The sequence below is a fragment of the Xenopus laevis genome, chromosome 1L, assembly GCF_017654675.1.
Source record: "Xenopus laevis strain J_2021 chromosome 1L, Xenopus_laevis_v10.1, whole genome shotgun sequence".
NCBI lineage: Eukaryota > Metazoa > Chordata > Amphibia > Anura > Pipidae > Xenopus > Xenopus laevis.
In genome coordinates, this window is record NC_054371.1 from 168,058,108 (window position 1) to 168,130,196 (window position 72,089).

Sequence of the window (72,089 nt, forward strand, 5' to 3'; positions counted from 1 at the left end):
TTACCTATATTAGTAGCAACAATTTGCGAATGTCATCGGCCATCTTTGTGCAACTGCAACTGCAGTTGTGCTTTGTAAATAAGCTCTATTGTATTAGCTTATAAGGCATACTTCATTATATATATATATATATATATATATATATATATATATATATATATATATATATATCGGGGGTTGCCAACCTTTTCTACCTATGAGCCACATTAAAACGTAAAAAGAGTTGGGGAGCGAATAAGGGCTTGTATTGGTTATTGGTGGCAGCCCCTATATGGACTGGCAGCCTACTGGAGTCTCTGTTTGGCAGTACATCTGTTTTTTCTGCAACTGAAACACTTGCTTTGAAACAACTTGGAGCAATATCCAATACATTTCTCTTGTTTATTGGGCAGTTATCGTTATATATGTTTGTAATGTCAAAGCTGGCAAAAAATATTCTAGTGGTAGCTTTGAAGCACAGTGTTTAGCTTTACTGCTTTGTACACTGGGTGAAATTGAGACATAGGGTTTGCATTGGTTTGCTCTGGTTCCGTTCCAAAAACCATGGTGGCAAAGTAAATGGCTCCTGTTTAAACCACATCACTCTTGTCTAACTTGTGATGGTGCAGAGAGGGGAGAAAGTAGAAGGCAACAACAGAACTCAAATGAAGAATTGTAGTGATAGGAAGGGCTTGTTACTCCAAGAGCCACTTATACTTGCCCTCCCCCCCCACACAATCCCCCCAATGGGCCACATTGACAATATTTGCGTTTTCTGAGCCTGGAAATATATAATCCATCTATGGCTGCTATGTGTATCTAGAGAAACTAGAAAAACTAGAGCTCATCTCATTAGCACAGAGGATTATTGTAGCAAAGTGTACTTGTAGTGGCTTTATCTGGGAACAGACGGGTGACAGATTTATTTGTTCAGAGTGCCTAACTTGTGACACTTTTGTTCCTTATCTTACAAATGCCTATAAACCAAGATGATCTCATAAAAATATTATTACAAGGCAAAATGTAATTACTTGTAATGAAGGGTGCAGAATATTCCTGTCAGCGTTATCACTTGTTGGCCAAGGTCACAGTCATTGGATAATAAATTGAATACACATCTGGCGCAGGATGAAAGAAGCTGTCGCTATATACATGACTGCCCTGAATACACCATGATTGGCAAATCAATATGTTGTGTGGAACACAGTGGATTTTCCAGTCTACTGCGTAGTGGGACCTGCTCAACAAAGGAAGTTTCAGCCACGATTTGAGAAACATAACAATGTAAATCAGTAATGTCCAACCAATAAAGCTGTTGGACTACAACTCTCCTTGCCTTTTGGCTAGATAATGGGTAGTGTAGTTCAACAAGTTTGCGTAGCTGACATGCACACTAAGATATTAATATAATAATATTATCACATTTGCACTTTCTATTAGATATACTAATAGGGACTAGGGGCAAATGCCGTCCCTTCCTGTTCTAAACCAGTCCCAAGAGGCAGTCAGACCAAAGGAAAAGCAATGTTTTTACCAATTTTTTATCCCCCCACTATGTCTTTATTTATAAAATAACCCCTTGCCATTCTCTATACAGTAATCACACATTGAGGGGTGGAGACTGCAGTGCTAAAAGTGCGACAAATGACATGGTTCTGGCACAGCCCATACTGAAATTAGTACTCAGCTGTAACACTGCCATTTTGGCACAACCGTTCTTACAGTAGCAGCCACTTACAAGGCCATACTTTGCATGTGCATGAGACATCCTGGCTGGGTTAACGCCTGTCTGGTCACAAACTAGGCAGTCTGGTTTTAGCAGGAGCTGTCTGGTTCTGTAATGACTGGTTGGGTTTTAAAGGACTGTTAAAGAAGAACTAAATTTTAACTAAAGAAGTAGGTTAGAAATATCAGGCTTTTGTACCAGCCCAAGGCAACCACAGCCCTTTTTCAGTGAAGATCTGTGTCTCCAAAGATGCCCCAGTATCTCCCCATCTTCTTTTCTGCTGATTCACTGCACATGCTCTGCTGTCACTTACTGAGCTTAGGGACCTATTTACAGTATAATAATTTGTGACAACCCCTAAGCTTAGCTTCTCAACAGCTGCTCAGAGCCCACTGAGCATGAGATTGTCACAGATACAACAGAGGAGCATGTCGCAACTTCCCAAATATTATTATATTTATCAGTCTGACTCTGGATAGCATGTTTCAATAGACCACCACAGACACTATCCTTGCATGTAGTCTGCCACCTGAGGGGCTAACAAATGTAACAAATAGCTTGTGTTTTATTTGGTTTCTGTAAGTGATAGACACTCCCCTATCTTTTACTTGAGAACTTACCTTATTAAATTAAGATTTGTTTATGATAAGAGAAACCATGTCAAAAATATCATCAAGGCTCTGTTTCACAGCAAGAAATGGTTCTAGAAACAAGGGTTTTTACTGGGTTAGCCAGTAGATCAGAGGGAAAAAATAGTTTGGCATAAACATGAGTTTCAGGCTGTATGTGCTTTGATTTTTTTCTTACCTAAGTACACATATAAAATACAGATATGGAACATTGAGGCTGGAATGAGAAAACTCAAAGACTAGGGCCAAACAGGGCCAATTTCAGCCCCTATCATGAGCAATAATCTCCTTTTTCTTCCGCATACAGAACCATTGTGTCAGCACTGGCCAAACTGGGCGGATTTCGGGGAAAAAAAAGTAGAATGCATTTCGCACCAAAATCCGCCACGTGTGTTTGTGCCGGAGTGGACACAAATGTTCCGGATTCGATAGAAGAAGAGGGTAGGGGCTGAAATCAGCCTTTGGATTTCAATAGGCTGATTTCTGCCCCGTGTGGCCCTAGCCAGAGCAGTAGCAAGCAATCAGTAAAAAAACACACCAAGGGCAGAATAATTGTATCCTTGGCCTGTCCACCATCTGTTCCTAAACACTGCTCCTCCCCTGTTTGTTGTTCCCCCACTATGACCCATCCCTGCCCCCACCCTATGCCACTGATCCCCTTAAAAATCAATGGACCCCGTCCCGCAGCATATCAGGTTCCACTAAGCAAGACAGGAATGGACCCACTTGCAATGAAGAAACTGAGGTTCTAGCCAAGAACAGGACTAGCAGTGTGGCTCATGATAGTTATGGAGAATAGCTTCTTATTTCATTGTTTCTTAGGACAAACGATGATATGTATACAGCAAAATGTACTTGACCACTAGATAACAATTAAACCTGTTGAAGGCAACTACAAATTAGAATCATTCTCTATTTAGAACACAAGCCTATAAGTATTACACTACACTAGATATTCTTAGATGTATTGGTGGGAGCAGAGCCTGTGGCAGTAGGCAAGGAGCAAACAGATGTGCTGGAGTCCATATTGCATTGTAAATCTATACCCTTCTGTGACCTGCTATAACTATCTGAAATGCTCTTATTTTATTCAGCTGGGGTCAGCTGTAAAAACTGATAATCCAAGGGACAATAAAAGCAGATTATCTGGAACCCTATAACATGGTGTACTGGTAACATGAAATAACCAAATATGTGTTACACTTAAAGTGAACCTGTAACCTCTCCCTTTCTAAAGTAAATGGAATTAACAAAAATCCTATAGGTTGCCCTTGGTACTTCTCACAACTATTTTAAATTTAGTATATATTTTTTGTTTAATATAAATGACACTGCCTTAACTTGATGAACCAGTCATGGATTGGTCATAGGAACTACACATACCTTTAATAGTTAGAATTCACAGATGCCATAATTTTTCTCTGGTTCATAAGTTTATGCTGGGCAGTTTGTTTGTCATTTGACCTCATGGGAATGTGAACAAGATGGGTATTCCAGAACAAGATGGGTATTCTCCTATCAGCTGGTCTAAGGGGCCAAGTGTTCACATAGGAAAATAAAGGTCAGAAATAAAAAAAGATAGCTGCAGAAAAGGCCAATATACTGTATACAAATAACCAGCTTGTAAGCAGAAATAAATGCAGGTCTGCTGAAATGTTATTCAGCCTATCTCTCTAATTACAGGAAAGTAAACCCCAAAATGAAATAAGAACTAACTGCTTTGCAATACTCTCTGTACCTTCATATCTATTGCAGTCGATCTAAGGTTTGAAAAAGGGACAAACAAACACTGCTTTCAATTGCAGTTAGAGTTATAAATAATTTAAAAACTACTGGACATTTTTAATGAAAATATAGATTGGAAAATTGCTTGGAATGATAATTTCTTTCAAAAAGTAAATAAATGCAATTTATTATTACACTTCGCCATATTTAGGGAAAAAAATATTAAAATTCGAATTTTTGCTACAATGCAAGACAATTCCAGCAAAAAATGTCGAAATTAAATATTTTTGAATTTGTGTTTTCCAAACTCAAATTTTTGAAATGTATCAGAACAAAATAAGAACAAAATCATTTTAGCAGCTAAAACCTGGCAAGATTCTATAGAATTTAATGGGTGGTGGGAACTTAGGTATATGGATTCTTTAAAGGGCAACATAACACTTACTGCAGAATATTTACAAATACATAACTTTATGGTAACTCAATGCTCAAATTATGAGCAATGCAAGTGGGTTCTCTCAGTTGGAGCTGCTAAAGTACAGGTATGGGACCTGTTATACAAAATGCTTGGGACCTGAGGTTTTCTGGATAAGGCATCTTTCCATAATGTGGATCTCCATATCTTTAACTAATTAAAAAAAAAAGTTAAACATAGTTTTTCTCTGTCTTATACTTGATTGCCACTAAGATATAATTCATCTGTATTGGTGGGAAAACCAGCCCATTGGGTTTATTTAATGTTGAAATCACTTTTAGCAGACTTAAAGGAATTGTTCAGTGTAAAAATAAAAACTGGGTAAATAGATAGGCTGTGCAAAATAAAAAATGTTTCTAAAATAGTTAGTTAGCCAAAAATGTAATGTATAAAGGCTTGAGTGATTTTATGCAAAACATGTCAGTCAGATCACTACTTCCTGCTTTTCAGCTCTCTTGGTTTACACTGACTGGTTGTCCTGGTTACCAGGCAGTAACCAATCAGAGACTTGAGGGGGGGCCACATGGGTCATATCTGTTGCCTTTGAATCTGAGCTGAATGCTGAGGATCACAATTACAAACGCACTGAACAGAAATGTACCATGTGGCCCCCCTTCAAGTCGCTGACTAACTCAGAGTTATAGAGCTGAAAAGCAGGAAGTTGGATTCTGGTTGTTTTATTAGACATCTGTTCACTCCAGCCTTTATATATTACATTTTTGGCTAACTAACTATATTAGAAACATTTTTTATTTTGCACAGCCTTTCTATTTACACAGTTTTTATTTTCACACTGAACTGTTCCTTTAAGGTATGAAGTTCAAAATTACAGAAAAATCCCTTATCTGGAAAACCCCAGGTCCCGAGCGCTGTGGATAATAGGTTCCATACCTGTATAAGTGAAAATATTGTATGCAGAATAACCCCCCCCCTGTATTTTTTTTAATAAAAACAAGGACATATTTATTTATGGTGAGATGTGTTACCCTGGCAAGGGAAGTGTATGACAGCTCTCACTCACAGAAGGAATATCAAATATAAATCTGTGAAAGCCAATGAAACTCCAAAGTCCATCAGTTGTACCGAGAGCTTATTGAATTGTGTGAGCATATTTTAATGGGATTCTTCCTACAGTTTTTTTACAGTGTCTGATGTAATAAAGCTTATTTTGTAGCCTAATTGAACAAAGTAATATATTTAGTGGGCACAATTTTTATGTGTTGGGTTCAGACAAACTTGTAAAAGCAAAATGAAATCCAGCCAGCCGATTATATCCTTATAAAACTGGTCACACACATATAACTCCCAGCTGGAGTTTAAGCTTTTCCTACTCCTGCTGTACCCCTAGTGCAACATGGAGCTGAGCCTTCTCATAGAGCAGCTGTTTCTCCCACAGAAGTCCTCAGCCACTCACATGGAATCAACAGGAGCTCTCGGTTAGAATCCAAATTCTTGTACCAAAACTTTCTACTTACTTGACTTATTAGTTAAGGGTACTTGCATCCACATGCACTTCTAGTTGGACATACTGTGTCCTTCATAAAGCCATGTTGATTCTGAAAATCATTCCTAGAACATACTCTTGAACAGGATCCCTTAGCAAGCCTTGAAATGTGCAGGCCTATAATTGCTGGCATGAGATCTATTCATCTATTCCAGCTATTCATTGGTACCATACCAGATAAAAATAGAGTCTGAGAAAATGTGAACAAATGGCCTGGCTATTACTGAACTAAGCAAAGTACTTGAGAGTACATTGCACCTAATCCATCGATGCAATCTGTAATTACACAAGTCCAATCATTTAACAAGAGAATAAAAGAATATCTTTAGTACCAATCAGAGTTCATTGTCCATCCTTTCTTAAGATGGCCATAGAATCCTCGACTTATCGGACTTCCGCATCTCCCGACCTGCCACTAACCTTTCAGATCAAATAGAGTAGAAAAAGAACAGATCAGTCGATGTTCTGCCACTACAGCAATCGTACGAATGTTATGCCCGACAAAAGCTAGTGACAGTCTTCCACTGAAGATCATCAGAAAATTTCTAACCTGTCCGATCAACTGAACGACCGATCGGCATGGCACGACAGATTTTGGAACTCTCCACACACAATCCGAAAATCGTACAAATCGAGGATTAATACGATCGGATCTTTACGGCTATAGCCAGCTTAAGGCTAGACTGTAAAAGGCTAGAATGTGCTGTACTAACCCTGTCTTTAAACCCATATCAGCCATTCTTGACATTTGTGCCAAAATAGTTGAAATGTAGACAAATCCAATGGGTCTAGCAGCTTATAATAACCCATTTGTTAAACCCCCAATCATCAGAACTGTAATGTAATGTAAAAACAATGGAAATATCAAGAGTAATCTATAAAGCCTTTGGACAGATTGTCGGCCACAAAAATACCTTGAAGAGCCACATATGGTCATTTAGTTAGGAAGTGTTTGTTATAAATTATTGTATCGGCATCAAATGCTGGCGCTAAATAAATAAATCATGATGATGGGGAAGCCCTGCCGTAAGCCTGTTGGGGTTCCGGCTTCCTGTATACATGTCGCTAGTTGTAAGTAAATCTCCAAGCATCCAGACCTGGATTTGTTGGCAGGCCAAAAATGCCCAGGCCTAGGGTGGCAAAGATCTGGGAGTTCTGCCCATTGGCTGCAGCTTCAGTGAGGACTGGGTGTGAGATTTTGAAAGCCACTTGAATCTCCTGCCCACCCAGTCCCCAGTGGAGAAGATTGCATTGGAGCTAGTAGTGATGGCTGAGGGACTGCAAGCTGGTGGGATCTTGCAAGCAGCTGGAGATTGGTGTGGGCTGCTGGGGAGTTTGAGCAATGGGGCAGGGGTTGTTTTGAGCAGGAAGGGGGTCTGGGGGTGCAAGTTTTAAATCCAGCCTGCCAGGATCCTCAGTTGGAAAACTCTTCAACAAGCACCAAACTGTATGTGTAGTCTGTATATTAAATTCCCAACTATTTCTACAGCTCCATGGAAATTACTTGCTCTGTATAAACAATAACTGTCCCTCACACAGTCTCTTTTTCCAAGCCCCATCCCTTCTCTTGCCCCTGTCCTACTGGGACTTGTTTTGAGCAACATAAGCCTCAAGGAACATTGGTTTAGAGTAATGACATCTGTATCCGTCATGCACATTACCATACGGGGATAAAATCTATACAATGACATCAACTAATGCACAATGTAACATGGAAGATTAGTGTTCTGGACTCTAGGGCCATGAAGAGCCCATATGGGAAGGTAGTTAACAGCATCTCTTCTGCATTAGACGTACATTCACACTATATCACATATACAGTAACTTCCACCCATTTTTTTAACGATAATGAAGAATAAAAAGCATGTTGAGCACAAGACTGAATGTGTTAGCAATCTTAGAGCAACCAAAAACAAAGCATTTTATATACAAACGACGTTAGTCACTTAGTAAAGTATTAATAAAACCAAAATCCTGGAGCGACTGACAGAATCTAAACTTGTTCCAACCCAAGACAGGATATATTTGTGCTTTATAATGACATATCATACCCAGAGGTATTTCCAAATAAAAATAGGTGTTTTGTAATGAATCATTGCATACAGATTATTTATGCTTTATCTGACAGCCAGTGGAATTATGGGTATTGTTAACTATTCATGGACTGCAGATTCAGCAGACAGTGTATTGAGTCTTTCCACTTGTCATTTATTAAACATACAGTTTGTCTCCTTTCTCAGGTTTCATTGCATGTACCAATTAAAAACTTGCTTTTGGCGTTCCGATCTCTAGTTCCGTGCCAGAATCCGAGAAATGTAAGTTTGCTAGCTAGTGAAAAGCATATGCTATTTGTTTGGTATGCTATCTTAATATATGGGCATTTGGCAGGTGCTTCAACTATCAGATTAAATCTGCAGCTTAATTTATTGTAGGATATTTATTATAATTACTATCTCAGTGTGGATGTTACACCCATATGTTTACAGGTGAAAGAATATAGGGCACAGGTATAGATAGACAGAACAGTCAGATTAAATTAACCTGTTAGTTTAGGTACATAGTTGTATCCTATATAATAAAGCTGAAGTGTCTCTGCGACCAGTCCCTGTGTCCGTGGGATTGCGCTACTGCGCATGTGCCCCACGGACCGTCTCTGGCGAATTTTCTACATATGTTCTAGCGCCCATTAATTTAACGGGCTTAATGTCTAGTTAGCTAATAAAAGCTATCGGGGCACATTTACTTACATGCAAATTTTCTGCGCCAGACATTGCGCAACTTCCGCAGATGTTATTTAATATTTAAATGCACAATTCCCTAACATCAAGAGAACACTGGTGTACTTTTTTTTCACAGCGAATTTTCTCTAGCGTTACTTTCTTCCTAGTGAAACTTTGATAACTTCGGCTTATGTCATTTTAAATTCAGTGGGTACATAAAGATCACAAATATGCATTTATTAGTGATGTTGGTGAAAATGCTGAAAGTGGCCACTTTTTATTAAATGTCCAAGGAAGCAAAATGAAGACAGAGATCATCTATTGTCCTAGGCCATAAGCCTGCCCTAAAACAAATGTGGCATGAGCTTCAAATTTTAAAAAAATCGTGTAAATAAGATACAGTTACAACTTGTAAACATAATCCCCCTTTAAGTATGAAAAAACGCCAGCGTTTTGACTTTTGATTATTACTTTTTTGGAATACAGGACATGATGTCACTGATATAATAATGTTGAGGATGTTGCTTCATTGTATTAATTCACCAGTCAGAACCTGGTGAATTAGATTATGGTGAAAAGGGTAACGAATTGAAATCTTCACAAAAATTAGTGGAATACGATCGTCCACCTGAGCGAAAATTCACCTGGCGAAACACAGTGAAAGTTTACTAGCGACAAGGTGTTGCTTGTCTTTTAAGTGAATAGGCGGTGTCGCTGTGAATTGTCTTTTTAGTGAAAATAAAAAAAATAAAATCTTCACATAAAAATAAATTGCTCTTTAGTAAATGTGCCCCATTGGTTCATCAGGTAGAAACATTCAGATCATCTCCAGCGCCGGATTTGCTGGACGGGCGGCCCTAGGCTTGCCCGCACTACCCCCAGCGGGCGTACGAGCGAATGCGCACAATCGCTGGAGCACTGGGGAGCAGCATGTCCCCAGTGCTCCCCATAGAGCGGCTGGGCGGCATGCCGCCCCAAATAATTTGCCCTTTGTGGCCTCACCACATATCAAGGACTGATCATCTCCAGGGTCAGACTGAGCTGGTTGGACACTGGGAAAAATCCTGGTGGGCCCCACTGATCCAGACCCGCTACCTGCCTGAGACCCTGGGCACTGCTCTCTGACCTCCCCCACTGGCCCCGGCTGCAAGTAGAAAAAACAAGATGTACAGGGTGGGGGTATGTTGGCGGAGGTGGAAACTCAAGTGGGCCCTGGACCCTCAATCTGATCGTCTCCCAGGAGTGCATATATAGGGAAGCAATGAATCCAGTGTTGGACTGGCCCGGTGGGCCAGACCCCCTCTCATAAAGCTCGTTTTTTTTTGCGACGCACAGCACAGTGTGCACATGCGCGCTGATGGGGCACCTTGTGCGCAACACACTCCTTGCACTTCTCTATAGTTGCTGTAAGTGCCATTGTGTCTTTCCTGCCTATTCTGCTGAATTGTGTACAGTTATTTCAGGGTTTCCACATTGTGTTACATTAATAGGTGCAGCAGACTTGTGCTAAAACTTTCACACCCTAATACTGTTTAATGCAGCTTGCCAGATGTGATGCAACTCTACATGTAGGGATGGACTGGCCGTCAGGGAAAAAACCTGGTGGGCCCCAGGCACATGGGCAGGCGGTGGAGCATGGCAACACAGTGTTAATATTGGGTGCCAGTAATCAGCGGCTTGTGCCAGAGGTAATCATGGGGACGGGGCAGTGTGCCGGCATGGTGGGCCCTTATCTGGGGGGACGAGGTGGTGGGCCCTTACCTGAAGGGACGGGGTGGTGGGCCCAAAGCTGGGGGAACAGTGTACCTATAGCTAGGGGATGGGGCAGTTAGCACTTAGTTTGTGTCTCCAAGTGGGCCATGTCTCTCCCAGTCCGACACTGTCCCCATGTAGCTGCAATTATGCTGAAAAAAGCTGCACTGTGGGTAAAAAATGTGTCAATTTGCATTTGTAAATGACCCTTCATGTTTTTAGCACCATATATAGAAAAATCAAGCTTGTTTACAAATAGGGTTTATTTTAATTTTTCCTTTAATGTGGGTTTCACTTGGTGTATAGTGATTGATTTGGCCTTTTATTTAACCTTCGCTGCTGTTGTAAATTAGCTGCCAACTAAGCATTTACATTTATAAAATGTCTCCATTGTTGACATGTACAAACATAAGTAAATGCAGCTCTTTCCCAAGAAATTGTCAAGTGATGGTGGGAGTGGCCCAACAAATTGTTACCTCTTCCCCTGGCACCGACCCTCCACTTGCCTACAGGTTTGAAAGGCTCCAGAAATCATCTTCTCTTCCTCGGGGACATTCAGACACCAAATAAATCAGGGGATACAAGCTGGAGCACACAGCGATCCCATTCTATTCTGACATGTTGATCTTGGCAGAGAAATGTGCAACAGGTTTGCATTAACATATACAGGTTTAACTGCTTAAAGAATAGAGAAAACTGAAGGAAAAATGCAAAGTTATTTCATGTACTGGCAAATATTAATTTGGAAACAATGCAAATATAGATCTCTGTGTTAAATAGATAGATAGAGATATATGATAGAGAGTTATAGAGGATAGACAGATAGATACAGTAGATGATAGATAGATACTTTATATAGATACTTAAGATAATATAGATAGATGGAGAGAGTATAACGAACAGCCTGAGAGAGATAGAGAATAAATAGATACTGTATATAGATACTTTAGATAACATAGATAGGGAGAATATATCTATAGATAGATATAGAGGCTAGATAGACAGAGAGAGATAGATGATTGATACTTCAGATTGATAGATAGAGAGAGATAGATACCGTATATAGATACTTTAGATATATAGAGAGAATATAGAGTATAGACAGAGAGAGAGATGATAGATAGATAGATAGATAGATAGATAGATAGATAGATAGATAGATAGATAGATAGATAGATAGATAGATGATAGAGATAGATGATAATGTATATATAGAGAGAGAATATAGAGGATAGATAGAGTGAGATAAATGACAGATACTGTATTTAGATAGAGAGAATATAGTGGATAGACATGATAGATGATTGATAGATAGATACTTTAGATCTATAGATACAGGTAGATATACAGAGAAAGATAGATGATGGATAGATAGATACTGTAGATAGATAGATAGATAGATAGATAGATAGATAGATAGATAGATAGACAGAGAGAGCGAGAGAGAGAGAGAGAGAGAGAGAGAGAGAGAGAGAGAGAGAGAGATGGATGGCTAGATAGAGACTGTATAATATAGATAGACACTTAGATAGAGATAGACGATAGATACAGTAGATAGATGACGGATGGCTATATAGATAGCTACTTTAGAATACATAGGATAGATATGTAGATGGATGGATAGATAGATATTGAGGCTAGCTAGACAGAAATAGATAGATGATGAATAGGTACTAAGATAGATAACATATAAAAACATATGACCATGAATATGAATAGTTTTTTCTAAATCAAGTTAATGCTCAAGCAAAAATAATGTGATAGCGGAAAAAATATTTTTTTCCCCACCAATTGCTTTTTTTTTTTTTATTCTACCTTGAGTTTCAGTTGTCAGCATAGACAGTCATTATTTATTAGGCTGGTGGAGGGCTGTTTGGGCCTCGTTTTACTTGAAATGGCAGGATCTAATTGGACTCCCAGTCCAGGCCTACTCACTAGGTACTTTTCTGCTGAGTGGGCCACTGCCATCTTGCCCCAGGTTCCCAAGTGTCCCAAGGGTGAATTCAGACTTGCAGAATGCACAGCAACGTTCTGAACTGCACATGCTCCAAGTAGAAATTTGCACAGGGGACCCTTGAGGCAAGAAGCTCATGGATATCCCACACTGCAGGAAAATACCTCTGCACAGTGTGTTGTTAAGAAGAGAAGAGCTGGCCCAGGGCAAGAGTTAAGCAATTAGGGTCATTATGGAACAAATTGGCACTCTCCCTCCCCTCCCTGCATTGATTTAACATTTCCTTTCCTCTTTTCCAGTCTTATTTTTATAGAGAAAAAGGAAACTTCCATTTAAATACTTTACTTTTAAGGCTAATGGCACACAGATCACTTCTTCCACTGGTATATCTTCAGCCTGTCAGCATGCACACGGGGGATTTTGGTGTAAAATATAGAGTGAATAAAGGTGAATACGTAAATAAGGATATTATAAGTTACCAAGGAGTTCAATGACCATATAAAAACATGAAAGAGAACCCAACGAGGACTGAACATGTGTGTGTGTAAAATAAAGAGATATTTCATTACAAAGAGTAGTGCTTGTCCAGGAATCGCTTATTCCAAGTTGACTGTGTGACCGAAACGTCACGTCGGCTTTACATGTGATTTTCTAATACACTTGAATTATTCACGAAACATCTCGGTGTTGCTGGTCATTTGTCTTCGTATCCGATTTCTTTACCTTGCACCCGAGTCTGAGCATTAAGAGCGGAGTGCTGCCCACATGGACTTATATATATATATATACATATATATATATATATATATATATATTTACTGTATATACCAGAGTTGAAGCAGGTGGGGCTTTTCACTGTAGATATGCCAGTGGGGAAGCAACCTCAGCGCCATTAGCCAAATACTTCAGTACAGGAGAAGCATTGCTTGTTCTGTTTCCACAAACTTTTGTTTTCAAGGAAGTTACTAATAAGTATGAGTTTTCTGCTACTGGATTATTAGCAAATGATCATGTCCAAAAATAGTTCTTGCAACATTTCTAGAGAATCTTTTCCTGTATTGGAATCTGATTTGTACAGTTGTCATTCTATGGCCGTGGGTGATTTTTCATTTTCATTTTGCTCTCAGCTGTTTCCTTGCTAATGTTCTTATAATTGTTTCAAATGTTTATAGAGGGAAAAATGAAGGGACGTCAAACAGAGGGGCTGGTGACACAAGTGGGGATGTTATTGTGATATTGACCAGTTGATTAAAGTGAGGACAAAGCGCTATCTATCACTTCTGTGCCTCGTGACATGAATGGGAGGTGAGTGGATTGTGCAGGAACTGCCTCCTCACAGCTACATAGACAGGCAGTGTGGGAAGTGGCACGGAACAAAAAAGCTGCCGACTGACAGACAATTTGCTTCTGTTGTTGTTTCCCAGGACACTGTTGCACGTTTGGGAATAGGAGAGATTGGGGAGGCCTACATGTGAGGAGTGACACAGCAAGTGAGCCACCGATTGCCCATGTGAGCTCAAATAGGAAATGCACCATTAGGCAGAATGTGTGAAGAAAATAAAAATAAAAAGTGATGACAAGAGCGCAATTAGCAGGCTGTTCTGCCATTAGAAACTGCATGCTCACATTCCCCTATTGTTTCAGTGATAAAGGACAATCCTAAACCGACAGAACACTCACACGTGTAACCTTCAGTGCAATGGCCTCTCTCTATAATGTTACCCATCGTTTCTATAGCCTGGGAGTTTGGGCAGGAGGAGTGTCCAGATATGGGCCATACCATGTTGTATTGGAAGTATGGAAGTATCAGGATACATTTTGGAAATGAAAATGCTTTCCAGCTCCTAACGTTCAACAGAATAATTGTAACACTTTATTATTTAGAGACCCATTTCTATTTATCTTTTGGCCTGCCAATCAAATCACAGCCTGGTTTCTAGGATCGATAACACTAGTAATGAAACCGTTGCCAAATGAAGTAAAGGGTTCCAATAGCAGGCTCCAGACTGCATCCTGTTACATGTCTAGTCATTGTTACTGCATTGCTGCAATCTGGAGACCAGTTCAGTCAGGTCTGGGCAATGAAGAGGAGTGTTCATTAATGCACATGGTTTTCTAGGAAATGCTACAAGTGCACAAATAAAAAAACAAATATATTTACAGAGTTGTTATTTGTATTCTTAAATGCAAATACAGGTCCTGAGCAGTGCAGCACTTTTCATAGAAATACGTTATCAAGGAAAGTAACTAGTGAGAGTTATTCCCCCAATTTCAGTTACGAGGTGCAATACAATAACATACTGGAGCAGCCTAGGACCATTTTGGTGCAAATTAAGGAAAATATACCCATCCCTTTTGGCATAAGCTTATTCAACTGGATTTGTGTATATAATTGTACATATAATACACAACAGCCATGAATATTCTGTAAATTATACCATTTTAAATGGTGCTTAGTGATGTCATCAATTATAATTGGTGTTTAGCAATGTAATTTCTATTGCATGATTTATTGAAACGTCTGTATTACAATAAATAAAGTACAAACTATTTCCACACACCCCCTTTAGGCTCACAGTGTAAAGTAACCCCTTCCTCACCTTGGATTCTGAGACATAAAGTACCTCTTTTGCATCTCACATGAATCATTTTACTGCACTGATACCTTTCTTGCATTCTTCTAAGTTAAATCCAGTCCTTGTTTTATTGATTATAGCACTCTGATAAAAAAGTAAATTCCATGTAGACCCAGAGTTTGCAGCACATGGAGGGGACCAATATAATACTGGAATGACCAGTCCCTGGTTTAGGAAAAATCAAAATGGCATAAGTAAATGATGTAAAAACAGTGGCCATTCAGCAGACTTAGCCTATCAGGGGTTGCTGGGGATTGTAGTTAAAGTGTCAAAATCCCTGATAAAGGTACTAAAAGTCACAATGCATCAGTTGCACTTTTTACCACTGACTCACTGTGTGGCACTTAACATATGCCCGCTTTTACCTATCCTAATATCAACCTATATACACTGTGATATGCTAACTGTGCAACTAATGTGTATAAAGGAGCAGGTGTGCTCGTATATATATCCACACACATACAAACCCACAGACTATTTGTCCTTGCCGAGAAGCAGAATACAAACTATTCAAGGAATGAAAACTCTTGCACATTAATGGCTGCTGTTACAGAGACTAACTAAACTATATTCCAACACTAGAAAATCACCTCTATTCTATATAGTGGAAAAGAGCAGCTGTATGTGCATAGGCCGATCCCTGCTACAAAAAAAAAGCTATTATTCTGCAATACAAAAACCTCCAATCCAAAGTTTATGTCACTTTCATTTGTTTAGAAAAATGGTATTCTTTCTAAATAGCCATAATAAAGGTCAAGGAAAGCCCAATTTGCCGAGGGTTGCCAAACATATTGGTACCCCCAGTGAATTGAATTGCTACTTTTTTTGTTCCAGGCCAGTACTCCTTTCAAGAATAAAATTCACCTACCCAGTGAAAATGCTGTCCCTAGTGCAGATACAAGACTCACACATGTGCAATATAAGAGTATAAGTCTGAAGAGGTACGTCTGAAGATGGCAGTGCAATTTTAGTTTTCCTCTAGGCTGCAAATTTTCCAAAAAGGAGCAAGGGAAAGGAAAAATTAACAATCGTAATAATTTGGGAGAAATACTGTATATTGGCAAATTGGACAGAGAACATTAGCTGCCCCAACCATAAAATTATAGATTATCTTAAAGTGATATTGGCAATAAAAAAGTACTTTTTAAAATATATTGAATGTACATTAAAAATTACCTATAGGTCATGCTGAGAGGTAATTATTAGTTGAGGTTACTAAACCTGTTTTGCAAACCTGACTGTCCCATCTCAGCCTGTCAGTTAAAGGTTCTAATGCTAACGGACTCCTGCTGCCCAAATATGGCAGCCCCCTCATACGAACACAGGGAGTCAGAAAGGTAATGTAAAAGCATTGGGCAAATACTTTATGGCAAAATTATAAGTAGCATGCAAAGTAAATTTTATGATAGATGTAAAAAAGGCATAATTTCTGGTGTCAGTATCTCTTTAAGGCAGTTGTACACCTTTGAATTAATTTTTAGTATGATGAGGATAGTGATATTCTGAGACAATGTGCAATTATTTGTAGTTTTTGAGTTATTTAGCTTTTTATTCAGCTCTCCAGTTTATAATTTCAGCAATCTGGTTGCCAATTGTAAAGTTGCTTAAAACTATTCATTCAATAACATACTAAGGGGCAGATTTATCAAGGGTCGAAGTAAAAATTCGAAGTAAAAAAATTCTAATTTCAAGCTATTTTTGTGTACTTCGGCTATTGAATAGTCCAAAATTCGATTCGAATTTGAAAAAAAAATGGGACTATTCGAATATTGAAATTTAACTGTCCCTTTAAAATTTCGACTTTGACCATTTGCCATCTAAAACATGCCGAATTGCTGTTTTAGCCTATGGGGGACTTCATAGAACCTATTTGGAGTTTATTTGCTCCATTTCCAACCACTGTATAAAGGGGGCTGCCAGCTCTTTCTTGTACAGGTTCAGTATGTTGAAGACAATGAAGATAAATTATTTTTAGATTCCCCTTTTTATCTACATGTTGCAGGGCTTGCCTTGTCTCCTGTAAATAGGTTGCATATACAGGTAATGGACCTGTTATCCAGAATGCTCGGGACCTGGGCTTTTCTGGATGACAGATCGTTCTGTAATTTGGATCTGCATAACTTTAGTCTATAACAAAATTCTTTAGACAATAAACCCAATAGTCTGGTTTTGCTTCCAATAAGTATTAACTATATCTTAGTTTGGAGTCTATGGGGTATATTTATCAAAGAGTGAAGTTAATAGTGAAGTTCCGCCACTAGAGTGAAATTCCGCCACTCTCCATTCATTTCTGTGGGATTTTTATAGGCGTATTTATCAAAGGGTGAACTTTCACTTTCACCCATTGATAAATAGCCCTTTCAAAATCCAATAGAAATGAATCGAGAGCTGCGGAATTTCACTCTAGTGGCGGAACTTCACTCTTTGATAAATTTACCTCCATGTGAGACGGCCTTCCTGTTTACCTGTACATTATGCATTGCAATAAAATGCAATTATTCCCTCTCTATTATATTTATAGAAATAAGCAATTCTGAAGGTTACTGAGGGTCTGCACTGAAGGAACAGCAGTAGGGCAACCCCATCTCTGCTCATAGAATGTATACAAAGGTATTATTTAAGTATGAACAGTCCCCTGTACAATGCACACTGCAACAAGAGAATTTTGTACCACTTTTTTTACCAAGGTCATGGCAATATACAATTAAGTTTGTTGGAGTTATGGGATAGCAAATATTACTGGACAATATGGTTTCTTTCAGTCTGTATAGTAAGACACTCAAGATTATTTTCTAGTGCAGCATTAAACATGTAGCAAGCAAACACAATGCTTTGGGGTATGTTTCCATTTAAATAATAGAAAGTAGTGGAAAGTGAAATCCCTTCTGGCATGCACGCACAAAGCTCATCGTCTCCTGTATTCCCGCAGCTGAGCAGATCTGCCGTGCATGTTCCTTGGCCTTATGGAATATTCAATGCCAGATGTAATTTTTCAGATCTCCTTGTGGGAAAAGACATGCCAGGCTAGTGATATTAAAACAGTTTCCTCAGGATGTCCTCTGTTATTTTTTATTGTACTGAAAGAGACACAGAGCCTTTGATGGTGGCTAGGAGCGTGATGTTGGTTTCAGGAATATTTGGGATCACAGCCGCAAATTACAGGCAGCAATCCAAAAGTATTTTTGTTCCCAATCTGTTTCCGCCTGTAAAGTAATAACAGTGATGTGACTCCCTGTCTGAGCTGTAGAATCTAATATTAATCTGCAAAATTTCAGAAAGTAATCTATCTAGCTGCCCAGCGCAGCTCACTTTGCCAATTCTTTCGGATTTGCTGCTGCAGTCGATGGGAAAAGCACAGCAGTCTGTAGTGCTAATCTATACCTCATTACAGAATGGCTCGATATCAATTCTCACTACTTTCAAACCAAGCAGGTATTTCCCATATCAACGAACAGGTATCCTGTGTGCCTCAGTGCCTTAGCAGCCTATCAAAATGAAGATCATTGCTAAGCTAAATCTAGTTCCCACAGGATTTCATTCCCAGAATCCTTTAAACATCTGGATTTGCTAGCAGAAAGTTTGGTATTCCAAGATGAATAAAAGGGTAAGCTATTCCCCAGACTATTGCAGATCTCTATAAAAGGTTGTATTAGATCCTCCTGACCCTTGGGGTACTGGGTTTGAAGGTTTTAGGGAACAAAAACATTTTATATAGCTAGATAAAGGCAGTAGAATAATTACAGTCTTTGCATATGTTCATGGGGTAAAGCAAAATGCATAGACATATAAAAATGTGTTTTATTGTCACACCTGGTGGCATTAGACTTGGTGACTCCAGTATATACGATATATGGGTATAGGACCTGTTATCCAGAATACTCGTGACCTGGGGTTTTCTGAATAGTGAATATTTTATTGGCATTTTGATCTTCATACCATAAGTCTACAAAGAAAATCATGCAAACATTAAAGAAACCCAATAGAATTGTTTTGCTTCCAATAAGGATCAATTATATCTTAGTTGGGGTCAAGTACAAGCTACTGCTTTATTATTACAGAAGAAGAAGGAATGCATTTTTACAAATTTGAATTATTTGCATAAAATGGATTCTATGGGAGATGGTCTTCCCGCAATTCAGAGCTTTCCGAATAACTGGTTCCTGGATAATGCATTCCATACCTGTACCATGAAGAGAGTGCCCGGCTCTAACTTCTTAGCCAAGTTCCAATCAAATTGATATCTGAGTTAAAGGGTATTTTTTTCTAGTCAATGCTAATTTTTATGTTGCAAATACAAAAATGTGTGATCATGTATGCAGTGATATCCCCCCTTTTAAAGTGCTATAATCAACTTTCCAATTGCTAATAAAGACATACATCGGCAAACACCATATTGTCATGGAGCAAAAGATTCTGTCGACTATAATCAGTTGGTTGCACCAAGGAAAGGTGTAATGAAACGTATATCACACTGTCCTGTCTATACAAAGCAACAGGGCTGAACACCTTCAGTTGTAATGTTTATATTGGAAGTTAAAAGCCTAATGTCTATCTTAAGGACTATACTTCCACAAAGGCCCTAGGGGAAAGGTTTTCGTCTAGGAGTTTTATTTGTGTACATGTTATTGGTATTTATTAGTCATGAAACTCAACACCAATAAGGCAACAATGAATGGGGAGGAAGTTGCACTGTATTTCTACTCAGTTCCAACATGTGGATTATACATATGATAAAAGCAATAAAGCTCAGAATGAGCCGGTCGGAATGGGGAAGTGAAGTCTGGGTTGGTCCCCTCGCTGCTGGAAGAAAGACAAACAGGATAAGGCATACATCATAATTTCAGATCATACACTTGTAGAAACTCATTCTTTCTGAGGGTCAGCAATGGGGAAACGGGGTCACTTCCTGCCAGTGCAGTTCTGTTTCCCTGCAATATGTGAAATCCATTCTCTGGACTGTATTAATAGAGAATTTGTCTGTGCCAGGGACACTGCCCATTATGGTTCCAATATGACACCATAATGCAAGCAGTTAATATTGTGTAAGAGTATAAATACAGGAACTAAATTTACTAAATACAGAACTAAAATTACTTTAGAGTATGTCTTGAAATAGCAACTATTTCATATTTTATTTATGGGTTACTGGTGCCATGTCACATCACCATCCTATGTGCGATTCCCATAATAAAGTTATTGCTGTCTTCTCTGTACAACCAACATGTACATTTGCATGGGCTGATGACACCATTACTGCTCTGCAGGGATCCACAGTATGCAGGACATTGGGCAGACACCCTTGCTAACCTCTCCACTAAAAACAGTTCTGTGTAGAACTCAACCACATAAAAACAAAAACGTTTCATGCAACCAGACACCTTCTAAGGATAAAGCACAACGCCTCCCTCTGAATCTGCAAATGCACAATTTTCTACTTTAGCCAAGACAAAAGTAATTTGCTAAATGAGTTAAAATACCGCTGTTCCGACTAAATGCAAGAATCACAGACTCAACGGGTGGTTTCCTGAAGAGGTCAATGATTTTTTGAGGCCTGCGTACACCCAGCAGGGGACAAGGAATATTAAATGTGTTGTGTTGACATCAGATGAGAGATGGTAAAGTAGAATGCTGTAGGGCTTTCAACATGTGCGCAGGAGGTGAAAATAACCTGACAGATGCAGATAAAATCAGATACATTTGTGCACATTTTATGCAAGTTAGGAAAACAAACAGAGAGACAGAGGTTGGAAGGTTCTTGCAGGGACGGCCTGACAGTCAGTATGGACAGAAGAATGAGTTCCTAATGCTGAGATCTACAATGTAACCATAGCATGTGGCAGTGTGGTATGTCAGTTACACATTCTGCAAGAAAGATGCATTCTTCCTCCATGCTCTTTGATGATAAATGAACCACATATATAAATAAGTTATCCTTTGGAATTCATCAGTTCTTTGGAATATCCCCAAGGCAAGCAGCAAGCAAAATGCTCAATGGCATTCCTCCTATTCTTACCTGTGGCCTTCACATCTGCTGGTCTGTACTTCCACCTCCTGGATACTTGTAGTATAAGTTTGACATGAGTGCTTCTCTCCCTTATCAACTCCTTTCCACTCCATTTAACATCAGAGATGTCATGAATGCTTTTGAGTTTGCTTGGAAATGTGCAGTGCTTGAGAATTGTTTGCTCCTGGCAGAATATCTCCAAAATCATAATAGAATGAATTCTCAGTAGCCTGCCAGAAGGGAAAAAAAAAACACTAGGGCAGTAAAACTTCCTATTATTGAGCATTATTCTCTTGCCCACAGACAGGTGGTGGTTTTTGAATTCTGGGAAGGCACTTAAACTCTGCATCCAGTGACTGTGGGGTCTACTCCAGAACGCTTGGTGATGTGCAGTTTGGTTGTGTGAATACCCACTGTGCACATTAACTGGGGGTAGGTAGCTCCACATCTGCAGGGAAACAAAGGAATAGGATTTTACAATGTTTCAAGGAAATCAACAAACCAATTAATTTGCTAAATTGGCATGTTACACAAATGCAATATGCACTCTACAGTGCCAGCCATTATGGCAATGTTTCCCAAAATGTGCAGTCTAGAATAATGTTTGTCGGAGGGTGGTTACAGCCTGAAGGCCAGTTAGGATAAAATTTGGGAAGCAGGCCTGTTTGCTCTACTAGATTTACAGTACCTGGAAGGCCAGTTAGATGGGCCCTATATATTCATGGCATTATGGCTGAAACAGTAGAGTTTTCCTATATCTGCTTTTTTGTTATGAGCCAGGGGGGGCTGACCAAATGAAAGGCATGACAATTCAGGACTCCACTTTATTATGGTGATGAAATCAAATTTGGACAATATGATACATTTATTAACAAAGCTGAAGTACACAATACACCAGTGTTTGAATTCATAGCTTGCATAAGCTTGGCTACTTGATTATGCCCTAGTATACAATTTATATTCCCATTCTGGCAAATTATGTTGGAAGCTCACATAATGCCTGTGACAGATAGAGGGAATTATGGAAGGACAACCTTAGTCCCTCCAGTGCTGAACAGCAGCTCCCAGCATCCCCTATAGTCCGTAGGATGCTGGGAGTTGTTAGATCAAGAAAAATGGAGGGGGGGTTAAAGGTCAGACATTCCCAAAGCAAAAGGAAAGAGAATTTAAAACACTTCAGCAACTGATATGTACTTTCTAATATAAGTGGGACTTTACCCAAAGGTGCTTTCTGACCAGGGGGCACCTCTCAAAGACTGGGGCAGGGCAAATACCCTTTATCTGTCCTAAACTTATCCTTAAACTTACAGGTCCACGACAAGACATTCCTACAAGGCAGATAACACTTGTATCAGTATAAAAGGCTGTGTGCACTATGGAACAAGACGTTTTTTTTTCTTTTACCTCCTGCCACAACATGTCACTTGCCTGAACACAAAACACTTCATTTTTAATAGGACGAAGGGCAGACTGAGGAACAAGAAAGGCCAGCAAAGGTGGAAATGGGAGATTATTACTGCTCTTAGCTGCGCCTCCTGATCCATTGCTCAAATGTCAGTCTATAGCTGCAGGCCGACCAGACATGAGCCGAGTGACACCATCTCCTGAAAATCTGATCAAAGACAGACCTGCTGCAACTTGGAGCCAAAACGGCTTAACCCTGTATCTTCCCAGTCTATCTAGGAGTGCTCTTGTGTGTACAGTGGCACAATGTCACTGGTGCCAATAGAAGTCTGCAGCAGGGGAACACAACATGTCCCAAAGTCTACTTGTTCCATTGCTGACTTTAGAGAGAGTCCCTATGTATCTTTTGATACATAAGCTAATTGGGATTGCAATTAATAGACATAACCCCGTACAATGCGCATATTAAAAGAAAACTTTTAGTAGACACATGGTGAATAGATAAGGCCAACCAAAAAACAACAACAGGCTGGTGCTGTGAAGCTGGTGCAGGCCCAGGATTATAGACATACACAGAGCATCACAGGGGAACTGATAATGCAATTTAGGGACTTATTAATGGGTCTCCAATTATTCACCTTATACAGGACCAAAGGGAAAAAAGTGGGAGTCTGATGGTTGCTCTGTATAGTATTTATAAAAGGCTCTGGAAAGCAACTTTACTTGTATGCATTTCATGGAGCCCAGTATTGGGGCCGAAGTGAAAATTTGCCAGTGCGACATCATTCAGGCTCTTCGCCAATTTACTAACGGGCGCAGGCGTAACTTAGCTAGCGAAATAGACAGACGCTAGCGATCATTCACACTCTATCGCCAGGTGAATTTTCACTCTGGCGAATGGACATAATTCGTAAATTCACTAAGATGCGGATTTTACTGAACGTTACCTCTCTTTCACCATACTTGCCTTTGCCAGCTCAGACCAGGCGAAGTGCATAGGACTTCCTCAATTTTTAGTGGAAAATTTATTTTTTAAGTCCCAAAAAACGCGGTGTCTTCCTTTTTTCAGAGTGATAGCCTGCAAAAGTCCTTAAATTTTTTTCATTGTGTTTGTGAATAGCTATCAAATATTGTCACTTTTGTTTTTAACCTTCTCATTACATTGTGTGATGCCACTGCTAGTACAACTTTGGTCTTCTCTAAAACATTATCGGTTGTTCATCTAAAATAATTATGATTTGTATTCTCCTAGTGATGACTGCAAGAGCCCTGCTATGTCCTTTGATAGGTTCAGACTGGGCCAGCGGGACACCTGGAAAAAACCCAGTGGGCCCCGGCCGGCTCCCCTATCAAGTGAAACAAAAGAGAAATGTGTGGTGCAACGCGCACTGTGCCCAGACATTTGCACATGTGCGCTGCGCGTGGAAGTTCGAGCATGCGCGCAGTGTGCAATTTCTTGCGCATGCGCACACCACATCAGTTTTTTGGAACCCGGTGGGCCCCAAATGCACCAGTCCGACCCTGTCCTTTCCAAACAGTAACTGCAACTGAATTCTAATCTTTACGCATTCCCACAATTGCTTCTCAAAAATGTCCTTGCTTTATCAAAGCAAAGATACTGTAATTTATAAAAATGATAATCTATAATATGACCAAAGTAGCATTGTTTATCCCAGTAATCTATACACAACATAATTTCCTTATTCAATACAATCTGATTCATTCTATGAACATACTTAATTGCCAGAGCAATTCCTTGGATTACTTGTCCAGCATTTGGTCCTGTAAAGTGTAGACACAGAATCCACTGATCCTGTTTCCTGAGGCAAATTATCTGGAAAAGAAAAAGATTATGCAGCTTTGTTAGACAATCATTCCACCAAGTTCTTCAGCACCTCTACATAACTATATACATATACCCCAAAAACTTTGTCTGCATTTGTCTTACTAATGAGGATGGACTGGCAAGAGCTAAAGGAAGCTCTTTTTGTTGTTTTTGACAAAATCTCTCTTTAAACATTCTCTGAGTTGATTTATTTTCATTTTTAAAGCAAGAGAATAGGACTTCTTGGACAATTATAATATCCAAGGATAATGTGATCTCAAAAGTTAGAAATATTTTACAAGTATGTATAGCTATAGTTTTATATTTGTGAGTGTAGGTAGTTCTGTATGTAAACATATATATATATATATATATATATATATATATATATATATATATATATATATATATATATATATATATATATATATATATATATATATATATATATATATATATATATATATACACACACACGTTGGGGCCACTTGGAGGGTTTAAAATTGATGATGTCTATACTTGTTGTTTTCACTTTGTTTTTATTAGCCAAAATAATATTAATTATCAGTATAATATCTACCAGTAAAAAGATAGTTCATATTGGCATGTTGATAATTATATTACACATACAAAAGCTGACTGTAGTGTAATTATAGGCAGAAAATGTACAGAAAACTATAAAAGAGAGAATAGATATCCAACTGTTATTGTGATTTAATATTATTCAACAATGAAATAAGGCACTGAAAGCAGCGCTTGAACCATGGAAACCAATTCTAAAGAATGGTAAAAGACACCCATCAAATGACAGCTAAGCAGCTATAACGGCAAACTGATGGACCTGAATTTGAAGGTGAATGGTTAGGATAGGTGGTGGTCACTAAACTTGAATATGTGATTTTTTTTTTACTCTAAATAAATTTAAATATAACTACAACTCGAATAGGAGGTTATTTATGAAAAAATTTCAGATTGAATGGGAATGATCTGAAAATTTGTTTTGTATTTGAATTGAATACGAACAAAACTCGAATCAAATTTTCCTCTGAAAAAAAAACTTGAATGTCGGAAAGGCTATTAACTTCTTCAAATGGGTCAACGGACCTCTGCCATTGACTTGTAAATTACTTTGGCTGGTTTTAGGTGCCGAATATATGAATTAGAACTGTTTCCATGGTCGAGATGTGATAAATCTCACATACAAATTTACATTCCAGTTGGTTCTATTAAATTCTAATTTTTGAGTTTTGACACAAAAAAAATTAAAAATCCGAAATTACCATTCGAACCTTAATAAATCTGCCCCCTAATATTTGATGGAATAGTTCCGACTTGAAAATTCGAATCAAATTCGTATCGAGTTTTCCTCCGAAAAAAACTTGAATGTCAGGAAGGCAATTAACATATTCAAATGGTTCATCGGATCTCTGCCATTGACTTGTAAATTAGCAGGTTTTAGGTGCCGAATATTTGAATTAGAACTGTTTGCATGGTTGAGCTGTGATAAATCTCACATTCAAATTTACATATGAGTTGATGCTTTTTTTGTGACTTTTGATACAAAAAAAAATCAAAAATATGATTTCGAATTTACTATTCGAACCTTAATGAATCTGCCCCCTTAGTACTACAAACACAGTAAAATAAATATGTACGTAAAGGGGTCCTTGCAAAAATGTAATTCAAAGATGAGCAGCTCTGCATTCTGATTGCAGTTACAGGTGGCATGGTCATTCTAGGGGTTCTTCTTAGTGTGGGTGAGGAGTGTGTGGTGTGCCTATGCAAGGGCCTTTTGGTTAAAGGGATACTGTCATGGGAAAAAATTTTTTTTTCAAAATGAATCAGTTAATAGTGCTGCTCCAGCAGAATTCTGCACTGAAATCCATTTCTCAAAAGAGCAAACAGATTTTTTTTATATTCAATTTTGAAATCTGACATGGGGCTAGACTTTTTGTCAATTTCCCAGCTGCCCCAAGTCATGTGACTTGTGCTCTGATAAACTTCAATAAGTTGGAGTGATATCACCCCCCTCCCTTTTCCCCCCCAGCAGCCAAACAAAAGAACAATGGGAAGGTAACCAGAAAGCAGCTCCCTAACACAAGATAACAGCTGCCTGGTAGATCTAAGAACAACACTCAAAAGTAAAAACCCATGTCTAACTGAGACACATTCAGTTACATTGAGAAGGAAAAACAGCAGCCTGCCAGAAAGCATTTCTCTCCTAAAGTGCAGGCACAAGTCACATGACCAGGTGCAGCTGGGAAATTGACAAAATGTCTAGCCCCATGTCAGATTTCAAAATTGAATATAAAAAAATCTGTTTGCTCTTTTGAAAAATGGATTTCAGTGCAGAATTCTGCTGGAGTTGCACTATTAACTGATGTGTTTTGAAAAAAAACGTTTTCCAATGACAGGTTCCCTTTAATGTTAGGATTTTGTTATCCTTTCAATTTTCTTTCACGGCATACAGTTCTCTTTTAACAGTTGGCTCATAATCTTTATAATTGTAAATCCTTATTTACTGCACTGTTTGTCCCTCTTATTTGCATTAGGGAGGTATCATAAATAAGCACATAGTTTAATATATTAACAGGATCTTTCTTATTATGCACCTGCTGCTGTGCATTAAAAAGAATACTGCAGCCACTTGTGTTTCATGTAGTTTTTGACATAAATATTTATTGAGCTTGATAATTGCAGGGGTGTATACCGCAATGTCGTTATAACGTCAGGCAAAAGATATCCATACTTTTATCACTTGTCACATACATTCAAATACTTTATTTAGTTGATTTATGAATGCAGACCTTTCCACCTTCACTTCTTTCATGAGTTGCCACCAGGATATAACCTTGATTTCTTTCTAGGGTTTCGCCCATCATAAGGGCATATTTACAAATAGAGGACAATGTAGTTCAGCTATCTCCGGCAAAGTTTGTATCAATTTGCCAGACTTTTTTTTTTTCACAACATACATCATCTATTTACTAAATATTATAACTGTGCCACTGAAAGAGTAATGTGACTACTGCTTAAATGTCTCTGGTGAAAATACAGAATTTCACCAACAATTATAACAACCAAATTAATTAATAAAGCAGTCTCAGTCTCTATTCACAATGCCTAAAATTGCCTTCTAATTACCATCCATGCCAATTGTCTTTTCAGGTAAGTATCGCCTGACAATAGAGGGTGATGTGTGGCACTTTAGCCAAGCATGTCTGGGCTTTTAAAGCAATGGGCAAAACACATGATATTATGCCATGTGTCAATGCCCTTGTCTGAAGCATTACCAGAAGAAGTATAGGGCAGAAGTATACAGATAAGGGAGACCTAACCACTGTGCTTACACACAGGCTAGGCTAATGCCTAGGCAAATACACTCCCTTTCAAGCAAGAGAAATATATATTTAAAACAAACCCATATGCACTTACGTTTATATAGCACTGAGAGGCATCCTTTCAGTTACTGTAAAGTCTAGAGGTTTATAAAATGCATGGAAAGCTTAAAACAAAAATATAGAGGCCATAATAACCAACATGAAAAAAACATGGTCTTTGACAGTAGTACTTTGGCAACACTTTTTTAGCAAAGGCACGCTTGCCATTTTACTTATTTTGGCTTTTTTAGTATCTTACAGGGTAGACAACTTTTTTTATATATATATCAAACAACTTTATTTATACAGTAATAACAGTAAAAGAACATAAAAACCATAATGGATTATAGACAATTTAGTTATTCAACAAGATTTTAAGCAGGTCAGTTATATAAAGTTTACAAGGATAAAAAGCAAAACAAAAAACAGGCATAAAACACATGCAAAAATGAACAAGAAACAAATGAAATGCTCTGGTGCTGGCTGATAAAATGCAGTGATATATTGTTTGTGAAAGTGTATTTCTTAATTACTATTCCTAAATTAAACTTACATCTTCAAAAAAAAAAATAAAGATTATTTTGCCATTCAAGAGTACATTTCCCTAACAATAAAGATCCAATGAAAGGGGTCACATAGCACATCAGCATCAATAATCATTTGCTCTTAGGGGCCTATTTACACAAGCACTTTCTCTACCCATTTCAGGCAATTGTCGTCGTGGCCTAAAGCGAGTGTTTTTATGCAGTTGGGCATATTCCACGAGCTACTAAGGCTAAGGCCAGATGAGGCCTAAATCAGCCTCCTGAAATCCACAATTTCAGATCCTCACCACGGGCATTATTCTCTTTTTCTGCTGTACCAGGCATTATTCCCTCTAAGGCTCTAAGAATTTTGTGTGAAAACAAAATTCTGACGATTTTTTTTTTGTGCACAAAGCTGAGAAGGAATTAGAGGGAACAATAGTACCAAGTAATATTAAGACTTTAAAATCTTGCTTTAATAGGTCCTATTTTACATAATATTATCCTTTCATTATGTAGTATTGACATGGTACTGAACTATCATGTTGTCAATCATTTTTGTCTTCATGCATTTAATAAATTATGAAAATAAGCCAAGGGCATTTCAGCCATGAAAATGATGGGTTAGACCCTGGCATCATGTCACCTCTGCAGCAATGGCAGAGCCATCCACAACAGTCATTACAAGAGCTTATTATAGTTTAAGGGTAATGGCACATGGAACGATTCTGAGCATTTACTTGCTCGACATATATGTATAGGTCTGATAAGATGTTAAAGGGTAATAATCTTGGACTTTACATAAGCCAGTTAGATGCCAACTCAGTAATGACTGACCAAGACGGCAGCCAAATTCTGCTTGTGTGTGGCCACTGTAGGCATGACTGAAACTGCAAGCGGTCAATAGAAAGTACTTTGTGCAACATTGTGTAGGCTACTTTTAGAGTTGACTTTCTTTGTTATTTGGAACTGTGTACCCAATTGGTCACATTCTAGCAATATCAAAACTACATATGTTACTTATTCACGAGAGCTGCTTTTCTGTCACTTCGACTTTTTTCGCACCAAAATCCACCTCGAGCGTTCACGCCGGAGCCGACACAAAGGTTCAGGACGCAAAAGAAAGATATTTTTCAGTTTAGAAAGGATGCTCATTAAAAAGTGCTGCAAGCTCTAAGCAACATGAAAAGGAAGCATCTTGCTGCTTTTATAAAGCTTTTTGCCCTACCCCACTTGAGAGAAATAACTACAAGGAGTAAGTACAATGACATTGTTAAAAGGCCAGCTGAAAGACTGTATTAAGGATACACACCATAGTCTCTGGGTGGGAAATAACCAATCACTCCTCACTTTGACTGAATTTTTGAACATGAAAACCACATTAAAACGTTCTTTGAACTCCAAAGTCATCTCCAAAATGAAGAGGCAATTTCTGGTTCATTGAAAATATAAGAAGCTGCTGGAATTAGCCTGTGGATAGTTGTGAGTGCCGTGCGGCAAGTAGAAGGCAACATTCACTGGCAACCTTTGACTTAACATTGTGTACTGTATCTTCTGCATATAGCCTGAGGTTCCAGGACCTGGTTAGTCTCATGGCTGTTTTCAGGGAAATATCATAGAGCCCCTGCAGCCATACTCAATCACAGGCTATATCCATGTGTCAGTCACCCAGAGAGGTAGGAAGGACTGGACTGATAATATTCTTTGTAGTAAGTAATCTTTGTAGTAGTCACATAGCTATTAAAAAAAGTGTGAGCGTTTTCTGGCTGTAATCTCTGTGGATGCAGTGACAGATGGATGCGTGTAAATTGCTGCCCATATGGGGCAGTAGTGGGCCATATACTGCTGGCGAGGAAAACAATTTGTTTGCTATTAGCCTAAAGGCCAAAGGGGTTTTGATTGGGAGACAAAGCAAGAAGTTTGATCCCAAACAGGCATACATGGGTACACATAAAAGATGACATGGCTTAGCCAGGGACCAGGGGCTGAAATTTTGCACTGGCTTTTGAAGTGCTACTTAGGCTCAGAGTGTCATGCAACCCCTCCCTCCCCTTGTTTCATTGTGAAGTGATGGATTCTGGGACTTGAGGTCCATCTGTTTTCCATAGTGTGCACAAATTCTATGGAAAGCAGAGGGACTTCATCAGGACAACCATGAGAAATCACAAGGCTCATCTCAATGTTATCATCTCCATAGCGCCCTTTTGCCTACTCATCGGATATCCCAACGCAGCGATATTCCAAATGAATGAAAACAGTAGTTGGGACCTACAAAACTATACTGGTCTAAATTTCCTGTTCAGCTCTTTGAATAGGAAGTCGCTCAAAGAGCTGTCTACTAGTGATGTGCGGGCAGGCCTGATACCCGCAGGTCGGGTCAACCTTGCACACTCCTTTCGGGGTCGCAGTTGGGTGCGGGTTGAGCTCTTCTGACTGCTCTCTCGCGACCTTCCAAATGCCAGCTTCTGACTTCCAGGTTGAGCTTTTATAGACGCGCACCTCTCGCTCCGCCCCTTTTGTGACATCATCCCGGCATGGGTCAATTAAAGGAACCCGGAAGTCAGGCTCAGACGGCCGCAGGTGGTGAGAGGGCAGGTGCGGGTCTTTAAAAGCCCGACCCACACATCACTACTGTTTACTGTGCAAGCTTGCTGCCTCCTGCTCCAATGGAAATCAGGCATGTGTAGTAGACAAGAGAAGGACGGCTCAAAATACCAAAGGGGTGGAGTTACAGGCTAGATAAGGAAGTGGCTGATTTACAAAGCAGGGTTCAGCTTCTATCTTAGAAAGGCCATCAGACCAGAGAGGGAGGTATGTCATTTTGTGAGCTGTTTACAGTATTTTTAGGCATTGGCAAAAAAGGCTAACTGATCCTTTAACAGCACAACTGGTACATATGATCTCTTAATAAACTCGGTTTGTAACAAATAATATGGAAAGAATCATTATATATGGAATGTGCAAGTGTTGCTCATCATGGTATTTAAGCATACCGAAGAAGTCTGTGAAGCGTTAACAGATTAATACATATCATTTCAAGCAATGACATCCATGTGAGTTATGCAGAAGTCCTGAAAACAAGGAAACCATACGTTACTCTCACTGTCATAATCCATCAGTTCTGCAGAGCCAGAGAACAGCCGACTAGCCAAGAGCTTCCCAGCAGCAATCGCTGTTGGGGTTAACGCTGGACGACCCTGAAAGAAGGATTATCTTTAGTAGTTGTCTCTTTATTTAGTGAAGTGAAAACCATAAAGCAAAACAGTTAGCATTAAAGTTATATATATATATATATATATATATATATATATATATATATATATATATATATATTCTTTGTGTGTATGCACTCTTACCAGGTTTAAGATCACTTCGGGTGCGTAGGTCAATTTTAGTCATACAAGTAGATAGAAGGACTCGCAGTCCTTACGAGTGCGAGTCCTTCTATCTACTTATATATACAGGTATAGGATCCCTTATCCGAAAACCCGATATCCAGAAAGCTCCGAATTACGGAATGGCTGTCTCCCATAGACTCAATTTTAACCAAATAATCCAAACTTTTAAAAATGATTTCCTTTTTCTCTGTAATAATAAAACAGTAGCTTGTACTTGATCCCAACTAAGATATAATTAATCCTTATTGGAAGCAAAACCAGCCTATTGGGTTTATTTAATGTTTAAATGAATTTCTAGTAGACTTAAGGCATGAAGACCCAAATTACGGAAAGATCCGTTATCCGGAAAACCCCAGCTCCCGAGCATTCTGGATAGCAGGTCCCATACCTGTGTGTGTGTGTGTGTATATATATATATATATATATATATATATATATATCTATATCTATATCTATATCTATATCTATATCTATATCTATATCTATATCTATATATATATATATATATATATATATATATATATATATATATATATATATACAAAGCTTAAATAAACTGCTGGCCGTCATGTACTACCATTTAGTGGGGTGCTCTCATAGGGGTATATTTATCAAAGAGTGAAGTTGGAGATCATCACAGTCCACTACTTTGAGATTTCTGCCACTCTCCATTGATTTCGATATCATTTTTAAAGGCATATTTATCAAAGGGTGAACTTTCACCTTCACCCATTGATAAATACTCTTTTAAAAATCCCTTGGAAATCAATGGAGAGTGGCAGAATTTCATGCTAGTGGACTGTGGTAATTTCTAACTTCACTTTTGTTAAATATAATCTACCGCACTGGCATCCAGATACTATCAATGTCATACCATTTGTGGCACTGAAAAGGTTAATTTGATTTATAAAACAAATCAACACTGGGCCAGATTTAAAGGTTGCTATACTATATTGAACCAATGGATGAAAAAAGTGGATATTGTCAGAAAACAGCAAAAAACTTTTGGCTGAAAATATTCTGAGCTCTTGTTCATGGCACATTAGGTAATGTTAAATTGTCATCACATAGCTATTTGCAGTTTAGAATTTAAATAATCATGAATAATTTTAATTTATGCACTTCTACACAGCATAGATTCCTTTAAATAACTTGAGTTACTCCATACTCAGTTTGGATGGAGCACGGCTGGTAGCCATCACAGAAGAATAAGAACATGTTGTAATCTGACAGTTTGGGGGAAAAAAACACCGGAAGATTGATGTGGCAAATAAATGTGCTGCTCTAAGTTTTTCCTCCAGGGACGCTAATTACCCAAACATCTTGCAGTAAGTGCTCACTTTGCATTAAACAATCATGACTTTAGAGCTGCGTTGATTACAGAAATTGTTTAAGGACAACTCACCTCCAGCCTACATTCTATGTATTACTATGGAAGTAAAGGAGAAGTGTCAGGCCTTAACTACTATCTACAAGCTGTTGCTTGGAGATATTGTTGGATGTTACCAAAGATCCAGCTTATACCCTTTGTGTCATGAGCAATACTATTGGTTAAAGCTGTGACAGTTAAAACCACATATTTTGTTGACAGTAACACTATTTTTATATCACAGACACATTGTGACATTAATCTTCCAAGAATGTCAGATAAAAGGGGTGGCTCACTTTTAAGTTAACTCATAGAGGCACATTCACTAATGGGCGAATTTTCGCCAGCGAACGCTCCTCCACACTTTGCCAGGCGTAAATTTGCTACCACTACGCTGATTCACTATAATGCAAAGTTGTGTCTCAGCAGCCAAACACTGGTGAAGTTTTGCTAGCCTTAATTCATCAGCACAAGCATTTATTAGTGATCTTTCTATAGCGTTCAATTCTTCCTAGTGAACTTTGTTAGTACGCTGACGCTTAGGTCAATTTGATTATTGCGGGTATGCTGTAGGTGGTATAGACATCTTTATTAGAGATGTATTCTTTATTTTGCTTCCTTGGCCATGTGTAATAATAAGTGGCCACTTCAAGAATTTTAACCAACATCTCATGTTGCTTAAAATTCTTGAAGTGGCCACTAATTATTACACATGTCCAAGGAAGTAAAATAAAGAATAAAGAGATCCTCTAATGCCCTAGACATGAGCTCAAATGTGGCATGCCCCTCAAATTGGTTAAAAAATATTGTTAACACAAAAATATTTTAAGGTTAGGACTTCCCGGTTAAAAAAAAAAAATTAAGACATACCCTTAAATCCATATGCCTCCTTTTCCCCTGTGTATAATACAGGAGGTCTCTGATGAAGTGCAGTGACACGAAACGCGTCAGACCTCATGGCGCTATGTGAAAGGTGTACCAAGATGTTTACCGAATAAAGAAAAAATTTTAAACTTTAAAGTGGAAATAAGCGATTTGTTTTGAAAAGGATCCCAGAGTGCGCGGTCTGAACGACTTACCTGCAAGCTATAATACAGTACCCCAGCATATGATTAAACACCTTAGGGGCCCCTAACAACAATTTTCAAATGTTAACAAACCCCCAGAACAAATACCAGGCTTTTGTTTCATAGGGATCATAGGTCAGGCAGAGCATGGCAAACACAGGGTGCAAAGAGCAGGCAAAGTATGACACACACAGGGAGCATAGGGAAGACCGAACAGAGCAGGAGACAGGAATCAGGACCAGTCTAATATGTACTACATATAGTGACACAGTGCTGGTGCCCATTAGCATTTTGAATAAAGTGTGAACAGGTGAACAATGTGGGCAGTTTCAGTCTGGGTCTCAGGTGTGAACAGTACAGGGTTTTAGGATTTAAACAATAGAGGTGTCACAAGTGTGAACAATGCAGGAGGATCACAGGTGTGAACAATACAGGGGATTACAATATGAATTTGATTAAACAATGCATAATCTCTGTAGTGATACCTTTAAAATTTTACAAATGGTAAACAGACACAGCAGGCAGACTTTGATATGGAGGGCCACATAAGGGGGGGGGGGTCGCCGGCCACCAGTTGGACAGCCCTGCTTTAAGATATTGGGTTTCAGCAGCACGTCCTGAGAGAGTCAAAATATAAATTCAGTGTCAACTTCAATGTACTTTTATAATAAAAATGGCAAAGACAAAGAATTGAGGCGGGTAGAAAGGTAACTAGAATTTCTACATGATGTTTCACATAGCAAATTAATAAAACATCCAAACAGAGGATTGGCATTCATACATAGGTTACACACTAGTATGGCCTTCACACTACCCCAAGTACATTCATGTCAGCTCTGACAACTAGGACACAACTGAGCACCTATTCTTTTGTACTCTTTTAGAAATGCACCTGAAGCTTAAGGAACACAGTAAGAAAGACAGAGCAAGTAGTTTGACATTATGGTGCATAGTTTTCAGTTTCTATAACTTGAGGCTTATTTAGATCCTACTAGAATTCTAGCTATAAATGGCTGCCAACCTGACTACTGAAGGCAAAGTCAGTGATTTACTGGTCCATGTATGGGCAGGTCTGAATATGTTTAGTAAGGACAATTGATGCGGCCCTCTCAGGCCCCTGTTATGATCTCAATGTTGATCAGATCAAGTGGAGTCGCTGAATCAAGCTGTCCATTTGTAGTCAGATATATTGTCAATATGAACCATAAACATCCTGGTACAGATAACATAGTTCAGGTGATTCTAGTTTCATTTTTGGAGCCTGCAACTTGGAACTTTCATCCAAGTCACGTGTACAATCTGGACAAAGTGTGACATGCACTTCAGTATTTGTATTATTTAGTACATTTTATCTGGTTCACTTAGTACAACACTTACTTGTGGAGGGCATTGATATGGCTGTTCAGTCTGTTGACCTACGAGTAACTGTGCACCTGGGCTAAAGGGAACCCTGGAATTATGAGGAGCTTTGAACTGTCAGTAGTTCCCTCAGTGTGTTGCACCTACACAGCACATCTCTTGCATCCAGTGAATTGGTTAAGTTAATGCTGTTACTTACACCACATACTGGACACAATTTGCCTACAAATTAAGATGCACCAAAGTGAAATGACAACTTACTGCTATTGGCAAATTACATGCAAGCACTGCATAGTGCAGTATATCTGGTATTATATGTATATCCTGTTGAGAATAAAACAGGTATAGTATAGATTTACCTGAAAAGGGCTGGTTTAGCAAGGTCGGCATTAAAACATAACTGAACTAACATGACATATGTAACAAAGACAAAAATGAAATGTGATCTTAGACTTAATGAAGTACTACAAAACCTTGTTGACTAATTGATTTAGAAGTATTATTTTCAGATGATCACATGTGCCAGGAATGCAGGCAGAGGGCACAGTTAAAGGTTGTTCCATTATACTAAAAAGTACAGGATGCACAATGATATAATCATTGTTAAATATACACACTTAATATTTTGCTTTGATATAATAAAAAATGAAAAAGCTTTCCCAATGTATAAACTAGTGTCATTCATCGTGATGTGGCCTGTCTTGCAATTCTGTGGCCTGGGGCATAAAATGCCAAAGGAAGAAACAATCCACAGGGCACCAGAGGATATAAAACAACAAATAATAAGGTAGGATGAATAGCAAAACCATTTTTTTTTTTAAAAAAAAAAAAAATTGTTATTCTCCAAAGGAAAGCAAAGTGAATGGAAAAGAAGGGTTTCACCTGGACATTTAATAAGCAGTAGAGAAAGTCGGGCAAACACAAAGCACAAAAGGAGTATTTACTTGGAAAATAAGCAAGCCCTTTGAAGTAGGAGTCAGACAAAGTTGGAGCAAACACATGGAAAACCCTAGACTGTCAGTGCTGAATGAAATGCATCAATAACAGAAATACTTTCCTACATCTGTCAGGAATGCAGAGAGACCCTCACACCTTCCTCCTTCCCACTGAAAATAACAATGCCCAGTTCTGCAGGCCTTGGTGAGGATTTCGGCCTATAAATTTCATCTGCTCAAACCAACACTTCCTCTGGGAGCTCTGACTCAAGTTGTCGGCACTTGGCTATCTGTCTGTCTTTCCTCCTGTCATCCCCTCGGGGACGGAGATCTGCTGTTCCCTCTCTGCCCGCTGGTTTCCAAGCTGATGCTATCAAGCAACAAAAATAATAAACCTCCAGGACCTTATCTTGGCTCGGATGTGAAACAACTTCCTACTGTTGTAGCTCTTTGTGTATTGAGAGTTTTGGTCTGGATGTTCTGCAAATGGATAGCTAATGGGGTTTCCCAGCTTCCCCCTTTTCCTGTCTGCGTGGAGCCAAAAGCCAGCTTAGCACGCAAGGGCAGGGATGAACTCCATTCAGCACATAACTACCAAGCCCAGTATGCTATGACAAAAACAACAGCTGAGTTTGTCAAAGCCACAGCACTTAAGGTTTTCCGATTTACTGTCCCCACCTGTGAACAGCTTGCTTTAATCTCCCAACAGTCACATAAAAAATACCTCTATTCTCAAACACCCCTTCATTTTCACTCTCTGCCTTCCAAACCCATTATCCTGGACATATCAAAGTGCAATTAAAACTTTACTCTAATACTGGATTCTAAATGGCAGCCAGCCACGCTAGCTCAAATTCCTCAACTAGGATTACATTTGGCAATCGGATTTTGTATCAGATTTGTAAGCATTTTGTAAGCAGGACCCCAAAGCATTTAGTCAAGTTGTTAAGGTTTTTAAATGCTTCAACATTTTCACATGCAGTCTTAATCCCCCGACTCCTTGGTCTGTTTTTTTTCCTCTCCCGTAAATCACTTTTTCTCCAATGTGTAGAGGTCCAGTCTGTGAATTTATGGAGCCAAATGCAAGAAAAAAAATCTTGGCTGCTTTCTGACATGTTTAATATATTTTCTTATTTAAGCCCTTGACATGCCAAATGAAGGGAAGGACCTGCTGCTCATTCAGAAGCTTTATACTTAAAGGAAATATGGAACCAATAATCCGATCTCAGCAATGGGATCTGAATGTGAAAGCCCATGCAGATGATATGAATCAGTACTTAATTTAGAACTACAAGCTGCAATATTCAAATGCAGAAGTAAACGAAACAACTAAAACCATGTTTCAGTGAGTTAGGGCTATTACACACGGCTGTTTTTACCTGCACTCCCCTTGCGTTGCGCTTTCTTCCGTTCAGCCTCAGGAAGTGCAGGAGTAGAGGCAGTCAATTATTTTGAAGGGGCTGTACTCACACAGACGCACGTAAGCGCCAAACGCAGGTTGGGATGCAGCATGTTGCATTTCAGCTGCGTTCGGCGCATACATGCGTCTGTGTGAGTACAGCCGCCTTCAAAATAATTGACTGCGTCTACTCCTGCGCTTCCCTGCTGCTGAATGGAAAAAACACAATGCAGGGGAGTGCAGGCAAAAACGGCCATGTGTAAGAGCCCTTATAGGGCATATAGGCAAAACATAAGACAGCATTATGCCTTTATAGGGAGGCAACAGTTTCATCCCTGGGCACTCACACGGAGCATTTGGTCCACCACTGTTCCCAGGGAAAGCACAGCAGCAGCTAATTTAAGAATTTGGGGACAAAGGTCCACCTGCAAGTCCTCTGTGTGCATTCAACAGTGCGCTTGTCATTCACTAGCATAAGAAGTGGTGATGGGCAAAGAAGCGCATTTTGTATTCTGCTATTCTAGTCCTGAAGGCAGAGGCGGACAATGGTCTAAACTCTAATCCTTAGATGTAAAATTAAAAAAAATAGGAAACACATATGCAATCTGCAAAATGGCTCGTAACCTTTTATTCTCAGCCACAAATGTGACTGGAATAGCTAGGTATCCAGGAATAATTGGTACCACATTGATGCACATACTTAGACTGGGGCAGGGACCTCCTTCCTACTGTATCTCTTACCACAGAGCACTTAAGCTCCATTTCCTTATATAAGCTCTGTGTACTGTGCATATTTATTGTATCTATTATGTGACTTGTCCCTCCTACTTTTTATATAGTGAACGGCACTGTTGCACCTTAACAGAAATGTATTATTATTATTAATTTTTAGAGTGCCAACATATTCCGCAGCACTGTAAAATAAATGGGTTTATACATGCAGAATTGCATACATTGCAACTAGTAAAGGTATAAATGCTTTACAAATAAAGTTATACATATATATATATATATATATATATATATATACATATATATACATATATACATATATATACACACATATATATATATATATATATATATACACACATATACAACGAATAAGGAATTTGGTTTAAAAATAAAATGCTACCAAAGGCAGGTGTGCTTTTCCATTTGTCCTGGAATTCTCCCCGAGCAAGCATGTAAGTGTGCACATGCACCAATACACCTCCTTAATTGATAGTTCAACTTTAAAAGAACTTTAAAGTGAGATATATAGTGAGATATATATAGTAATATTCGGAAAGTTTGTAACTGATCTTTTTTATGGTATGTAAATTATTTATCTTTTTGTGCAGCAGCTATTCAATTTGGAATTTCTGTTTTATTGCTAGTTTCAATGTGCTCTAGTAACCTGGTAATGGTTAAAATGAGAAACTGACAGATGAAAAGATGCTGGACTGAATATAAATATAAGTAATAAAAAGTAACAGTACAACTGAAGCCTCACAAAGCAATACTTTTTGTCTGCCAGTGGCCAGTAGGGATGTAGCGAACTGCCGATTTGGTGTTCGCGAACGCCGTTCGCGAACACCGGCAAAAAATGCGAACGTTCGCGAACAGTTCGCGAACTTCGAACACCCGCTAAAATCGTTCGATTCGAACGTTCGAAGGATTTTTCATTCGAATCGAACGTTCGAAGGATTTTAATCGTTCGATCGAAGGATTTTCATTCGAATCGAACGTTCGAAGGATTTTAATCGATCGAACGAATGGAAATCGTTCGAACGAATGGAAATCGTTCGAAAGAATGGAAATCGTTCGATTTTAGCGGTCGAATGGTCGAATGGTCGAACGATTTGTATTCGAATCGAACGCGAACTCAAAATGCGAACGTTCCCAAACGTTCGCGAACATTAGGCGGACGCGAACGGTTGAAGTTCGCGCGAACAAGTTCGCCGGCGAACAGTTCGCTACATCCCTAGTGGCCAGTGACCCCAAAGTGAAAATTGCAAGAGGCAGATGAGGAAGGCAAATAATAATAAAAAAAAACTATAAAAATCAAACAATTAAAAAGCTTAATAGGAAATTAAATTCAGTTTATTAAAAGTACACAGAATGACACCATTGAGTGTGAGGAATAGAGTGAAGGGAGAGTATGACCCCACTATCTTGGCACCCTTGTATATATACTTCAGTGTCTTCCATTGCACTGTAGAGGAAAAGTTTAAATTAATTGATCCTATTTTAAGCTTATGTGCAGACTGATTTACAAAAAGAGTGATAAATTGCGCAACTGCAGTTACCAATAGCAACTAATCTGCAATTTGTTTTGTACAACCTTTTACATGTTGAACAAACAAACAACAAACATGACTGGTTGCTATCGGCAACTGCATTTAAGTTAGCATCTATGTTTGTACATTAGCCCTAAAATATAACAAAATCATTTGGGCCATCATCTATGGGAGAAGGCACAGTAGTCATAAAATATATAAAGTTTTAGATAGATATTCAGAACACTAGTTGCATTGGGCTTGTGTACACTCCAAATAATGCAGCAGCCTGTGCAGTGACACAAGTTCAAGGACAAACATTTCAATGGATTGTGTTACACTTTAGGTTCAGCCTAAAATTAGCCTTAAAGACGTAACAATTACAATCTTTCTTGGAAAAGATCTTTCCAAGAAAGATCGTTCGTTTCAATAAACACGTGTAGAGCTGAATCGTCAGATATACATATAGAAACGATAGAATTCTACCTGTATCTGACGATTCAGCACTAACAATGAGAGATGTTTGGTTGTCTTCAAAGGCACCTGAGCAAAATTTTCCGTCCAGCCCGATCGACAAGCCGACCGATATCCAAGTCTTCTGCCGATATTGGTCCTCTCTTTCCCCACCATACATGCACCAATATCGTACAAAATTAGTTTCGTACGATAATATTATCTGTGCTTCTATGGCCACCTTAAGTGGCTACTGTTCTGGGACCTAAATAAGACTTTTAACATTGGCAGTGCTTTGCTGTACCTGTACAGCCCTTATGTTACAGCATATTCAGTGTACAATAAAAGCCATACAGCACCCTTTAGGTATGCTGTTTGTTAACAGATACAACTTTCTTGGAGTTCAAGTCATGGCAATCCCATTTTATATAATGCAACACATATTGTTGCCAAACCTACATGCATGAACAAGTTCAGAAACTGTGAACCATAATCAGTTGAAAATAATACACATAATATTATATCTATCTATCTATCTATCTATCTATCTATCTATCTATCTATCTATCTATCTATCTATCTATCTATCGATAGAGAGAGAGAGAGAGAGAGAGAGAGAGAGAGAGAGAGAGATAAGCAAGTATATGCAAGTGCACACCTGTTCTTCAGAATTAGTCTTTATTAAAGGACCAGTAACAAAAAATTTTTTTTAGAAAAAATTAGTTTCTACTTAATGAAAAAACCCACAAGGCAGTTTTAAATTTAAATTCGCAAAGTCTTTATTAAGAAATTACTTACTGATTCTCTGCTTGCGCTCCTCTTCAGAAACGGCGTTAGGGCGACGATTCATCATGCGAAGCTTGATTTCTCCTCCCTGGCTATCTCCTATAGAAGGGAGGAGAAATGGAACGCCGCACAATGGATCGGCGCCCTGTCTCCGTTTCTGAAGAGGAGCGGAGGCAGAGAATCGGTAAGTAATTTCTTAATAAAAACTTTGTGAATTAAAAGTTAAAACTGTCTTGGTGTTTTTTTTTCCGTTAAGTAGAAGCACATTTTTTAAAATCTTTTTTATGTTACTGGTCTTTTAAGTCAATATATAGCACCGGGCATGAAACTTAGATAGGAGTGTGGGTGGGCAGTAGCCCTGAACTCTGTATATATATATATATATATATATATATATATATATATATATATATATATATATATATATATATATATATATATATATATATATATATAGTGATTTTAGTGCTAAATATTATATCTATTGCTAAATATTACAGAACCGTATTGTGGTCTTGATTTATGACTAAAAACACATTGCATAGTTCCTATTTTCATTAAATACTATTAGAGCATGTCATATATGCTCCAGTTCCAGTAACTGGAGCATACACACATTCCTTTAGTATATTTTCAATGCTGCAAAATTGTCAGGCCTACATTCATAAAAATGATTAGGCTTGGGCGAATTTAACCCGTCTCGTTTTGCCAAAAATTAGCCACAAGCTCTGGCGAACCGATGTTACTCCGCAAATTCACTAAAATGCGGAATTTACTGTACGTTACCTCTTTGCCTTCGCCAGCTCAGACCAGGTGAAATGCACTGGCGTGCATAGATCTTCCTCGGTCTTCTGTTACTTACATCATATTCTTTAGTGGAAAAAGCATCAAAGTTCAAAAAACACTGGTGTCTTCCTTTTTTCAAAATAATAGCCTGCATATTACAACATATGGAACATTAATTATACAGTGAGCTCATGTGTAGGGCATTATAACAACAACTCTAATGTCTTTATTAAGGTTCCCTGGACATGTGTAATTAACAGTGGAAATCTAATGTATTTGCTGCAACATATAACATAAAGACTTCCATTCAGCTTTAAATTTCCCGCCGTATGCAAATTAACCTGAGCGCAAGACCTCTTGTAAACTTGTACTAGGCAGAAATGAATGCTAGTGCATCTTCGCTTTGAATTGCTCGCATTGGCGAAGTTGTCTGAACGAATTATCGCCTGGCAAAGTATGGCTATGGGTGCAAATCGGTCGCTGGCAACTTTTCAGGTTAGTGAATCTGCTCCCTGGAGGGAATAAAATACATAGGGGTATATTTATGAAAGAGGGATGTTAGAGGTCGCCACAGTCCTCTTGAGTGAAATTCTGCCACTCTCCATTCATTTCTATGGGATTTTGAACAGTGTATTTATCAAAGGATGAACTTTGATTGAATACTTCATTGATAAATACTTTTAAAAATCCCATATAAAGTAATGGAGAGATGCAGATTTTCACTCTAGAGGACTGTGGCGACCTCTAACTTCACTCTTTCATAAATATACTCCATAGTGTTACATAGCCTATAATTAAGAGCATGAGATGTGTAAGGTTGGCTGTACACCATCGGGTGGGGGGGGGAGAGCTCTTTGTGAAGAGCAGCTTCAAGTGGCACACACCACCCCTGATGCACCCTGCACCTCCTGCTGTATCTGTATAACGCACATGTGGACAAAGTGAAAAAAAAGTGGCCAATTGCAGTCTTTATTTTTTTTTGCACTTTCCACACTAAGTGGGAAATTGTGGAAGAATTCTCATATGTTTTCCAATAAAATAATATTTGTATTTATCCATATGTCTGTTGTGGCTCTATGAACTCCAGCTGCAATCTTTTAACATAGCTCGTGCTCTTTTCTAGCCCTCTTTTTTGCAACACATAACCTTCCTGCAAAACTTACGATCCAGGTAGAGAGTGCCTTGTATCCTTGTAGCTCTGTGCAGCTTAGCTATAAGTGACGTAGAAGCTCAATATGTCATGCTGCATAATCACACAGATGAAGAAAGCTTTCTTTTGAAATAGCATGGTATACCACAGCCTTCATTTCAATAGAAAAAAGTGTGGTGGTGATGTTTTAAACCAAGAGATATGGTGGTACATTCTATTATATGTTTTTCTCAAAGTCTTTCCTGTTACTAGAAAATCCAATAACTAGTAACATCTCTGTTGTCTGTCAGCACTGTGTTCTTGTGATCATGAAACCTGTTTCAATGAATGTATTTCAGAGTAGTTTGTGATGGCCATTCTGTAACAAGTACTGATGCACTGCACACATACTATCATAGTTAACATAAAGGATCGCTGTTATCGGGAAAACATGTTTTTTATTCAAAACTCATCAGTTAATAGTGCTGCTCCAGCAGACATATGAAATCCATTTATTTTAAAAAGATTTCTTTATATTTAATTTTGAAAATTTGCATGGGGCTATACATATTGTCAGTTTCCCAGGAGCCCTCAAGTCATGTGACTTGTGCTCTGAGAAACTTCAGTCACTCTTTACTGATACAGTGCAAGTTCTAGTGATATCATCCCCCTCCCCAGCAGCCCATGAGTAGCCTATCAACAGAACAATGGCCAGCTAACCAGATAGCAGCTACTTGGCACCTCTGCTAAAGGATTTGTTTGCATTGATAAAAGTTATACCCCCACCTAGTGGTAAACACAAGAATAGCACCATAAAACCCCTGCTTGTTACCTGCTTGCTTTTTAGTACTGCAGACACGACCTAGAGTTGTGGTATAATAAAATGGGAAGGGGAGAAACAATAGCTGTCTCAAAGCAGTACCATGAAGTGAAGTGCGGGCTCCTTCTCATAGCTCAGAATCAGTTACATTGCACTGAGATGGCTTCCTCCTTACCAATATTACAGCTAAAAAAAAAATTTTTTTGGTTCAAGAATAACATTTTAAATAGTAAAGTGAATTATCTGCTATGTAAACAGTGTAATTTAGAAATAAAAATTAAATCATACAAATCATGACAGTAACCCTTTAAAAAAAAAAACCATACAGTAGGTGAGCCCCATCAGGTGCTTCTATGGTACTATTAAAAACTGGCACATTCTATCAGAAAGCTGAACCAACATATGAAGGTCCCAGCTTAGCAGCTGCCACACTGTCTGATCCATACAGTAATGGATAAATAACAGGTTCCAATAAAACAATGCTCTTTGGCGAAAAAAGATGTGTAATGCTTTCTTGAAAATATCAAACGATACCTTGCATAGATGAACCATGCAGAGAAGAAACTGTACTTGTTTTATTCATCAAGCCATTGTTTAGTTTCTCTAAATATCTATTTCTAATTATTCTACATAAGCAAGGCTGTATTTATTGATAGGCACCCGAGGGCCTGTGTCTAGGGTGGCAGCTTTTGAGGGGTGGCCCTCGGTGCCATCACAATAAATACATTTGTTTGAGAAAAATGTAAAGATAATCCCCCCCAGCTCCGCCACCAGATTTAGGTCAGGGGTATAGCCAAGGCCGCCATTAGAAATCACGGGCCCCCGTACAACAAAATTTTCAGGGCCCCCTTGGCCCCGCCCACATTAGCACCCAAGCCCCACCCCAGATCCCACCCACTCCACCTAAGCCCCACTCCATCCCGCCTAAATACCACACAGACATCAGTGCTAAAAAAGTAACCCCCCACACACAAGTTATAAAAAGCTATTGATGGTCATGGCCCCCTTATAAGTTAAAAAAAAAAAACATTGGTGCCAGGGCCCCCCTTACAAGTTAAAAAAAATTGGGGCCCCAAAAAATATTTTTAAAAAAAACTTTGGCGCCAGGGCCCCCCTTACAAGTTAAAAAATATTGGGGCCCCAAAAAATATTTTTTAATAAAACTTTGGCACCAGGGCCCCCCTTACAAGTTAAAAAAAATGGGGCCCCAAAAAATATTTTTTTAAAAAAATATAGGCGCCAGGGCCCCCCTTACAAGTTAAAAAAAATTGGGGCCCCAAAATTTTTTTTAAAAAAAACATTGGTGGCAGGGGCCTATAGAATGTTGAAATAATACATTGGAGGCCAGGGGATTAAAAAAAAAATAAAATCTTACATTGGTGTTCAGTAGAATTGAACTAGTGGCTTCAGCACTTCAACTTCCCCTCCTTTCGTGATTTTGGGTCTTTTCGCAGCTTCAGGACTTCAATTTAGGCTGTTTTGGTGACTTCTGGTCTTTTCGCCGCTTAGGGAGTTCGGCTGTTTTCGTGGCTTCGGGTTTTTTCGCCGCTTCAGGACTTCAATTTAGGCTGTTTTCGTGACTTCGGGTCTTTTCGCCGCTTAGGGAGTTCGGCTTCGGCTGTTTCCGTGGCTTTGGGTCCTTCGGCTGTTCGGCTGGCCGCAAGCACGGCTTCGGTGCTCACAAGGGGGGCCCGGCTCTTTTCAAAACTTCAGCACTGCCGGGCCCTCCTTCATGCCCGGGCCCAGGACACTTGTCCCCCCCTGATGGCGGCCCTGGGTATAGCGCATGCAGGATGGTGTGCCAGAATAAGACATATGCTGGAATTGAAGTAATGCGCAGCGGTGCACTTGATGTCACTTCCGTATGTGGGGAATGCTGTTTGGTCTGGTGCCTAGGGTAGCACTGGACCTAAATATATTGCTGAGCCTTAGCAGAATTACAATACCCTATTATTACAAAAAATACCCTTATATTTATAAAGCTTTGCTCCAGACATGATGATGTGTGAAAATAAACTAATCAGTTTCCCACATTTACAGTTATATTAAAGGAATGGTTCACTTTCTTGCTGTTGGCACTTCTTTCCTAGCAATAAAACGAGCACAGTACTTAACAGATAGCAGTGTTCTGATTAATGGAAAGATCAGGGGGCTATTAGGGCTTGTTCTCTGGTGCAGGGGTTAAACTCCCCCACTGTAAAGATTCAGGAGTATTATCCCCGTGGGAGCTCAGAAGGATCTTGAAACATGTGGCACTTATCAAAGCGTGGCCCTCGGAACAAGTTTCTGTTTCACTGTTTCATTGTACTGGTGATAAAATATACCACAAACCCCTGTGACAGATATCAATGAAATTCTGAAGAAATAGGATTACATTGAATTGCTGAAATTATTTATACAGATTTTTTTTTTAAAAAACAACAATCTTCATTTGCCCCAGTCAGTGTAGGCTCTGTAGTGCAGGGACTGCTGTCTATTGTACTTTTGTGGCCAGCCTTCAGGACTTTACCGATTAAAGAATGAATTTGAGATGATACATTTCATTGCTAACTGAAGTACTGTCTTCAGGCTTGTTACAGCTTTACATATTATACAAATTGTGTTGCATGTAAATAGAACCTATAATGTTGATGAAACTGTGTGGGGCAGAAAAGCAGTTCACTTTAACGACTATTGTTGCTGAGAATTTGAGCTGCCATATTTAAACATCGCTTCCCTCTAGGAATTTCTCATTAAAATCTGATGCAGTAGCACAGATAGAGCTGCCATATTTGAGAAGATTAAACTGCTGATTGAGCTCCTTCAGGCCCATGTATGGGGCCCTCTGATAGGCCTATCTGATCGATGGCTGGCAAAAAATTGACCTGATGTAAATTGGGCAGGTTTGATTTTTCTATTGGATCAAGGACCACCTTAATAACATACGGACATGCACTCCTACAAATACTCCAACTTACAGGCCAAAAGTAAAAAAGTATTTTATTTAAATAACATGTAAATTTTTTTGCATGTTACTTAAACAAAAGACTTTTACACTTTGGGCCTTTATGTTGTAGCCTTTGTTAAAGTGCAAATCCTTATGTTATTACACATTTATAACATATAAATTTAGTCTGCCTTCCTGGCCCTGAATCACGACAGCTTCCAGCTCATAAACACATGTAGTTAAAAGGGATGAGAATTAATTGGATCTCAGCTGCGATTGTATATTGGCCGATCCACTACTTACCTTAGACCTACACCTCGAATGAGTACTGGCTGATACTTTTGTGTATCATGTAATAACATAAGAATTTCTTATACAATGGTGTAAGCTTCAGTTTTGTTATGATTTAAATGTAATTAGCATTACTGCAGTTAAACACGAAGACAAGTAGAAACACGTGACGTGACCATTTCAGTAAAGCTAGCATGTTTAAGCAAGTAAAGCTATACCCTAGCCCTTGACCTTGCAGTCACCTGACAGACAGATGCACTTTTTTATGAACTTCATCAGAATAAGGCAGCAAAAAATGTAAACTCTTTTGAGCAGATGATTGACAGATATTCTATTACAATTATTTACGTGTGTGTGTGTGTGTGTGTGTGTGTTTATTGCCTATGCAGGAAAAGGTGGTGAGGAAAATGAAAATCCTTGATACCAAATCTAACTGTTTGAATTTAGTATGTCACTAAATATGCTTCCATGTTCTACCAGCTTGGATAAAACACTTTGATATTGTCATTGTTGGAGACTTTAAGCACAAAAAAAATGTTCTTGTGAGGACCCTTTAGAATGACTATTCAACTGTGCACAATACAGTCTGAGAAAAATATTGATTAAAGCTGTCTAAAATTGTCTGCTATTAGTCCAATTTTTCAATAATAAGAAATATCTGTGAAAAAGCAGAAATGTATATTTTGTTATAAACATGTACCCTGTGTATAGAAAAAGTCACCTTACCTACAGCCCACATAACTGTGTCATACATTCACAGACTCTGTGTTCTTCCAGGTGACTTCCATTCTCTAACTTCTCCACATGGGATGGTAACATTATTTATATATATATATATATATATATATATATATATATATATATATATATATATATATATATATATATATATATATATAAATATATATATATATATATACACACACAAAGTTCAAATAGGACATCACCATATTCCAAAAAGCTACCTCGTAGCTGCTCTTGTGCATGTTACATTGAGCATATGCATCTGGAAACAAAGAAAACAGCACCAAGGGTCTTTGCTGAAAAAATATATTGTATTATGGCATGGTATGCCCAACTGACATTTCGGTCCCTATTGGGACCTTTTTCAAGGTACTACCGAAACGTCGTTGGGCATACCATGCCATAATACAATATATTTTTTCAGCAAAGACTCTTGGTGGTGTTTTCTTTGTTTCCAGATGTGTGTGTGTGTATATATATATATATATATATATATATATATATATATATATATATATAAGTGATGAAGGATCCGCACTCTCATTTTCAAAGTATAACAACTTTTATTTATCGCATTACAATCCGAAGTTTCGGTCCCTCCTGGGGACCTTTCTCATATCCTTGAGAAAGGTCCCCAGGAGGGACCGAAACGTCGGATTGTAATGCGATAAATAAAAGTTGTTATACTTTGAAAATGAGAGTGCGGATCCTTCATCACTTATATCACAAATATTGATCAAGCACCTCCAATCAACTACTGTCAGAGGTGCGGGCACTCCAAGAAATTATTATTATATATATATATATATATATATATATATATCCTGGAGAGAGGCTAGCACTCACAAGTGTTAAGATACAAAAAAAAAAACGGTGACATTTATTGAAAATAAATAACTGACGTTTCGGCTAATCCTATAGCCTTTCTCAAAGTGCAACACACAGTGAAGACCAAACATTTAAACCCCAAGAGGCGGGAAAACAAAAGTGGTGATGTCATCAGGTGTCAAGGAGCGTGGAAAGGAGTATACAGCACAAAGAAAAATAAAATAAAAATAAAGCCTGAACATACAATAAAGATAGATTAAAAATAGAATAATATAATATTGCCCATATGCAATCAGTAGTCTCATATAGAAATTACCTCGGAGTTCCATGACCTGTATAAAAACTCCTCAGTAACATATAATATGCTTATATTTTACAAGAGGGGGTACTTTATTCACTATGTATTTGTCTATATGTATTTGTCTATATATATATATATATATATATTAATAGACAAGCCGTCCTGTTTTGCACCCAGGTGTAAGTTTTTTCTAAGTGTGTGCTCAAGCCTTTATATATATATATATATATATATATATATATATATATATATATATATATATATATATATATATATATATATATAACCTGAATCAGACGCTTGCACTCTGAACCAGTCTTCCATGAACGTGGGTGCTGGGTCAAAATATTTATGTAGAGTTCAAGAGGACCCGCACACCTTGGTTAGTGAACCAAAAATTTCTTTATTTTTCAAACTTGTGCATCCAATGTTTCGACCCACATTAGGGCCTTTATCAAGGACATTAGGGCCTTGATAAAGGCCCTAATGTGGGTCGAAACGTTGGATGCACAAGTTTGAAAAATTACGAATTTTTTTTAAGAATATATATATATATATATATATATATATATATATATATATATATATAGACAAATACAAGAATCCTCTGCACTCAACCCCTTATCAATATATTTAAGACAGACACATTTTGTGTATACTGCTACTGAAAAATGCCTTACCCTTTAAACAAAACAGGGATTGTTTGTCCATATATTGCAATATATTTAAGCTGGCCAACTACGTCAAAGTCATCCCATATCTGGCCAGTCCTATGCTCAATTTTCATCTGATTCATTAAGAATTCTATTGCTTCATTATACATTTTAGAAAGGGACCAAGTTTTACCTGCAACTTACTTGCTGCTTTCAAAGTAAAACTCCCAAACTTGGCCGCCCTTTTATTAGACACGAGTGGGATCACCTGACTATAGCTGGGAAGGGTGGGAGCTATAGTCAGGTGATCCCACTGGTGTCTAATAAAATGGCAGCCAAGTTAGTGTCTATTTCAGGAAAAGCCACCACACAGAGTGGTCAAAACTCACACAGCCCCTTTAATGAAACCACTCTGGAATCTGGATGCCTCCTCATTAGTCTACTTTCCAAAAGATCAAGTGTTGCAAACTGGGCAGAGATTTGCTCATCTGGCAACCTTTCCAAACAAATAGATTGAAAATGAACCACAATGTCACAATTGTTTTGGTTATGGTCTGGATTTGAGAAACAGAGAAATACTGGTCCCCAGTTAGGCAAAATGCTCACCTCTTATTGACTACATTGCATGATTTGCAAAACAAGCCTTACATCTTAGTGCACTATCCCTATAAAAAATATAAATAAGATATAACAAAAGTTACACACCTGATCAAACCCTCTCAGCGGAATACTCCTCGCCATGGCCGCTGTGTCAAGTCCAATTCCTGTCAAAAACCCTGCACACTCCAATGAGACATCTATCCATACAGTTATGGAGAATGTGGACAAAACAGAAGGCTGATATAAATTCACATGCAAAAAAAAAAAAACAGTTGAGCATGAAAGAAACAGCAGATCACTTGAGAAGAACTACAAATGCATTAGCATTTAGATTGCTGAACAAACCAATAAGTATGTTCCTCCCTTTGTTTCCTTGGCTTTTAGATTTTAAATGAAACATTTTAAGAAAATAGTTTTTTTGATTACAGAAGTTAAGTCATGAACTGCCAAAGTTCTCTCTGAGACTTCTCCATAAGTTCCTCGAGGACAGAATTACAGCAACAAAGAGCAGAGTGAATTTTTGAGTTGACAATTTTGTAGGAAAAAAACTAGGGATGCACCAAATCCAGGATTTGGTCCGGGATTCAGCCAGGATTCAGCCTTTTTCAGCAGGATTCGGATTCGGCCGATTCCTTGTGCCTGGCCGAACCGAATCCAAATTTGCATATGTAAATTAGGGGCTGGTCGAAAAATAAGATTTTTTTCCCATTAGGATTTGGTTCAGTATTCGGCCAAATCTTTCATCAAGAATTTGAGGATTCAGCCGAATCCCAAATAGTGGATTCCGTGCATCCCTAGAAAAAACATGACGGTCAGTCTTATTTATACTTGTAGAGACACAATGCCGTTCCCTAATAAGCTATGCAACATTTTTTTTATGACCCAGTTTGACTGTCCATAGCCACAATAAAATCGGATAAGGTCCCCAGCTAATTACTAATATGGTGATTATAACAAAATAGGAGGGCTATGGGATGAAAAGAAAGGCTGCTAGTCCGATTGAGACTGGCAGCTTAGTGAAAACTAACACTGCAGCTTACTATTTAAATGGAAGCTGAGCAGAAAAAAATGAATGTAATAAAACTTTTTCTCTTAAAGGAAAACTATACCCCCAAAATGAATACTTAAGCAACAGATAGTTTATATCAAATTGAATGACATATTAAAGAATCTTACCAAACTGGAATATATATTTACATAAATATTGCCCTTTTACATCTCTTGCCTTGAACCACCATTTTGTGATGGTCTGTTTGGTGCCTCAGAGATCACCTGACCAGAAATACTACAACACTAACTGTAACAGGAAGAAGTGAGGAAGCAAAAGGCAGAACTCTGTCTGTTAATTGGCTCATGTGACCTTACATGTGGTTTGTATGTGTACACAGTGAATCTTACGATCTCAGGGGGCGGCCCTTATTTTTTAAAATGGCAATTTTCTATTTATGATTACCCAATGGCACATACTACTAAAAAAGTATATTATTATGATAATGGTTCATTTACATGAAGCAGGGTTTTACACATGAGCTGTTTTACTCAGTATCTTTTAATAGAGACCTACATTGTTTGGGGGGTATAGTTTTCCTTTAATACTTAAAAAAAAGCCCCTTTTAAAGAAGTTGTATGCTGTTGCTAAGTATTACAAATGTACTTAGTTTGGGGGCTAATTTCCCTTTAACAATGCCTGTATTGAATGTGTAGCTTTTTATTAGGGAGAAAGAAAAAAACTGCTAAACACAACAAAGGTGTGAATTAACAAGCTGGGAACAATATAGCTTTCAGCAGTAGATGAGCAGCAAGAACTCACAGGCCTTGTGTAATGGATACAGCTGGCTCCAACCACCAATCTGTCAAGGGAGTAAACAGAAAATGGTCTTTATTGCATGCTGTCACATAAACACCACACCTCAATAATATCCTAATTATTGTGTGATTAGAAGATTAAGAGGTGTAATCTCCTCTTCTATTAGAGGAAACAGTACACAGAGCAACTTCCAAGCTCATAAAGTCAGAATGTATGAGCAGAGGAACCTTTTACAGACCAAGAACTGGCTCCCACTTGCTGCTGCAATAAAATCATAGGACTGACACACTGTATGAGGGAATTTAGCACAAATCACCAGATGGAATGTGAAAGTATGGGAGCAGCGGAGGAACATTTTGTACAAACTGTATGCCATACCCTATGCCATACAGAGACAGAAAGTCATTAGGGTTCAGCTAATGAGCAGCTAATGACACACATACAAATAAAATAATTGCTGGGAGGGATAAAGAACTTATTTGAAATAAGAAGACAAGCTAAAGAGGAGCTTTTCTTGTAAAAATATTAGACGAAAGAAAACTTACAAAATGTATGTATATTACTAGAGGCAAACTAGTAGTGTCAGTTTATACAACTATTTAGTCCATACATACAGTGACTGGCTGTCAGGATAACTGAGCACAGTGGCTGGACACACTGCTAACCAGAACTTCCAATATAGGCTGAATCTGATGGTTTAGCAGTCACCTGACCAGTTGGATTAGGCAGTAGTCTCATTGTCCACTAGTAATTGTATGTATGTAGTGATGGGCGAATTTATTCGCCAGGTGTGAATTTGCGGCGAATTTGCGTGATTCGCCGCCAGCGAATAAATTCACCGGCGTCAAAAGCGAGACGCCGGCGCCGTTTCGCAAATGTTTCGCGAATTTCACGCGAAATTTGCGCATTTTCGGGCGGAACGGCGCAAATTCGCCCATCACTATATGTATGTGCTGTTGGGACCTGGTATCCACAAGACGTGGATCCTGTGGTTTTCTGAATAATGGATCTTTCTGTAATTTGGATCTCCATGTCTTAAACATTAATTAAACCAAATATAAATGTTTCTCTCCTCCAATAAGAATTTGTTACATTTTAAGTAGGAACTGTTTTATTGTTTGAGAAAAAGCAAATATGTTTCAAATTTTTTTATTACAAAGGTAGATGGCCTTCCTTTAATTCAGAGCTTTCTGGATAGCGGGTCCCATACCTTTACTGTAAAATGATTAAGTCACTAAGAAAGTCCATGACTCAAGGGAAAGTCAGTATTAGTGGCCATTAGCCTTAGGGTTAAGGGTATCAATGACTGCACAAACACATAGCCTTTACCAGCTCAGTCAGTACTTTGGGGAAAACATATAGCTCTTTTGGATTTTCAGCTAACATATAACCCTGTAGATGTGATTTACTTAGGTTACCAGTAAAGCTATATTATATGGATTATTCTAAGAAGACACCCTTCATATTTGTAATTATCAATAAAAGAGGGAGTCACAACATTGCTGTGCAGAGCAATGAGCGTTATTGCCTTTTTAAAGACTTTGGGGGTAAATTATTTTGCTCGTTCATCAGAGCTTTCCAAACGGACCGAAAACATTTTCCTGGTAATCAGGATAATTCTTAACAAATTGACATATTTTTCAAAACCTGATGCTGGGGTCCATTCATATGAATGAGTCAGAGTGTTTTGAACAGTTGAACACCAATATGATCTATTAAGTGGAATTTATATACATTGTTACATGATCTGAAAGACTCTGTAAAGTTTTACCTAGCAGTGAGAATTTATCCCCGCTCAGTAAGTGTGGTGTTTATATAAATGGCCTGTAGATGTCACTGTGCTCATACTTATACTGTGCATACTTCCTGGTATCTTAAAAGTGAAAGTGAAAGCTTACAGTTGTTTAATACCTGCATGACTCTGCTAATAAAGCACTGTTATACTCTACTCATCCTCGGCTACCCAAAACATAACAGTAAGCATCAATAAATCACCCCCGTATTTGGACAGAAATATACTGCGTGTTACTCAGGAACTGGTTTAAATAAACAGGCAATGTGCAAAAGACAGGATGAGGTTAAAGGACTGGAGAATTAACCATCTTATAAATAATAATAAGAAAAATCCTGTCCAACTTTCTGTCAAATTGGAGTGTTTATAATTTAAGTATAAGAGGTATGAAGTGTTTGCTCAGTGCCTATCATGTTAATTATGGCTCCCATACAAATGCCCATTTTCAGAAATCTCAAAACACATGTCTGAATCAACCTAACATGTTTGCTCAGCTATAAACCCTGCCCTCCCAGCTGTTACAAGTTTGTGTATAAAGTCTTCACTCCTCAGAATGTCCCTAATGCTTAATTGTGAGAGGTTTCGCTTTTTCCATGAAGAGCATTAGCACACTGTCAGCCACAGAGGGTGGAAGATGTGGGTGGCCTCATTATGTAAGATTTCTGCTCTTTGGGGAACTAACAGAAGTATGGAATGACGTTTTATGTTAACATCGGTGGCAATCCTTGTTGGTACTAATACATATAATTCCTTTTTGAGAAAACAAGCATTACACCCCAGCAAATGAGAGTCTCACAATAGCCAGCAACTGCTAGATTCCATGTGAAGTGCAGGTGACAAGAAAGTGCCCGAGGTGATTGTCTGGACTGCAAAAGGGAAAGCTTATAAAGACAGCTCCAGCTTACAGTTGTCCATCTTTTGTATAACAAGATTTCTCTCTTATTCCAGCAAGAATTACAGGATAAGCCCCTCGACACACACTGCAGTGAAAGCTATAACAATCCTATGGCCATTACGGTATATGGCGGCAGTGTCAGGCCAAGATATTTAGAATGCCAGATTTTGTCCAGGTACAGGTACGCTATTCGTTCTCTGGAAACCCTTTTTCTAGAAAGCTCCAAATTATGGGACAGCGATCTCCCAAATAGTACCTTTTTACGCAAATTCTAATTTTTAAAGTGGAGGTTCACCTTAAAGTTAACTTTTAGTATTTTATAGAATGGACAATTCTAAGAAACTTTACAATTGGTCCTCATTATTTATTTTTTATATTTTTTTTTAGGGATGCACCGAATCCGCTATTTTGGATTCGGTGAACGACCTGAATCCTACATGAGAAATTTGGCCGAATACCAAACCAAATCGGAATCCTAATTTGCATATGCAAATCAGGGTTGGAAATGGGAAAACTTTTTTTACTTCGTTGTTCTGTGACAAAAAGTCACACGATTTTCTCTCTGCCCCTAATTTGCATATGCAAATTAGGATTCGGATTCGGCCGAATCCTGCTGAAAAAGGCCGAAACCCGAACCGAATCCTGGATTCAGTGCATCCCTAGTTTTTTTTTCCTTTTACTTCTGACTCTTTCCATCTTTCACTGACCCCATCTAGAAAACTACGTAAGGCTACAAATGTATTGTTATTGCTACTTTTTATTAGTCATCTTTCTATTCAGGCCCTCTCCTATTCATATTTGAGTCAATGCATGGTTGCTAGGGTAAGTTGGACCCTAACAACCAGACTGCTTAAATTGCAAACCGGAGAACTGCTTAACAAAAAGCGAAATAACTCAAAAACTACAAATAAAAAAGGAAAAATTGCAAATTGCCTCAGAATATCACTCTCTACATAATACTAAAAGTTAACCCAAAGGTGAACAACCCCTTAAAGTTCATTTTTCACTGTAAGATTAAAACCATACCTTGTAATCTATATTCATGGCAAAACAATCCTGATGGGATTATTTAATGTTTAAATGAGTTTTGGCAGACTTAGGGGCAGATTTATAAAGGTCAAGTTGTGTTTTCCACAAAAAATGTAGTTTTTGAGGGTATTTTTGAGTCAGAAAAAGTTTTTTCAGTTTAAAAAAACTCAAATTTTTCAAGATCTATTATACCCTGGCCCTGGAAATACCTGGAATATAAAAATACACTATCTTAAACCTGTCATGGTCATGTAGAAATCAGTGGCGGAGGTCCCTTCAAACCATTTGAAGATGTTAATAGCCTTCATGATGTTTGCAGGTTTTTTTAAGGGTTTTGCTCGAAAACTCGATTAATTGGGTCTTCAGGTTGTTAACCCTGAACTCGCTAATGAGTTTTTTCCATTTGAGTTTTTTCTTAAAATAGAAACCATTCGAGTTGTGAGTTCATTCCAGTAAATGTAAAAGCATTAAGAATCAACCTATGTGGCTTAATATAGAAGGAAAGAAGTTAATAGGAAAGAAGAGAAAGGCTGTGGTGTTTATACAAATGGCCTGTAGATGTCACTGTGCTCAGACTTATACTGTGCATGCGTCCTGCACAGCTTAAAAGTGAAAGTTGAAGTTACTGTGTGTAATGGTTGCATGAGAGCCTGCTAATAAAGCACTGTTATACTCTACTCATACTCGGCTACCCAAAACATAACAAAGGCATTTAAAAACTACAAGTCTGTTGGAACAGGAGCTGCATTTAATAAATATATACAGTATAATAACTGTAAAACAGCAATCCGGAAGGAAAAGATAGGTGCACATTGTAGCTGAGGTTAAGACTAACCCCAAAACTTTTTTTAAATATATTGGTAGTAGTAAAAGATGTGGGTTGAGAGTGTTGCTCCTTTACATAATGGTACCAGCATGGTTGTAACAGATACAGAGAAGGTAAATGTGCTAAATCACTTCTTTTTTTCAATGTATACAATAGAAGAGTCAGAGGGGCAAATTCACTAAAGGACGAAGCGCCTAACGCTAGAGTGAATTCGCTAGCGTAGTGCATTTTCGTTAATTCGCCGATTCACTAACGGACGCTGGTGTAAATTCGGTAGTGTTACTTCGCACCCTTACGCCTGGCAAATTTTCACAACGGACGTAACTACGCAAATTCACTGACGTGCGCATTTTTCGGAACGCTACCTTTTACGCCAGACTTCCTTCGCCACCTCAGACCAGGCGAAGTGCAATAGAGTAGATAGGGATTGATTCTAAAAAAGTAAAAAAAATTTCTAAGTCCCAAAATTTTTTGGGGCTACCCTCCTTCCCCCCTACATTTCCTAACTCATGGCACCTTAACTATACAGTGGGCACATGTGTAGGGCAAAATAACAATTTTATTTGCTGTTTTGAAGGTTTCCCAGGCTTGTGTAGTGAAGCTTCATATACCTCCATTGTAACTTCAATTTGGCGCCATATGCAAATTAAGCATCGCTAGCGTAACTTCGCTGTGCTTGGCAAATTAACTTCGCAACCTTACGCTTCCCCTGAGCGCAACTTCCGATTTTAGTGAATTTGCATAGCGCTGGCGAAAATACGCCTGGCGCAACTACGAATGATAGTGGATTTGCCAGAGAGTTCCCAGGCTCACTTCATAGCTGCACTGATGGCTCAGCTCAATCTAGTCAGTGACTGAATCAGGATATGATTCATAAAACTTTCATAAAAATTAATGTAAACAGGGCACCCGGCCCAGATGGCATACAGGGTTCTAAGAGAGTTCAGTTTTAGACCAGCCCCTATTTCTGATTTTCTCAAATTCGCTTTCATCTGGTATGGTACCTATGGGTTCGAGGAGAGCAGATGTCATTCCAATATTTTAAAATGGATTACGATCTCAGCCTGGCAATTATAGGCCAGTAAATTTGACATCTGTGGTGGGCAAATTATTTGAAGGCTTGTTAAGGAATCACATTTCAAATTTTGTCCTAGTGAATGGCATTATGAGCAGCAATCAGCTTTATGAAGGAAAGTAATGCTTTATTTATCAGGAATTGCTGCAGTTATCTGCACAGTAGTTTAAATGAGAGACTGGAAGATAAATAGAAGGGGCCTGAAAAGAAAGATGTGTAATAAAAAAGTAACAATAATAATGAAATTGATATCTGGAAAGAGGCAGAAGAATAAGATATAAAACTAAGATTAAGACCAACCAAAATATTGCAAAGAATAGCAAAAAGTTTACTGAACTGTAACTACCCCTTCTAGTTTACATGTAATTCAATTCCCACTCCTTTTCTATATAAATTGCAGGTACACCCTTGTTAAACCAGACAAGGTCACATTCCCCAGATGGCACAATCTTATGTGTTATTTACCAGTCTAAAGGCTGAACATGAGGATCACAGCCCGTACAAGAGTTTGTCTGGTTATAATGCTCAGTTTGTTTTGGTTTAATCAAACTTTACTCATTCTAAACAAACACTTTGAGGCAGTTGTGTATATTTGGTATGGAGTGGAACTGTACACCAAATAAGCACATACTTTATAATTAGTTTATCCAATTAAACCTGCAAGACTTTGTTGCGTGCCACATAATGCACTGCAAAAACACGGTTCATGTAAATTACACCTATTAGCCCAGGGCTGAATAAAAACAGCTGTCTGTGATTGTTAGTTCGGATCGGTATTCCTGTTTCCGTTGTCAGCTATGTTTCTCTGCTCACTAACAAAACAAAATTAAGCATAAAACAATAACCATTGCATAAATGCGATAACAATTGTTTTTCTGTCATAGAAAAAAATCAAAAACTAGGGATGCACCGAATCCACTATTTGGGATGAGGCCAAATCCCAGAAACGTTTGTGAAAGATTAGGCTGAATACTGAACCAAATCCTCATTTGCATATGCTGCAAGCGTGGTTAAAAATCTTTTTACTTTATCCTTATTTTGTGACAAAAAGTCACGTGATTTTAAGGATTAGGCTCAGCCAGGCATGAAAATTCGGCCAAATCCAAATCCTGCTGTAAAAGGCAGAATACTGAACCTAATCCTGGATTCTGTGCATCCTATCAAAAGCACCCTGCCTGAACACACTGGTCACAAACATTTTTGCCCTATGCAAGTATGTTATATACAGGCATTTTATTAAAATAAACTGAATTAATACAAGGTGGCTTGTAACATGTGAAAAATGTGAAGTGCCAATAGATTTTATAATTCTTAGAGGTCTGTAACATGATAAAAAACGATTAATGAAAGGAAGCCTAAAATCAGTGCCAACATGTTAGGCACCTCCCACTAAACTTTTTCCTCAGCTGGCAAAACCAGCCTATTACATTTATAAATTGTAAAATTATTTTTACACGATTTTCTAGTAGACTTATAAAGGAACAGTAACGTCAAAAAATAAAAGTGTTTTAAAGTAATGAAAATATAATGCAGTGTTGCCCTGCACTGGTAAAACGACTGTGTTTGCTTAAGAAACACTACTATTGTTTATATAAATAAGCTGCTGTGTAGCAATGGGGGCAGCCATTCAAAGGAGAAAAGGCTCAGGTTACACAGCAGATAGCAAATAAGCTTTGTCTGTATAATGGTGTTATCTGTTATACATTAGTTAACCTGTGCCATATAGCCATTTTTCAATTGCCGCCATTGCTCCACAGCAGCTTGTTAATATGAACTATAGTAGTGTTTCTGAAGCAAACACACCAGTTTTACTAGCGAAGGGCAACATTTAGTGATGGGCGAAATTCGCGAAACGGCACCGGCGCCCGTTTTTTCGATGCTGGCGCCCGTTTTTCGACTCCGGCGCCCGTTTTTTACGCCGTTTTTTCGAAAAAAAATTTTGACGCCGGCGAATTTTTGACGCCGGCGAATTTTTGCCGCGAATTTTCGCGGGCGTTTCACGAATTTATTCGATGGCGGCGAAACGCGCAAATTCGCGGCAAATTCGCGCCTGGCGAATAAATTCGCCCATCACTAGCAACATTACATGATATTTTCATTACTTTAAAGTACTTTCATTTTTTGGTGTTACTGTTCCTTTAAGGAATGAAGATCCAAATCATGGAAAGATCCATTATCAAGAAATACCTTGGATCTGAATCACCACTTCGCCAAATAATTCACTGCTGCTGTGTTTTAAATTTTAAACCTACAAGCAGCCAATTAGAGGATGAGTTCATCCATACTCCAAAGACAGAACCCGGAACAAAGGAATAAAAGAGTTTTTATAGAATTGTAAAAATTTAGTTAGTGGGAGAGCATTGACACAGAAAAACAAAGAACTGCTCTTACAGCCAAACAGGTGGCTCTGCCCTCAAGGCCTGGGTAGTAGTAACCAAGGCTATGGGCAATCCATCAAAGTCAGGGGGATGCACGGGGGAATCTGCATACACAGAATTTTATTCTCTATCAATAGCTTAAATAGCTTAAACCCGTCACAACTGAAACTACCCAGCTGAAGCAAACTATAACTCACAGAATCCATGGGAAATGTAGTTAACAATAGCCATAATAATTTATGTCTGTCCTAAAGTTTGTGGTATTGGCAAAATCACTACCTTGTAGTCACCCACTTTCAATCTGGATATTATTTACCAGTAGATACTTCCAACAGATACAAGGGCATTGAGCCCAGTTAGAAGAAAGGAGGTTCCATCTCACTATTTGGAAAGGGTTTCTTACAGTGGATGTTAAGTTGCGGAATTCTTTCCCTGAATCAGTTGTACTAGCTGACTCATAAGATAGCTTCAAAAAGGGTTGGATGGCTTTTTAGTAAGTGAGAAAAGGCTTATTGAAAATATCTCTTAGTACCAAGTTGATCCAGGGACTGATCCAATTGCCATCTTGGAGTCAACTGTTATGTTAATTAAAGGAACAGTAACATGTAAAAATAAAAGTGTTTTAAAGTAATAAACATATAATGCATTGTTGCCCTGCACTGGCAAAACTGCTTCAGAAACACTACTATTGTTTATATAAATGTGCTGCTGTATAGCAATGGGGGCTCAGGTTACACAGTTAATCAGTTATCCATTTTTTAACCTGTGCCATTTAGCCTTTTTTCAATTCCCTCCATTGCTAAACAGCAGCTTGTTTATATGAACCATCGTAGTGTTTCTGAAGCAAACACATAAGTTTTCCCAGTGCAGGGCAACCATACATGATATTGTCATTACTTTAAAACACTTACATTTTTTTGTTCCTTTAATAAAGGTTACAGGAATGGCAACATGTACACGAGACACTGGTGTGCAGATCCAATAAGAGAAAGAGATTGTAACTGCTCATACCTGTACAGAATGTAACTATTACTTCAAACTCCGTAAGGCTATTGGGACAGTGCTTAAAAAAAAAACGGAGCACCAATTTTAAAAATATCTTTGTTCCATATTTTCAGAAGCAGAGAATGTGGATAGGCATTAGATGAACACACACTTGTATCTATTTCTGTAATCAGTGAGTCAGGTTTCAGACTTGTCCATGTGAGCCGGCCACTCTGCCAGCTGTTGAAATAGAGGCTGATAATGTACAGAAATGCTACAGTAGCCCCTCAAGGCTTATTTTGACTAAGGCTCTGGAATGCTGCATGTAAACATTAGGCTCCTATATTACACTGTCACGACTTGCATTAACAGTAAGTGGACAAAAGCTGCCTTTTCACTGATATGTATTCAAAGGATACCGTTTTTTTAAGCAGCCTCCTCGCATTAATCATGTCAAGAAAATGTCTGGGGATGCTGACACACTAAACACAAGCAAACTAAGCCACCAATGTCACATTCTAGAGCTGGGGACCTGGTACAATGTCCCTCTTTACTAGTGATGGGCGAATTTATTCGCCAGGCGCGAATTCGCAGCGAATTTGCGCGATTCGCCGCCAGCGAATAAATTCGCGAAACGTCCGCGAAAATTCGCGGAAAAAATTCGCCGGCGTCAAAATTTTTTTTTGGAAAAAACGGACGCCGGCGTCAAAAACGAGACGCCAGCGCCGTTTCGCGAATTTTTCGGCGAAGCGAAACTGCGCAAATTCGCCCATCACTACTCTTTACCAACAAGCTGCATGAAACAGGCCAAGCACACAATAATTGGATGTTATACAGATACTGCAGCCACACAAGACTTTTAACAATGCAGGACCACTATATTCTCATTTTTTTTGTTTTGCCTTATGGAAATATAAAGAGGTGCAGTTCGCATTATTTTCTTTTTTGACCAACTTTTGTTATGATGTTAACTGACCGTCAGTATTTCCACTGCATGACTTAGCCATACCTCCCAACTGTCCCTTTTTCGGAGGGACAGTCCCTCTTTTGACAGCTCGACCCGCAGTCCCTCATTTGTACTGGAAAGTCCCTCTTTTCTCTGCACTGAACAGCCAGAAAAAGAAACAAAGTTTCCCACTTAATTGGCTTTTAGCAGAGAGCCCAGAACAGCTAAAAGGTGCAAATAAGATACTTTTTAACAATTTTAAGACACAAAAACACAGTTTAGATAAGGAGAAATATTTTCAAACTTTCATAACCTGCCAAATTTTGTATAACAAACATGGTGATTAGGGGGTGTGGCCACAGAAAGGGGTGTGGTCAAATTTGCTGCGCTACGTGCGGTAAATTTTTGTTTGTCCCTCTTTTTACTTCCAAAATGTTGGGAGGTATGACTTAGCCTTTACACTACAGGTATACCCCTGAACCAAGCAAAACACACAAGGACATTTAAGGGTATAGTAGGCCTTTAATGACAAACACCTTTAATAAAAGCTGCCTGTAGCAGTTTCTGAATGCCAAAGCAATATCTGTCCGCCAAATTCTAGTTTTTATAGCTTACCAAGAACTTGGGAGAAACAGTTTGTCAGTTCCAGAGATTGAAACCCTGGAGCCCTTTAGTCCTTCCAAGACTACAATTCCTTACATTTTCCTGCAGCAGTACTAGAAGGTGAATCTCAGTGCCAGCTAGAAGGCCAACATCCAGGACTACCTAAAGTTAGATTGACCTTCAAATTAACCATGAGACTAATTAACATCTCCATGTACTGCAATTGGAGATAGAGCTACCATACTGGTACACACTATTGTTTCACATGAACTATTTTCCACTGAAGTCCAAAAAGCCATATACCATATACCATCTGTTAGATACTACAGCGGGAAGCTGTTATACAGAAAATTCACCTTCCAACACTTTTCAGATAGTTCACCAGAAATAAAGAACATCTTCAATTACTTTATATTCATTATGTGTGATATTTTTTTTTATAATTTGTGGTTTTTATTTAGCTTTGCATTCAGCACCTCTCCAGTTTGCAATTTCAGCTGATCTGATTACTAGGGTCCAAATTACCATAGTAACCATGCACTGATTTGAAGAGACTGGAATATGAATAGTAGAGGACTTGAATAGAAAAAAAGTAATAAAAAGTAATTATAATAATACATGTGTATCTTTACAGAACATTTGTTGTTAGGGGGGGGGGCTAGTGACCCTCATTTGAAAGCTGGAAAGAGACAGAAAAAGAAGGCAAATAATTAAAAAAAACTAAAAGAAATAAGTAATGAAGAAATTACTAAGCAATTCTAAGCAATGAAAAGTTGCTTAGAATTGGAAATTGATGTAATGTATGTAATAATGTGCTAAACGTTAACTAAAGGGTAAATAACCCCTTTAAGGCAAGTAGAATAGTATCTCCCATTCTTGTATTTAAATGTATATATACAGAGGGTATCATATTTTCTACAAACAATGAGCTTGCTGCCTTATTTTAGTTGTCTATTTTAAATGAAATGAAAAGCTAAAACATTCCTACCTATATTTCCCTTCACATTATAGTGTCACAGAATCTGCAAAGAAAGGAAGAAACAGGTGTCCACTTTAGACTGTTGTGATCTTTATATGGAGAATAGGAGAGTTTTCTTTCCACCCACACAGCAAGATATCTGAAAGTGTTCAGGCTCTAGACCAGTGGTCCCCAACCAGTAGCTCGCGAGCAACATGTTGCTCTCCAACCCCTTGGATGTTGCTCCCAGAGGCCTCAAAGCAGTTGCTTATTTTTGAAATTCTGCCTTGGAGGCAAGTTTTGGTTGCATAAAAACCAGGTGTACTGCCAAACGGACCCTCTTTTAGGCTGCCAGTACACCTAGGGGTGACCACATAGCCAATCACAGCCCTTATTTGGCATCCCCATGGACTTTTTCATGTTTGTGTTGCTCTCCAAGTCTTTTTTACATTTAAATGTGGCTCACGAGTAAAAAAGGTTGGGGACCCCTGCTCTAGACAATAAATATGGATTAGGCAGTTTCTGCTGCCCTCTAGAGGGTAAAGAATATAATGACACTGACTGTCTTCATATACTACTGCAGAAGCTATGAATGCGTGCACATAATGAGTAAGTTAGCGGCACTCGCTCATTATACATATGCGTTTGACCCAACATGGCCCACACTACACCAGGTGATCCTTCACCTTGTGGAGACTAAAGTGCTTTAAAAAAATATATATATGGTCTTCCCCATCCGGATTGCGGGCTCTGTCAGCATTGCTGATGAAGAAAACAATTTTGAAGTGATAGGTGCCCTTTAATGAACTCAGAAGTTCAACTGATCTTGCAAGATGAAGATATTTAACAGCATACAGGACAAATGTAACATTTTGACAAAAGGCTTGCTTTTAAGTGTCCATAGCAGGGGTGCCCAAAAGGTTACATAGTTACATAGTTAAATTCGGGTTGAAAAAAGACAAAGTCCATCAAGTTCAACCCCTCCAAATGAAAACCCAACATCCATACACACACCCCTCCCTACTTTCACATAAATTATATATATACTCATATCTATACTAACTATAGAGTTTATTATTACAATAGCCTTTGATATTATGTCTGTCCAAGAAATCATCCAAGTCATTCTTAAAGGCATTAACTGAACCAGCCATCACAACATCACCCGGCAGTGCATTCCACAACCTCACTGTCCTGACTGTGAAGACCCCCCTACGTTGCTTCAAATGAAAGTTCTTTTCTTCTAGTCTAAAGGGGTGGCCTCTGGTATGGTGATCATCTTTATGGTTATCTAAGAAACAGTTGTTTTTTAAATATAGTAATATAAATTCTCTTATAAATCAATATAATATTTAAGTAATTTTTTTCATGGAACAGAATGCAAACTGTCATATTATGGATGTAGATCATAATGGGACTAAAAGTAGATCCCGCATTAGTAAAGTATGGCCACTCCTGGTCCATAGTGTTGAAATAAATTAACAGAGAATTAGATGTATATATGGAGATATGTAAGTGATACCTACTGACCATTTTGGTGTATTCTTCATGCACAGGATAGGTATTAACATTAATATATTATTCTCAATAAAACAATTTCCCAAGGATGGTAGTGCAAGGGCACTAAGGGGCACAAAATCATGCCCCTTGGTTCTCCTTTACTCATCACTTGCATCAAGGGCACTGCAGCACTCTGTATCTTGCACCAAAAATATACAGTACACAGCACAGCACTGTCAGGTGCAAGGCAGGCCTGTATATAACACTTCATAGCCAAGTGGTAAGATCAGGGCTCTGCTGCACCTTGCTCCTGCTAAGTACTTCCTAAATTGCATGTCTGAGTGACACACGGGTTAAGGGGAAGGATAGGGTATGCCAGCAGCCCACTTCTAAATGCAATTCTGGAGAACAAAGACTCATGTCTAGGGTGCTAAGTGCATGTGTGTGTGCAAAAGTGCATAAATATGGTGGATGGTAGCCGTTTCTTGCACTTTACACTATGCCTTGTACTTGGGTAGGGTTGCTAATACAATGACATTTGCACTTTGGGTGCTATTTTTCCAGTTGGTTATTGTCTGTTCTAAGACTTTTGTTTTTGTGATATGTGGATACAAAAAGCCCTATGTATAGCATTAGAAAAAAAACACAAAAGAAGCTTTGTAGCAAAGGGACCCGATAATAGCATACAAGTGCCTCACATAATGCCCAAAATATTAAATTGGATTACGTACATTTTTCCTGGAGATTTGTTAAGCCAGAACAGGCTATCGCTTGTTATACCATATTCCAGTGCTCCAGGAACCTGTCAACACAGGATCAATATGTGACATTACTCATTAAACCGTTGCATATTTATTGAACATTAAAATGGAGTGGCTTAACCTTCTAAATCTGCAGGTATTACTTTCTTTTGTCAGATTTTTATTTTAAATAAACTCAGCACACGTGAACTATAAGTAAAGTTCTCCTTGACTTTTGTCCAAGAAATCTGCTTCTGTGTCTGTTTATGATTGGCTAATTTCTTATTCCTTTTTTACACACCTACTATTAAGCTCAAAAACTGCCACAAAGCTCTTATGCTGTCACTAAACTCTCAGCATCCTCCAACAACAAAGATCAGTTGAATATGCTGGGTTTTGTGGTTCATCAACAGTAACACTATTTATCATGCTAGTTGTTGGTTTATCAAGTTGCTTTTGTTTTCTAACTGTTGAAATTTTATTTCTGATTGGTTGCTCTGGACAACATCTCTGGTAATGCTTCACTCCACACAAGCAATAATAAATAGGCCCCTTAATCTAAAACAGGGAACCTTAAAAGGATGAGTATGCTACAAAAACACTTGCATAGACAGCCATTTTGAAAAAGGTGGGGTGCAATTCCAAAATGTTTTATTGTAGTTTATTTCTGTTTTCATCCAAGTCACAGTGGTCATCTCAGTCATGCCCTAAGCTACTAACTGACAAAGTAAGGATTTGATTGAGCCGTGTATGAGAGGAGCAGCCCTTGCCTTTGGTACCAAAAGCTCCGTGACTTGGCTTTGAATGTCCACCTAGGTTTATGTTAGTGTCTAATATTGCACAGTGCTCCATCATATAGTTCTGCTTATGAAATAAACAGTATTAATGTTAGAATGTGTGATCTACACATGATAAGAAACAATTGGCTTATGGCATTCCTCCAATCCCTCTTATACTGTATCCTTTGTTAGTTATCTAAATGAAAAGACTGCCACATCTCGTAGTCTACATCAGCCTTTATAATCGTCTTTTTATATGTTTGTTAAGTTCTTTTAATATTGAATGCCCTCTAGTCTGTTATACTGCTGTGATGAATCTTCACAATTTATTTAGAATTCCTTTTTTTTTTTATAACATAAGCACTGTCACCTAGTGCAGTTCAGCTTTGTAGTCATGAAGTACCGCTGCATGCAAATTGTGCAGTTATGGGTTGGATTATCTAATATAAGTAACAAAAGTATTTGACTAACTTGGTTTTTCAGTTTGGCCAATTAATACTACTTAAATAACCATATAAGGACAAGAGTCGTGTCTCTGCTATTTCTGGATCTGCTATAGTGCCCTTATATGCCAGCTGCCGTTAGCATAGAATACATATTTTACTAAATTTTAATAAATCAGTTACCCTTTTTTCTGCACACGAACACATTCTGTACACGTACACTCCCACCCAAAATGTTTGCATTTTTTTCTATTTTAATAATACTGCTTGATCACTTATTTAAAGGTATTATTATATCTGTATAACAATATCATAGTAATAGTAGTACCATACCATAGTAATAATAATAGTTATTATTATGCTTAGACAATATGGTGTGTATGTTTGGGTGTAGTTTTGTAAATGTGAAAAAAATGGTGACACCTATGAGGCACAAGGATGTGTATGTAAAGGATGTTTTTTTAGTTCTCCATTGTATCCATTTCCCATTAAAAATAATGTAATATACATAGATCTGCAGGGACCCAAAGTGTTAAGCTGTATGAAATTCTATATATAAACTTGGGACTGGGAGATGGTTCGGTAAACCTATGCATATTAGGTATCAAATTGGAAGAACCATGGCATTCATATTTATAAAGGTTTAACTCTGTACCTAATGATTTGTGGGAGACGAGCTGCTGTAAAATGCAAGCTTTGAGTCAATTTTCCAAAATTTTATGTAAACTGTTAACTTAAGAAATGGATTGCAGTTGGGTAGTTTGGAGTAAAGTGGAAAGTGGCATTTAAAATTCTATGGTATAGGTACAGGTGAAAACATCTGCCATGAAAATTCATAAGCACAATTTAGATACATGCCACCTATATGGGTAGAAGACCCTTGCATTCAAACGTATAGTGTTCTATCTTAATGACATGTGGGAGATAATATCCAGTAAAGTGTAAGCCAAGGTCTGCGGCAATTTTTGGAAATTATACAAGAACTTTGGCAAAGATTTACAGTTTAGAAGCACCTTCCAAAAAAAATATCCCTTTTTTATAATAATCCAGTTGCCAAACATATGAATAGTGGATAACTGGCCTGTGACATGGAAAATCTTGCACATCACCAAAGATGATTAATTAAAGTGATACTAACATATCTTAGTTAATCGCAATACTGGGTGTCTAACATAATCTACTCCTACGTTATGCAGTCAGGTTTTTATAATAATATTCCTAAATCTACCAGAGTTCTAACACAAATGTTTTCTACCTACTCTATAGTGTACAACTGGATGGATGTCATTTCTTATAATAAGGGAATTAATTTAGATATTTCAGTATCAGGTTAATTCCTTGTATTTCAAACCTTGAGGCTAAAACTATATTTGGTTTCAAATATTCTACCTAACCATCAAAACTCTGCAATCCAAATGTGTAGAATTGCTGTGAGCCACTTTCAATTATACAATATATAGATTGCTGGTTTTATAGCCCACTGGAGCAAATGTTATCCGTACCATCTGGCAATAACCATTATCGTGTGCTTCAAGCAATGCAATTCCCATTGACTACAATAGCTAAAGCAGATTCAATTGTTTTCTTTTAGGAAAGTAACATGGGTTACAACATGTAGTGCAAATAGTCCCCTAATGTAACAATGGCATTTCCTTCAGAATGGAACAGTAAGGCAACTTATGTTAGTTAACGTAAAATAATTTTTAATAAACGTGAGCAAACGATCGCCACAATATTCTTTCAGGTGCGTGTGCCAATCTTACCATTGCAAGTCCATTACTATATTTTTTGACTATCATAACTATTTAACATACAATTTAAAAATGCAAATGTGTTTCTGATGCTTGCTGATCTAAACCCCAACTACATTAAGGGGGTTATTTACTAAACCTCTATTTTTTTAAATGCCCAGTGGACTATAAAGGATATTGAGAAGACTGAAACATTATTTTATCAGTATGTATGTTATAGCTATGCAATTTTTGACCACAAGAGGGCATAATTGTCTTCACAAACCATTTGCAGAACTGCTACTGAAACCTATATCCTGTAGTGTTTTAGCAAAATATGGGGTGGTTTTTTTGTTTGGTTTTGGGCTACAAAATAATTTCACATGCAAATGAATAGAAAAGTAGATGAAGAAATCTCTCTTATCCAGTTAGATCATACAGGTATGTATATGTTTATAAATAAGCACTCTGGATCATTTAAAGGGCTTGAACTGGATGGACAACCCAAATTAGTTACTTATGGCCACACATTTCAACCACTGTCCCCCCCAACCTCTTCTACCCTGGGGATGTTTGTGTGCATCTGTCATGCTCCTCTTTCTCACCCTATGTGTCTGCAGGGCCCCCTAAAAAACCATGTTGTGAGCCAGAAGGCTTGTCTGCCACATGATGGATGGGATAAAAAAAGAACCTTCTAATCCTCCAGGTTATTTCTTCAACCCCCTGCTATTATCCAAGAAGTGTCCTGCTTATATTATTGTAATTGTGTCTTGCTGATGCAATATAAAGGATCATACTAATGAAAATGTCAGTCCACAGGCAACTCCTGAGCTATATGGGTTATATCAATGTGCCTCCCTTCACCGCTTCTATCCAGCAGCCTTATAGCATCAGCTTCTATGACAGGTGTTCTGCAAATGTTCTAATGATTTCTTACGACCCCTAAGCTACATTTCTCAACAGCAGTCAGTAACCATTCAGTGACTTGAAGGGGGGGGCATATGGGACATAATTATTTAGTTAGTATGTTTTTGATCCTTAGAACGCAGGTCAGTTTCCCTTCAAGTCGCTGACTAAATATTGGGTTAGAAAACTGCAAAGGAGGAAGCAGTGTTCAGGCAATTACATTAGACATCTGTCCACTCCAGCCTTTGTGGATTACATTTTTTGGCTAACTAACAATATTGAAAACATTTTTTATTTATTTTTACAGCTTATTCACCCAGTTTCATTTTTACACTGAACAGTTCCTTTAAAAATCAAGTCCAGCTTCATATTGCAATTACAAATTATATGAGCCAATTCTGTACACTTACTCTAATTACTCTATGTTCCACAGGGGTTGTAAAACCAAAGATGAGATTTTGTATAATAAAAACAAACATAGGTCTAAGCAACTTTCTTCTTTACATTAATTACACATGTTCAATTATTTAAAAGCTACTTGTAAATATAAACTGCTACTGACAGTGTTTTCTGTATATGCTTTGTTGTTCTCTACACTGCTAGCTGTGACAACACATACCATTGCACACTTCGGTGATTCTCCTTCTTGACAGGTAGTCTTGAAAATAAAATTGCCCATAGAGTCCTGGAGCAACATTGGCACAAGACACTACCAATGGCCAGTATGCCTTTAACTTTAAGGACAATAGTACTGGAGGAGATCAGTCGCCTGCGAGGGCACCTAATCTTCTATAAAAGTTTTGCTTCGTTTTCCGAAGTTGCCCAAAGTTTCCTTGTGAGCAGCGATGATTCCGGAGCTGCTGCCGCCCCCCTCTCCCGCTCTGCCGTTGAAAATCAGCGTTGGAGCAGGTCAAAAGGGGGCAGCATCGCTAGTGCATTGATTGCAATTGTGCTCTTTGCACTAGCGGAGCCGAATTTCCAGGTTAAACCCCGGAAATTGGGCTCTTAAAGAATCTCAGCTTGCCTCATGGCAGGAGCGGCCCTGCTTGTGATGCAACTTTAAGTGACTTCGGAAAAACAAAGCACTGCATAATTTTACTACAATCAGTTTACATTATGGCTTATTTTCATGAACCATGAAAACACTTAAAGCAAATGCAAACCCGCATCTCAACTTGTGTGCATTTTACCAAAGCATTGGTGATTCTCTCAAAAGTTACAGTGTACACTATTTATTGAATGTCCATAAAGGTGCCAGAATAGAAAAGCTATGGTTTACTGCACAAATGTAAACTTATGGGGATAGGGTGTAATAGACATTAGGGGGTATATTTATCAAAGAGTGAAGTAAGAGATCTCCACAGTCCTCTAAAGTGAAATTCCGCCACTTTCCATTCATTTCTATGAGAATTTTATCTATGAGTATTTATTAACGGGTGAAAGTAAAAGTTCATCCTTTGATAAATACGCCTTTCAAAATCCCATAGAAATGAATGGAGAGTGGTGGAATTTCACTCTAGAGCACTGTGGCGACCTCTAACTTCACTTGTTGATAAATATACCCCTATGGCTCATTTATAAACACTGGGCAAAATTGCAAGTGGGCAGAAACCCATGGCTGCCAATCAAATGTTTATTTTCATTGTTTAACCTGCAGCTGGCTTAAAGGAGAACAAAAGCTTAACTAAAAAAGTAGGCTAGAAATGTTGTACATTATGTTTTGGGTTTTTATACCAGCCCAAAGCAACCACAGATCTTTAGCAGTAAAAATCTGTGTCTCTGAAAATGCCTCAGTACCGACCCATCTTCCCTGGGACCCACTCACAATACACAATACACATAGAATATAAATGTGACAATATAAGGCTGATTAGTAATTAATACAGATAATTACTACATGGCAGCACAGAAACCAGTGCAATTAGCATCAGAATTTAATAAACAGCCCTGTAGCATCAGCTTATATTACAGGCCAACCTCATTTTCTGATTTATAATTTGCAACGACCCCTAAGCTTAGCTTCTCAACAGCTGCTCAGAGCCCATTGAGCATGTGAGTGTCAGACACTTTCCAAGATGGTGACCCCCAAGTTTGAATCATTTGGATCATTGCTGCTATTGAGAAGTTTAAACTTTAAGCTGGTGCAATAAATTCAGTATTAAATATGTAATTTTTAGACATACTAATTTTTAGGGTTTAGTTCTCCTTTTAACAAGCAAGTCACAAAAGCCTACTAAGTTTTCCAAGGTACAATAACCTACATCACATTTACTGGTTGCCTGTTTAAATATTAATATAATCCAGGTGTGCATCAGCATTTTTCTACATTGTGTATGCCCATTCTGAATTGCACCTG

General features: G+C 38.3%; 1 protein-coding gene across 1 annotated transcript; it reads right to left on the reverse strand.

Annotated features, from left to right (window-relative positions):
* Positions 1-20,275: 20,275 nt before the first annotated feature.
* Positions 20,276-50,483, reverse strand: txnrd2.l (thioredoxin reductase 2, mitochondrial). Its single transcript, XM_041585003.1, is given in 7 exon segments — positions 20,276-21,552; positions 24,245-24,342; positions 27,769-27,794; positions 27,797-27,838; positions 30,409-30,505; positions 31,330-31,434; positions 50,448-50,483. Coding segments are annotated over 7 exon segments (516 nt in total). The 3' UTR covers positions 20,276-21,440.
* Positions 50,484-72,089: the final 21,606 nt, after the last annotated feature.